Source organism: Triturus cristatus, chromosome 6 (genome assembly GCF_964204655.1).
Source record: "Triturus cristatus chromosome 6, aTriCri1.1, whole genome shotgun sequence".
Taxonomy (NCBI): domain Eukaryota; kingdom Metazoa; phylum Chordata; class Amphibia; order Caudata; family Salamandridae; genus Triturus; species Triturus cristatus.
In genome coordinates, this window is record NC_140589.1 from 1337570589 (window position 1) to 1337642677 (window position 72089).

Here is a 72089-nt window from a genome sequence, read left to right on the forward strand (position 1 = left end):
CGCCGGGGGACAGCGGCAGACAGGTAAGTCTGTATTTTTTTTACATTTCATTCCCCCTCCCCCCAACCCCCAGCCCCCATGACTCACCCCTCACTGCCTTCAAATACCAGCCGCCACTGCAAGAGAACAATGTTACTTAGAAGGAAAGAGTCAAGGTATATTATTGATCTTGAAACAAAAAGTCCTGGAGGTTTGATCACTGTGGAGTAACTGATAATACATTTAGGACATGATTGAATGTCAGTTACACATGTACTTTACCTCTCTCTGTTACTGCACATATTTTTGGTTAATGGCTTTTTAACAAGTATATTTGTTTGGATTTAATTTCAGGAGTAAATAAAGGGGATCTGGACATGCTGAGATGTACGTTTATATGGAAATCCCCTACCCTTTTCTTCCACCATGCACATGGGTGTGTAGCACAGTAAGAAGCAAATAAAATGGTTCACATTTTTGATTGTTTTAGGTATTGATGATTCTATCTATTGCGAGTGCGACAAAACTATGGACATGCCCTTTCCTCTCAGAAACTTGGCAAGAGATCTCCCTACATGTCGTTTGCTACCTTAATTTGCACTTAGAGCTCATTTTGAGTTTGAAATAGCTTTCGCTCCAACTTGAGGGAGAAGCTTCCCCCAAGAGCCAGCAAGGTACTACTCTAGACTCCTTTTAGGTCTATGACAATGAAATAAAGCTGGCTAAATGCTGCCGGACTTTGGAAATGGGTGACACTCTTATATTTCCTATAGATCCTTGCAGTAAGCCAGAGATCCTCTATAGTGATACTAGCCAAATGGGTGAGGTTGAGACCACCTCTGACAATTTGCAAGTAGTTCAAATCTCGCCTCATCCATTGATTTCTAACTCGGTAGACCGTTGATGAAGAGGAAAAAGAAAATTAAACATATGGGCACAAATCAAGCCCCAAGAAAAAGATCAAATTAGGCCACGAATGCACAATGTACTAGGGTGGATAAGCCCACTCCATCATTGTTTCCTAACATGCATAAGACTACAGCCCTTACCCTTGGTTCCTCACCAAAATCTGACCTGGAAGGCTTTCCCCTTTAGTGGCTAGAATCAGCAATTGGAGAATTGTGTTCTAATGTTACAGATTACATTGGATAGTTTGAAAGTGCAAGGAGGTGCTGAGCAGGTCCTGGCAAGGAGCGATAGTCCCAATGAAAGAGGTCACGAGGCAGGTCGTTCATGTTCCCAGTCTTGTAACGCCATTCCCTCCTCCACCTTTTACTCTTCCTCTCTTATTAATTTTTTTTTAATAATAACACCTCCTAGAGGCTGTTTAACTCAGAACTTGTATAGGTAACAACAGAACTTCACAAGTGTAACTTGCATCAGGTTTCAACCGCTTACTGATGTTGATAGTTTAGATTGACACCTGAAGGGTGTTATTTGGTGTAGGGTGAAGTCCTTTCACTACATACAGAGTGGTAGTACTTGTAGAAATAGCAGTCTAACCACTCCACATGAGAAGTTACCTCGGCTTCAAATATGTTGAGAGCCTGGATGTAGCTCAGATGGAACCTATGCACTGGAAAGTCCCTTAATCCAGGGCTTTAGGGTTGATGATCAACATCTCAAAGTGATCTTGTGGAATGTTGCGGGCTTAAAGTCTAAACTGAGTGATCCTAATTGGGGTGATTATAGATGGTGTCATATCTGCTTATTCCAAGAAGCGTGGGTGATTAAACCAATGCACAGGTTGAGCTTCACCAATTTCAGTGTTCAGACTAGACCGTCGCCTGCAGGCTGTCCAGCAGGTGGCCTACCTATATGGGTAAATACAAGTTTAGCTTCTAACATTCGGACGTTAAATATTGAATCAGCCGATGTACTGGGTTTTGATTTTGAATCCTTACAAGGAAATTTTGTAATAAGGCTGATTAATATTTAGGAGAAATTTAGCAGCCAGAACCAGGAGTCTGCTACAATCTCGACCCTGAAGATTTTCTAAAGAAGTAAAATAAGGGTTATTATCGTATTGTAGCTGGAGACTTCAATGTGTGCTATGAGCAAGTTGATATTATACAGGAACTTGTGCAAGAGGAGGACTCAGCAAGAGGTACACAAAAACCGTGGATTTACCCCTTAAGAGATGTTCGAAGGTAGGGCAGCAAGGTTTGTCTCTCACCCTAACCTATGGTGTTTGTGTTTGTAATGGATGGACGCTCTCAGACTCAGATGCAACCTTCACTTTTAAAAGGGTGAATACTCAAAGCAGGATAGATTATATAATGTGAGAAACAAGTACCATACCACTCTCTACAACAATCAACATGCAGTGCTTCAACTTCTCTTAGAAATTTGTGGATCCAATACTTTTTTTTTTTTAACTTTATTTGCCATTTTATAACAATTCTGCAATACAAACACGATTGCTCACTGACATTGTTACATTGGCAGATGAATACAAAAATGTAAAGCCGTGGTAGCCATGACCGCAAGACTCTCATATACAAGGAATAGCGTCAAAGGTATGCAGGAGTAGTTCAGATGGCATGCATGTTACATACATAGGTCGTCCCCAAGTGCCCACCGTGTATCCTTCTCGCCAACCGATCCCATCCAAGCACATATAAGCATTCAAGAAATCATCTCTCAAGTGTATTCCAGTAGGCGGTTGTGTAATAGGTAAGTGCGGTGCAAAGAGTATTTAACCCACACCTGTCAGAACAATGCCCTGCTCGACTTGAGAGACAACAGTCGGGTGGCTAGCTAGGGTGTTAGCCCTGAAGGGACCCCAAAAGTCTTTGGGCCAGGAGGATCGGTGGAGTAGAGCTTACTATTTGTGTTGCAAAATGCCAGGCTATTAAGCCATCCCTGTGGTGTGGGAACTGTTTTTCGGCCCCAGTGTAGTGCAATTTCTCTTTTGGCATGCCTCAAACTAAGAACGGCAAATCTACGTGGGAAAGTTTGCTACATAGCCAAATAATGCAATCTCAGGAGTGGGGATGAGTGGGGATGAGGGTAAGCTTGATCATATCCCCCAGTGTTTTGTGCACACCCTCCCAAAATGGTAGTAGTTTTGGGCATGTCCACGAAAGATGGGCAAAGTCTGCATGGGGGCGTTGCATTTGCGACAATTGTGTGATCAGAAAGGATCAAGTCTATGGGATCTGGCTGGGTTGATGCACATTCTACGCAGAAACTTGAAATGTAGCAGCATGCAACACGTGGCCCATTGGTCATCTGTAAATCTGTCTCCCAATCCTTGCAAATTTTGTCTTACTGTACAAGGATGATCTCGGAGCAGGCCTTGTACAGTTTGGATATAAGATGTATCCCTCCCGGGCTTTCGATGATTGTGGGCAAAGGGGTAAATGAGTCTGGCTCAATGGGAAAACCAGGCAGGGATGCCCGAAGCCCAGAGCAGAGTTGCCCCATAACAAAGCGATCCATGAAGGTGGCCACACAGAAACAGTCTTCGTCTACTACAGAGAAGGCGTGTCCACCGGGGTACAGATCTCCAATTTTGGAGATGGAAAATTTTGCCAAAGTGTGCTGCACCAGTCTCTCTCACGTGATCGGTAGCCAGCGGGCATTGGGAAGCGGGAGCGCAGAGGAGTAAAGAATAGATGTGCCGGTAATCCGCTTCAGCTTTTCCCACGCCCAGCTGGTGGTGGAAACCGTTTGTATGCCATTGGGGACTCTGGGTAATACCGTTGAGAGCGTGTCAGGCAGTACCAAATCTGCCTCTGGGCGGAGATATCAGATCCTTGCGTTGGGGTGGAACCAAGCGAAGGCATAACTACATTGGGCTACTAAATAATACAGTTGAAGATCAGGTACCCCGAACCCTTCTCTCTCATATGGAAGGATCAAAATTTGCCATCGAATCCAGGGCTGTTTGCCACCCCAAACCAGTTTTATGAGATGCAAGCGTAATGTGGCGAAAAAACCTGTTGGGGAGGGGAATGGGGATATTGTTGAAGAGGTATAAGAATTTAAGAAGCACGACCATCTTGATGAGAGCCACTGAGGTATTCAAGTCATTATGGTATGATTAGCACAGTATATCTAATGATGGTATGATTAGCCATGGTGCATTCAAAGGATCGAAATCCCCGTTATGTTTAGCATGACAAAAAGGGCCGAGAACCGAACCGCCTCCATCTTGGATTGCGGCTCTTTCGCTTGGGAGTCACGTGGCCTTTCTACACACCATCTGCCTTTCCCCTTCTTCAGTAATTATTAGGAGACAGACAGAGTTGCTGAGAAGCAAGGTCACATCTGCTAAAAGGGAGTATCAAGCGAATTCCTCTAGACCTGGGAGGAGAAGGGAGTCACCCTTCCGACCTTCTCTGTAAAGATAGTAATCCTTTGTATGTGTAACCGAAACTAGAAATAGGCATGAGCTCATTAGGGGTGCCAGGACTAACTGGTACTTTTCCACATATAAGGTTTTGTATGCTGTGCTGATAATGTATAAAAGTGTGTTACTGTCAAGGAGCCAGCAGTCTTCCTCGGCGCACCTGATGGGTGAGGATCGACGAGGCTCCTCTATATAGAGATCTATGGTGACTAATAAACGTTTGAACCTTCCACGTTGCCAACTGCTCCTTATTTACTTGATATTGCAGGCCAATGGTAAGTGTGGCCCTTGGAATATTTATTTGGACACAACAGTTGGCGACCACGAAGGGACCCCGTGAAAGGGTCTTCCCCCCCCCGTATTCGGGTGGCGGGATTGGGGGCGTCCTGACCGGTTGACAGGAGAGGAGCCTGAGGATTTCTCCCACCCTGCGCGACTTTTCGGTACGTCCCCTGCTGCTAGTCACCCTTCACCGGGGTCCTACGGGCTTAACCCGGAACATGGGGCGGATTTGATCAGGAGGAGTTGGCAGCGGAGAATGAACATTCGTATCTGGGTGCACCCGGTGAGTATAGATTGATTTGATTTGACGCACGCGTTGTAAACGGTGCATTATTTTTGTTGTTGACGCACGCGTTGTAAACGGTGCATTATTTTTGTTGAAGTTGATTGGACGCACGCGTTGTAAACGGTGCAATTGGTTTTGTTGGGGCACGCGCCGGAGACGGTGTGCTATTTGATTGATTTGAGAGCATTCGTAGAAAGCAATGCCTTTTTTTGGTTAGAACACTGACTGCATTTGTTTGAAGCTCGCGCTGGATAGCGGTGCATTGATTGGAAAGCACGCACCGGAAGGTGGTGTTTTGCTTGATAGGTTTTCGCATTACAGTGGTCTGACTCGAAGTACGTACAGATTGTATTGATTTGATTAAAAATAGCGCGCCGAAAGAATATTGACGGATTGCACGTGGAGGGGCCGGTGACCTAGACTGGGTAGCCACAGGGCATACTCCCGACGGGGCAAGTCCTCATTGGGGGGGGCTGCTCTTAGTGGTGAGCCAGGAGGGTGGCCGGAATCTCGCGTGCAGTTTTATGTCTGGACTGTGAACCAGAGTCGACGGGCTTGGTTCTTTGATACTGATTGTATGTTTCGTATGAGTTGTGCTGATTGTTGTCTTATGTATACATGTCTGAAAACTAACCAAAATGTCCTGTTTTAGTAAACTGAATTGCTTTGGCTGCTGCTGCCGCACAAGTGACTCCAGATTAGCTGAGAGCCAACCCGCCCCGCCGGAGGGCAGCCCAAGCCATTTTATGTATGTAAAACATGGGATCTCTCCGCTATTGTTCTGCACTCTGTGGCATAAGTACACCAAGGGTAATGAAGAGTTACGATGGCCCAAGACTGGTTCGTTTGATGAAAAGAAAATTGCGTTCCTACAGGAACAATTGTTTTCTAGGCGAAGTAGGCAGGCCATGTTCGATGCTCTAATTGCATGGCAGAAGGAGGCCAAACAACGGCGAATAAGGGAAGATAAAGTAGCTAGAGCTAAGGCAGGACAGAACGTTACTCAGAAAGCTATGGCCTATGACCGAGAGAGAGTAGAGAAAGGCTTGGATTGCATGAATCGCAAATTTAGACTAAAGGTTGATAAAAGCTATGTGACCCGCCCGAATGCGGAAGATGAAATAGAGGATTTGTTGGACACCAGGCCACCACCCCCTTATGTGCCCCAGAGACTATACCCAGAGGTGTCAAGGGCCTCAGCCCCGGCCCCAGATATGTCCCTGGGGGCCTCGGCTTCGGCTCCCCCGGCCACTACTACCCCTCCCTCCCTACCGAACCTCTCCCGGTTGCCGACATCTGTGTCTGACGTTATAGTCATGCTGCCTAATTTATTGATGGCAGCTGCAGCCGGGACCCCTCAGCTGCCGCCGGGGTCAATGTCTTCCCCTTCTGTTCTGCCCTCCTCCTCCGCTAGTACAACACCAGTAGCAGCTGTGACTACTCCAGTACATCCGACCAGTCTAACGGAGGGTAGGAAGTTGTTCACTCGTTCTGCCTTGGGAACGGAAGAAAGGGCAGCTATTGCCACACAAGCGTCCCAGTGGATGCGACATCCTATTTATACTCTTGCTGATATCTGGAGTACCATGAGGGCCTACGAACCGGTAATGCAACAGCATGCCCTGGAACATATGGCCAACCGTCTCATCTCTGTATGAGAACAGGTACACCAGGGAGCGAGAGCTCCGGCCATATTGTATGATATCCTTGATCAGATCCACAAATCCCAATTGACGCCTGAAGACGTGTATGGGAAGGTGCAGACTTTGGTTTCTTATAGAACTCGTTTGCAGTCCGCCCTTCCCGCCGGATCCTCCCAATTCCCTATGCGGGAAGTACACCCTATCTTCCATCCGGAAGTTGCCGCGGTGGTGGATGACAACGGTGTTGTTACCCACCCGGGAATAGACGCCCGGTTCCAGGAACAATGGGTCTATACCCCCTGGAAGCGGAGTGAGGTATTATCCTTGAAAAGCCAGTTACCCGATCCTAGAAAAAACCCCACTGCATATTACAAAGAACTGACTGAGGCCGCCTCGTCAGCAGTAATGACGTTGGCAGATATTGAATTATTCTTTGCCCTATTGGTACCGGTGGATATTTGGCGCCAGGTACATGACCAGGACCATGTCACGGAATTTGGTGGGACATGGGACCAACTGAGAAACTGGGATAGAGATCGCAAACCGGGGAACAAGCCCCGACCTGAGATACTGGCTTTACCTGAGAGAATAATAACCTATATGCATTCATTGATTCCACCTAGAAAAGTAGATTGGGATAAGCTGACGGCCTGTAAGCAAAAGAAGGATGAGAGCGTATCTGATTTCTTCACAAGGTTTGAGGGAGTATTCATTGATTTCAGCGGACAGGACCTGGCTACGGAGGGGGGTGTGCGTTTATTTATTAATAGATTTGTAACCAATTTGCTACCCGAGGTATCGGCTCGGCTGCAGGCAGCTGAGAGTACCTGGACGACCACCACGCCTTCCACGATATTAAGCATGGCTCAGTATTATGAGCATCGGGAAAACGAGAGCAAGGATAAGACAGAAAGAAAGTCGAAAGATTTGAAGACACGAGTATTGCTACAGCAAGTGGAGAGGGGTAGAGGAAGAGGAAGAGGGTTGCAGAATTTCGTTCCAAGAGGGGCGGGGCCCACGCACACGACTGGGCGCACAGATCTAGGCATAAATCAATGTGCTTTCTGCAAGGAGGAGGGGCATTGGAGAGCTCAATGCCTGTTATTGCATGAGCAGAACACTGCTTCTAGGGGTCGTGGAAGGGGTAGAGTAAGTGGACATCGAGGTGGATACACGAGACAAGAACAGGCGGTTTGAGGTGAGAACAGCCAGAATTATTTCGATCAAAGTCAGGGTAAACAATATTACCATGACGGACGTGTGACGGATGGAGACATCGGGTACACTCAAGCATAGGATAGCCAAGGGCAGAGTAAGGGGCATGTGTCAATCCCGATAGATCAGGCTGGACCTTATGTCCATGCACAATTGCTGGAGGCATCAGGTAAGTTTTTGGTTGACACAGGGGCTATGAACAGTTCTGTTTCACGTGCCTTGGTCCCGGGGGCCGCTCTGTCTGGCCAGACTAATGTGTCCGTGGGGTTCTCTGGAACTCCGGTGGTCAGCCCCATTTCGAAGCCACTTTCCCTTACTGTGGGACCAGTAACGATCGAATCACCTTTCCTCCTCACCTCCCAGTGTGGGGAAAATCTCCTGGGTATGGATATATTAAAAAGATTACATGCCCGCATTTTTTGCTCCCCCGATGGAGTTTACCTGACCATTAGGAATCCCTCCATCCCCTCCATCCAATGTTTTTCAAAGACGGACTCCTTACCCCCTGAGCTTGCAAAACTCCAGAAGGATCTATGGGCCCTGGGGGACACTGACGTAGGGTACCTACAAATTCCCCCAGTGTCCATCACTTTGAAACAGAATGCTAAATTGCCGAGGATCCCACAATACAAAATAGCCCCCGAGGGTGAACGTGCTTTACTAACCATTATTTCTGATCTGATTAAAACAGGGGTGGTGGAGGAAACGGCTTCCAATATCTGCAACAGCCCGATTCTTCCGATTCTTAAACGAGCCCCTGTACCCCAGTCCCCTGATTATGCTGATACCTATCGATTTGTGATTGACCTACGAGACGTTAATAAGATTGTGGTACCCCAGTATCCTGTGGTACCAGACATTAATTCCATTTTGACCATGATTCCTCCCACTGCCACATTTTTCTCGGTGATTGATTTGAAGAATGCTTTCTTTAGTATTCCCATTCATCCAGATAGTAGACATTTGTTCGGTTTCTCATTGGGAGGCCGCAGCTTTAGATTCTGTCGCGCCCCCCAGGGGTACACCGAAAGTCCTAGCATTTACAGCCAAGCCCTGAAGAGGGTATTGGACTCTTTGCAATTGCCCCCAGGTAATGTCCTATTGCAGTATGTCGACGACCTCCTTGTGGCTTCCGATACAGAACATGGTTGCCGCGATGCCACGGTTGCCCTGCTACGACATCTGGCCACTCACGGTAACAAGGTGTCGCTCTCTAAATTTCAATATTGTCGACCGGAGGTGACCTATCTCGGTCATCTCCTGTCGAAGGAGGGAAGACGGTTAACTTCTGAACGCATTGCAACCATAACTAACATGCCTGTTCCTCGCACGCAACGTGATGTCCGCGCTTTGCTTGGCATAACCTCCTACTGTCGCCAATGGATTGCTAACTATTCTCTCTTGACTAAACCTTCCCTGTATCTAACTACGAAGGATGTGCATGAACCTTTACCTTGGACTGATGAATGCCAGACTGCTTTTTCCGCTCTGAAAACTGCTCTTTGCTCTGCTCCTGTGCTTGGCACCCCTGACTACCGGAAACCTTTTGTGCTCTACGTGCATGAGGTGGACGGTTGTTCTCTTTCAGTGTTGACACAAGACTTTGGTGGTAAGCAAAGGCCTTGTGCATATTTCTCGGCGGTTTTGGACAGTGTCGCCAGAGCACTTCCCAGTTGTCTGAGGGCTGCAGCGGCAGTTGCCATAGCAATCAGACAATCGGAAGGGCTAGTCCTGAATACGGATCTGACAGTAATGGTGCCTCATGCTGTGGACGTATTATTAAACAGGACACAGACGCAGCACTTAACTAGTGCGCGTCTTACAGGGTACGAATTGACCCTGTTTGCACCTCACATATCGATCAAGAGATGTGTTAATTTGAATCCTGCCACGTTGTTACCCCTCCCTTCGGGAGGCGGTGGACAAGACGTACATGATTGTATCTTTCGAACTGAAGAAGAAACCAAGGGCCGGATAGATCTAACTGACACCCCACTATCTGATGCCCAAGGGGAATTGTATGTAGATGGGTCATGCTTCAGATTACCGGATGGTACGACAGCTGCGGCTTATGCGATCACTACTCTGCAAACGGTAGTTGAGGTGGCGAAGATACCATACCGGTCGGCCCAGGCGGCCGAATTGATTGCATTATTCAGGGCCTGCGAGTTAGGGAAAGGCATCAGGCTGAATGTCTACACCGACAGCCAGTATGCGTTCGGTGTAGCACACAGCTTCGGGAGGTTATGGGCGGAAAGAGGATTCTTGACATCCCATGGTGAGAGAATAAAGAATGGGCCATTAGTTGAACGGTTACTAGCCGCATTAACATTGCCCAAGACCCTGGCTATAGTCAAATGCAGTGCACACAAAGTTATAACTGATGATGTGGGGAGGGGAAATTTCTTTGCAGACCGGATCGCCAAGGAAACGACCCAATCTGACACCACTTCCATGCTTGTAGTAACAAAAATGATAGAAACAGGGGTTTTTAACAACACCATAGATAGCGTGAAAGAGCTGCAGAAAGAGGTGACCCCGGAAGAGCTGACATACTGGCAAGAGCAAGTGGGGAGGCTTGATGAGAAATTCTGAGAATGGGTGTTGGACCGATCTGTCAGAGAGGTGTAGATGGTTACTGCCGAACGCATTTGTAAATGCGGTGGTAACCATGGCACACGGACCTTCGCATGTGGGAGTTCAGGCCATCTGTGCCATATTGGATCCTGTCTGGTATAATGTTAATATCCATAAGACAGCTAGGAACTTGGTCCAGCATTGTATAATTTGTCTCCAGCATAATCCTGGGGTCAGTATCCCCGTCCTGGCGGGTAGTTTTGCACCACCCACTCTGCCTTTCGAAGTACTCCAAATGGATTACATACAGCTAGAGCGAGTTAACAATCTGAAATACGTGCTAGTAGTGATATGTACCTTTAGTAGGTGGGTAGAGGCGTATCCCACGAAGGAGAATACTGCTCTGGCAACTGCGAAAGCCCTGGTGAAAGAGTTCTTTCCTCGATATGGGTTGCCACGGGTGATTTGGAGTGACAACGGGACACATTTTAATGCTAACCTAGTTAAGTATGTATGCAAGGGTCTGTCCATCTGGCAGAAGTTTCATGCAGCTCGACATCCCCAGTCAGCGGGTCTAGTTGAGAAATATAATGGGATTTTGAAGTTAAGATTGGCTAAGCTTCAGGACACGACAGGATTAAAATGGCCCGATCTCCTGCCCCTGGCCCTGTTGTCGGTAAGAACTACCCCCCATTCACGGAGAGGTATCTCCCCTTATGAAGTCATTTTTGGCAGACCGGCCAACGTATGGGGAGTACCCCGGCCCAAATCTTTCAGGGACATTGATCATCCCATGTTGACCGACTATTTGTATGTTTTGACTAAAGATCTTCGTTCCATTCATCAACAGCTATCTGCCGCACTGCAGCCCCTGCCGGAGGGTCCTGGACACAGCGTAGAACCGGGACAGTGGGTCCTGGTCCGAAACTACCAACGGAAGTCGAGTTTGGATCCGCGCTGGTCCCGGCCGTACCAGGTGCTCCTGGCCACGCGAACGGCGGTGAAAGTCGAAGGGAAGCAGCACTGGATCCATATCTCCCATCTTAAGCGAGTTCCCCTCCCACTGCCAAAGGAACAACTCGACCAGGAGGAAGGTCAGCTAACTCAAGGTGAACCCAGCACAGAAGAGTCACTTTCCCCGGACACCCGCAGAGAGGTTGACGGGCAAGGGGAGAGTGCTGTGAGCGTGGAAACCCCTTTCTGTGGCCACCCAATTGTCCAAAGTGAAGCATCTGGTCGGGAGCCCAGCTCCTCATCTGACCCCCCTGTGCCCACCTTGTTTGCGAATCCCGAAACCTCTGGTCGGGATCGATATCACCTGCGGCCCCGGAAATAGACAATCCCAGGTCTAGTCCCGGCAAGTGCAGCTGGAGGCCCCCGCAGAGACCTGAAGATTGTTGGAACACTGGACTGAACTCGTTGAGAGCATGGAACTTTAAGTAAAGCTCTGTTCAGAACGAAGATAGAGACATTGATCAGATAAACGGAGGGGCCCAGGTGGAGTTCTCTTTTTCAACACGGGTTGCGTCAAGTGTGACTCCAACGCGAGAAGTTTTTACCTTTTTGTTTTTTCTGAACAATAGGAGTCTGCCTGTGAGGCTCTATAACGGACACAGGAAAGAAGCACCCTCCGGCAGGTCGGACTGCTTGTAGACCCCTTTTCCCGAGATTATATTGGACTTCTAGTGAGGAAATGTACCCTTTTGCTAGTTTTGTCCCTGAAGACGGGCGTCCCATAGTACCCCGTGCCGTTCCCCCGCATTTGCCAATGTTCTCCTCATGGAGCTTGCGTGTTAAAATTGTTTTCATTTCTATACTGATGGTATCATTTGTACTATGTTTAGGTTTGTTCATATATCTAGAGTTTCGTCATCCTGTACACACCTTGATAATGTCTACTCCTGCCCCTAAGGAACATCATTTCCAGACCTTTTCCCCTCATAAGGAAAGACACCGACAGACATGTGTACATAATGCTTTTATTGAAATGCTGCACCAGACTCATAGCTCCACAAACGTTACCGATTGTTGGGTCTGTGGGCTTCTTCCGTCAGTAATGCATAAGCAAGATTTGTTTATATCAGTGCCTTTATCTTATTTAGGTAGTTGCGAAGCTTGGTTTAAAATGTTATCCATGTTGTACGAACACTATACTATAGATGGACGTCGATTCTCAGAGAAGGATTATGCCTTGATTTTAGCATATATAGAGACACACCAAGGTTTTACCCCTAATGCTGAGGGAACGGATGGTACCCTTGACCCCACCGCCTGCATGAATGTATACACTGATCATGAAAATGATACCTGGGTGAGGGATGAAGTACTGGATTTCATGACTTTTAACTTTACTGAGTATTTCAAATACTTCCAAGAGCGAAATGTCTCAGATGAAAAAATAATTCCGGTCCCGGTGTTGAATACATCCTCCTCGTTCTGCGTGCAGGGTACTGGGCGTTTGTTCATAAGGTATAGTAGATGTAATTACACTTATAGACTGCAGACATTCAGTAGCCCCCCTACGCTCACCCCTCCCAATGTTTATTTTGTGTGCGGTGAAAACGCATACACTTGGCTACCCAGAGGGTGGATGGGTAGGTGTTACTTATCTTTCCTTTACCCACCAGTTTACATAGCTCCTTCTGATTATCATAAGTCTCATTCCTTAAGTCGGCGGAGCCTAAAAGCTGAAGCCGCCAGTAATGATGCCACTGACCAGACTGACACTCCAGCCAAACACTTCGTTGATATCATAAAAGGGGCGTTGCCCATATGGGGACCCATCCTCAATAGTAAGGAAGCTAGGAGGTTATCCAGAGTGGTGGAAGGGGTGGTTAATACTACCGCAGGGATATTAACTAATATCACGGTGGAGCTCCAGGCGACCCGGCTCGTGACCCTTCAAAATCGTCTTGTTTTAGATGTTATCCTAGCTGATCGTGGAGGAGCTTGTAGAGTCATCGGCAGTTCCTGTTGTGTATATATACCTGACTCCGCCCCTTCCGTCCATCTAGCTATCCAGAAACTGCATCGACTGGCCTCTGAAATTCACACCGAGACTGGTACTTGGTCCTTGTCCGGGTGGTTCTGGGATTTGGTGACCACCTGGGGATGGAAGTTATTCATGATTCTCCTGGGAGTGGTAGGGTTCCTTTTCACCTGTTGCATTTGTCTACAGTGCGGGCCGGCCGGCTGTGCATATTGTGCGGCTCAGGTTCGCCGATCCATCCCTAAGCCCACGCCCGTCCAAACCAGGATAGATACTCAGAGGGCTCAAAAGGAGATGCATGACCTAATGCAGATCGATGAGGGGATTTTTGAAGACTGACCCCGTTATTATCTATGCTGCGCTAAAAGGGCCGTTCTGAGGTATTCAAGTCATTATGGTATGATTAGCGCAGTATATCTAATGATGGTATGATTAGCCATGGTGCATTCAAAGGATCGAAATCCCCGTTATGTTTAGCATGACAAAAAGGTCCGAGAACCGAACCGCCTCCATCTTGGATTGCGGCTCTTTCGCTTGGGAGTCACGTGGCCTTTCTACACACCATCTGCCTTTCCCCTTCTTCAGTAATTATTAGGAGACAGACAGAGTTGCTGAGAAGCAAGGTCACATCTGCTAAAAGGGAGTATCAAGCGAATTCCTCTAGACCTGGGACGAGAAGGGAGTCACCCTTCCGACCTTCTCTGTAAAGATAGTAATCCTTTGTATGTGTAACCGAAACTAGAAATAGGCATGAGCTCATTAGGGGTGCCAGGACTAACTGGTACTTTTCCACATATAAGGTTTTGTATGCTGTGCTGATAATGTATAAAAGTGTGTTACTGTCAAGGAGCCAGCAGTCTTCCTCGGCGCACCTGATGGGTGAGGATCGACGAGGCTCCTCTATATAGAGATCTATGGTGACTAATAAACGTTTGAACCTTCCACGTTGCCAACTGCTCCTTATTTACTTGATATTGCGGGCCAATGGTAAGTGTGGCCCTTGGAATAATTATTTGGACACAACACCACTCTACCAGCAATCGAAAGTGGTAACCACAACCATCGCTCCACCTGCATCTCCAGGGCGCTGATACCTTGGTCATAGTTTAGGCGGATAATGTGAGCCGTGTCTTAATGTATATGAATGCCCAGATATTTAACGGAATCCGTGCACCACTCTAGGGGGAATTCAAAGTCCCATCGCTTTGCGCCAGGGGCTAAAGGAAAAATAACTGACTTATGCCAGTTTATGCCTAAGCCAGAGTGCTGTCCAAAGCAAGTTATTTCCCTGATAAGGGGTTCCAGGTTAACGCCAGGCTCCCGAACATAGAGGATTGTGTCATCCGCATAGAGGGAGACTAACAAGGGGCCAGTGTTGAATTGGAGGCCCCTCTGCAAATGTTTCTCCTGGAAGTGTCTAATTAGGGGGTCCATTGCCAATATATACAATAAAGGGGACAGGGGGCAACCTTGACGAGTGCTGCGGGATAAAGAAAAGGGTTGTGAGAGGTTGCCGTTTAGGCAGAGTCTTGCAGTGGGTTGCCTGTAGAATAATTCCATGGTGGCAATGAATCCCATTGGAATCCCCATTCGGCGCATGATTGACACAAAAAAGGGACACTCAAGAGAATCAAATGCTTTCTCCTTGTATAATAAAATGGCAGCTGCTGGTACCTCAGGGTTGATCCTGTGAATTACCAAAAATAGCATTTTGAGATTCAGGGAGGCGGAGCGATGGGGGACGAATCTGGATTGGGCCGGCAAAATAATGTATTCCATCAAGAGAGATAAGTGCATGGCGAGGAATTTGGCTAGGATTTTACAGTCTAAATTCAATAAGGACAGGGGGCAGTACAACCCACGTAAAGGTGGGTCCCTGCCCGGTTTGGGGAGGAGGATAATGACAGCCTCGTGGAAGGTGGGGGGTAGAATTTGTCTCTCAAGTGCTTCTGCATACACCTCAATCAACTGAGGCGCTAGAAGGTCTTTGTATGCCTTGTAAAAATCCCCAGTGAAGCCATCCAGGCCGGGGGCCGAGGATCCGCAAATTGCCTCTATGGCATTAATTATGTCCTCAATTGAAATAGGTTCAGTCAGGAAGTCCTGCATATGTTTCTCTAAATATACCAGAGCAATTTCTGAGAGGTAGTTTACCTGCCCTGTGTAATCCTGCCCTAGTTTTGAGGTGTATAACGAGGTGTAGTAGCCGAGGAATTCATCACAAATCTGAGAGGTGGATGTAAGCGTCTGACCAGTGGAGGTCAGCTCGGTGATGTAGACTTTGTTGTATGGGGCGGAGCAACTGCGCCAGGACTCGGCCTGGACGTTCACCTTCACCATATTGTCGTTTGGTGGAATATTTGCCTAGAAATAGTATTTCCCGGTCAGCGGTCTCTGTGTATTTGGTGATAAGAGCAAGCTGGTGTTGTCACTATCTATTGCCTTTAAGTCACGTTCAAGGCGGGAGAGAGTGGAACGGAGAGCTTATAGGACCCAGGCGTGCTTAGCAATGTAAACACCCCTAATGTAGGGTTTAAAGGCTTCCCATAGAACTGCACAGGAGTCCACCAAGCCCGTATTGATGGTAAAATATTCTTCAATAGCCTCGTGTACCTCTGAGTGAAAGAGGTCATCATTAAGGGGCCAACTGGGAAAGCGCCATTGCCATTCTTATCCATTGGGTCTGGGCACTGTAAGAAGAAGTTTAACCGGGGAGTAGTCTGAGTATGTTCTTGGAAGTGTTACGATTGAGTGGTACCAGCAAGTGAAGCCAGGGGAGAGCAACCAGTAATCTATCCTGGTCAAGGTGTTGTGGTAACTGGAGTAGTGCATGTATTCGGTGCTGAAAGGGTTGCGCGCGCGCCATATGTCGCATAGTGAGAACTGTTTCTGATATGGCTCTGCGTGTGCGTGTCTTAGTGCCTGGGGAGCTGACAGTGCTGTCTAGAGTGGGGCGAGAAGTAAATTAAGATCCCTTCCCATCAGCAACAAGGTAGAATCTAATTTATCGAGTTGGGCTGCCCTGTATGGAATGGAAGAATTCCGGGGAATCAGTGTTTGTGGCATGGACGCATACCAGGGTGACCCTGTGGCCAATTAAGAAGCCTGTGACTATCGTAAATCTGCCGTCGTCGTCTCCAATAATGGAATGTGGACTGAAGGGCACCCTTTTATGGATAATTATAGCCGCACCCCAGGAATAGCTACTGAAGTTGGAGAAATATCTATGAGTGCCCCAGCTGTTGCCGAAACGTGCGGGGTCAGTTTTGGGCAGATGTGTTTCCTGTAAAAAAGCAACATCGACATTATGACATAACAAATAATGAACAATATGTTGTTTCTTGCAGTTGTCATTCAGGCCTCTAACATTCCAGGATAACAGGGATAAGTCCGAGGGACCAGAAATAGTACCTAACTGCGTCATCTAAGAGCATTGGCAATCCTGGCCAACAATAGCGATCGTTGATAAACATTTAAGACGACAGTGAGCCTGACAATAACTAAGTCCAAAGTGCTGCAGAAGAACGGCATTCCCTCCTCCCCCCACCCACACTCACCTTGAAAAAAGTGAGGTATAACCCAAATTGAACAATGAAGCTTAATATACCAATAAACTTAAAGCCGGAATAAAAGAACCCTGATCCAACATCCAAATCCCTAGAAGTAATCCAAAGATATAAACCATGGGGGGTGGCAACGCCACACCAGTCGGTCAGTCATTAGAAACATTATGAAGTAATGAACGTTGATATCCCAAACTAGTTTATTCCTCGTCTTGCTGCCACGTGAAAAGGGACAATCGGCCAGTGCCAGCACTCGGGAACAGTTCCAAGCTCTCGTTGGAACCGCTGTCCTGGGGGATGACCTGGTCTCGTCTGCAATCGCCTGGTTGTTGGACTGTTTGTATGCCTGGCAGAATTCCTGGGCCACCGTAGGGGAGTCGACGATGCAAGACCGGCCGTTGACGTTGACCTGCAGCCTGGCAGGGTAAAGCATACCATATTTCAGTCCCAAGTTCCTGAGGGTGGCTTTGACCCCGTTGTATTTACGGTGGGCTTCTTTCACCATGAGTGTGAATTCAGGATAGAGCGCTATTTTAGAGCCCTGCCATACAGTGCCCCCTTTTTCTCTGGCAAGGCGTAGCTCGCGTCCCGGTCTCGAAAGTTCATAATGCGGGTGATGATAGGCCGTGGGGGGAGGCCCGGATTTGGTTGGAAGCCCAGAGTTCGGTGTGCACGCTCCACCACAAAGCCTGGGGTGACGGACTCCCTCCCAAACATGTCCACGGTGCAGGGTCTCGACAAAGAGATCAAGGCGGCCTGTTGTCGTCTCCGGCACCCCTAAAATACGGCTGTTGTTGCACCGACTGCACGCTTCAAGGTATTTGTTTTTAAGCACCACTTCTTCAAGGATGCGTTTCACTTTCTCCAGCCTCTTGAGAGATTGCCCCATCCCATCCTCAATGTCGGAGATGCGCGCCTCAGAAACATCCAGGTGCCTATCATACGTTTGGATGTTAGCCCCCATATCTTCCAGGCGCCTATCCAATGTGTCAAAGAGCCCGTTCAGGGCTCAGAAACCCACCCTAATTTCCTAAAGCAGCGTTGAGGTCTGGGAAGTAGGGTCATCTGCACTATCTGCACCCTGGCCGCTCTCTGCCATGGTGGGGCTGTAGTCACGATTCTGCTCCGCAACCTCTTCAATTGGGAGGGTCCTTTGCTTAGGGTTTTTGCAGCCCATGCCGCTGTGGGACTAAGCTTCAGGAGAGGTAGTGGCGTCGTGAGCGTGTCACAGGTGAGATGGAGGCCAGGCAGTCGAGTGGGCAAGCCGGCACAGAAGGGAGGCTGGAGAGCGCGTGCAAAACACCAGGAGTCGGTGGAGCCGGAAAGCCGCTAAACAGAGCAACTCTACAGGGAGATGTGAGTCCCCCCAAGAAGTGGGTCTGGCGCAGGGTGCTCAAGCGGTGTTCAGGCTGAGGAGGGAGCGTATGGTGGAATCAGGACTTCTTCTCACTAGGCCTGGACGAAAATTTTGTTCCGTTCGCGGAAATTGCAATAATTTGACATTCACGCGTTCCGCGGAAAGCGCGAAAATGTCAAAATTTCCGCATTCCGCAGCTTAGCGATAATTTGGTTCTTGCTCGTGCTGTAAAATAATACATTCTCGCGCGCGCGCGATCGCCTTACCTGAATCCCTGCGTTCGCCGACAAGTTTTCTTGATCCGGTCGCGTTCTCCATGAGATGTTGTATTGTTTTTAGCCATTTGCGCTGTCTCGCGACAGTTCGCGCCCGCAGTGACGTCATGCGTCGCGCGATCACGTCTTTCTTCTCGCGATCATGCACCTCGAGACAAGTTAAAACAAGATGGCCGCGCCCGCGGGCAACCGCATGGGTAAGTTGGCGAGCCGCGAACACGCAGAAAATACCGCGAACGGGCGGGAAAAAAACGTCTGCATCTTCGCGATATTTCCGCGTGTTTGCAGAGATTTTTAACATTTTCGTGATAATTTGTGAAAGTGAATTTCGCAAATTCCGCCCACCCCTAGTCCTGGGCACAGAAGGAGGGTTTCTCCCTGAACAATAGTGTCCTATAACTTCATCAATAGTGTCACACAGTATGAATGAATATTCATAAGGGTTCTTGGAAACCAGTCTGGGGCTACACCACCTGCATGATATCTACGTACAAGGTTCATCCCATTTGTCATCCTCAAATCCAACAATGGCTAACACAAGAAACAAAGGACAAAGGAACCCTAGATACTTTCTGTATAAATACAGCACATCTTGCTAGTGTTAGTTAGAGGGAACCAAGACTTCCAGGCCGACACACTGACCAGAGTTGCTGAGGCTCCTGCCTGCAGACACTCCAGCTGACAGTGGTCTAAACATCCCTTGCAGGGTGTCCAACTCGAGACCAGGACGGGCTCTACATTCTCACACTTCAAGTAATGGGGTTCGACTAAGTCCTGGAGGGATTCTTGTTTTCACATCTATTCACAAGAATGCTCAAAGAGGCAAGAGAGGAGCAGAAAGAGGCAAGAGAGGTGTAGAAAAAAGCAAGAGCAGTACAGAAAGAGGCAAGTGAGGGTCAGAAAGAGGCAACAGAGGTACAGAAAGAGGCAAGAGAAGTGCAGATAGAGGCACGTGAAGTGCAGAAAGAAGTCAGTGAGGTGCAGAAAGAGGAAGAAAGGTGCAGAAAGATGCAAGGGAGGCAAGAGAGACAAGAGAGGCACAGAAAGAAGAGAGATTTGTGCACCATTAGTACCAATTTAACACCCAAACTTAGCAATTAGTAATGCTTGACCATTACAGCTTTGCAAAGATCCTTCCACCACGCTGGAACACGTGAAGCTGTATTTTTGGGAACATTTGAGCCGTTTGAGCTAGAAACAAGGCTTTTTTTTCCAAATCTGCAGATTAGGCAGCAGATGATGGAATATTTGGCAAATGCGGAAAATGTTTAATTGTGTGAAAATTGTTGCAGACAAGCAGTCACATAATTCCAGTGGCCCTGCTCATACCTCTGACTAGATCCAGAAGTGCTCCTCAGTGGTTCCTCCTTTTTTTGTGTCTTATTGAGTTTATAGTTTAGCTTCTGTGGAAATGAGGAAGATTAAACCTTAGGTTACCACTCCACAACACAGACTACAATACCACATAATTACTCTCAAAAACACAGAATACCACTACACATAATTCTTAAACACTAAATACCACATACTTTCTATTCACATAATTCCACTACACACAACGTACATCCACTCTACACCAAAAATGCAAATCCATAAATCAACGCGTTTCAGTCTTGACCCAAGACCTTGAAACGCGTTGATTTGTGGATTTTCTTACTATCACAATGGGCGGAGAAATGAAATAAAGGACTGCATATTATGAACTTTTGTGGAGTGCGACCCTGTGCTTCTTCTTCTGAAGGGTTTGTTTGTATACGTGAACGGTCTGGCTCGACTGTGAGGATACCGCACGGGTATTGAAGCGCTGACATTTTCGACAAAGTGAGCTAATGCAGGAGAAAATATTTATATATATATATATATTTATATATATATATATATACATGAAAACCCCTACGTATAAGCCCATCTCCCAATTCCTTATTACAGGCACCTTGTGATGTCTCTCTTTGGCAGTGATCAAGAAATGAAGTATACACTCAACCATACTAACTTATTACAGTTGAGTTCTGCCATCTCGTTGCCTACTACAAGAGACAGAAATTAAGAGGAAAGGCAGAACAAGGAGCATAATTAAAATACAAGCTGTTTTCCCCTTTTCTGCACTTTTTCATAATGAATAGTGATGAACAGAAAGGTGATATTTATGTTAACTTTTTTTTAACACTTTAAGTAATTGACGGGGGCATCAGCCTCCCCGATATTAGGAAGTATTATTGGGCGGCCCATCTAGCTGCCATAAACCATGGCACTTACACTTGCCCCGGGAACCCAGGTTATAACATGGATGGGTGGCTCCTACCGGGTGGGAACTATAATAGAGCCCTCTATTCCAGACCACGCGCTTTGCTCTCACGGGGCCCACCAAACACTCAGTTCATGTATGGCATACAGCCACTAAATGTCTCGGTTGGAGTCGCAGGCTCACCCTCGCGACACCGCTGTGGGACTCCGAACAATTAGGTAGCCTGTGGAAAAGCATAGGGTTCGACAAATGGGACCTTATAGGAATCTCGCGTTTCAGTGATCTATGGGATAAAACAGATGTTAAGTCATTCGCCACCTTGCAGCAACAATTTGATTTAGCAAATACGGAATTTTTCCGTTACACACAGGTTAGGCATGCTCTATGTTCCCACCTACAGAGCGGTACCACCCTCCCCGAGTCCTCTCCACTGGAAGACAGAGTACCTGACGACACCATATCATTGATATATAAAGAATTGATAAACAACATGCCAGACCCCCTCCAGTCTCTCCGGGAGAAATGGTCCAGAGATGGAATGGAGATGGACGATGAAGAATGGCAGGAGGCAGTGTCCTCTCCCAGAATCGTGGCAATACCAGCACGCCTCCGACTTGTTCAACTTAAAATGCTTCATAGGGTGTATATTACAGGACCCCAACTGGTTCGGATGGGGAGAATGGATGAGGGGAACTGCAGACGAGGATGTGGCCAGACGGGTACCTTTATGCACATAATTTGGGACTGTGATAGTATTCAATCCTACTGGCGTAAAGTACATGATATTATTAACACTGTCCGGTCTACACAACTCAGCCTGAATGCTCGTAGATGCCTATTGAACATTTGGGAACCGAATGATTTGAATGATTGTTTGCTACAGTGGGTCACTTTGGGTCTAATGCTTGCCAAGAGAAACATTGCGCAGAGGTGGGAGCGTCTCAGTCTCCAGAGGTGAGCAACTGGGAGAAAGACTTAGACTGGTCAATGTTTAGAGAAAAAAAGGTATATGTGGCCCGTGGTTGCCCTAAGAAGTGGTCTCGTGTTTGGGGTATGTGGAATTCCTATCGTGGAGATATGTCAGCCACCTCTCTCCCCCCCGTTGGGAATGACCTCCCCTCGCCCTAGACCTTCCGAATGACATTTTGTATTGATTGATGTAACCTATTGTCATCTTGTGATCTGCCTTATTACTCCTCTGTAATGTACTTGATTGCTGGTGTTGATTAATAAAAAGTAAAAAAAAAAAATAGAGAGTCTGTCTACCATATATAAAGTATCTCAAGTGAAGGAAAAAAAAAACACTTTAAGTAATAATCGGAAAAATTGAATGCCTCTTCATGTTTCTACACATTTAGAGTAAGAGCTTTTTATTTTAATCTGACTTTATTTAGACTGATTACAATATCCTTTTGCAACAAATATCTAACTGCGTTTTGGAGTGTTCCATTTTACACTGGCAATTGTACTTTTATGTTTCATGCTTGCAAATATCTTATTTTTTTCATATGTAGAACAACATACCAAAGATTTAAGCAGTTTGTAGGAAGGGTGATGGCTTAACCATGCATTACAAGGAGTGACGTACTTCTGTCATATTTTATAAGGCTATTGCAAGTCACCTCAGAGATCGATACCCTTATAAAAGTAACTCTTGGCCTGCCAAAACTTTTTGCCTCTCCCAGCAATCTTCCAGCTGGCATGTGACTCTTATGCCTCATACTACTTTATCAATTGTCTCGGACTCCAGCGCATTGCTCCCGCCCTCTCTCTCATTGCGCAGCCTACATTATGGTTATCGTCACTCTTTCACTAATGAAGCACCCTGGAAACCACTATGCTTCTCACTACTGCTCTTGATGCATTCATCCTACCTGTGTGCTCAACCTCCCTGCTGGACCCTCTGTCAGTCCTCCCAGCTTCCATGCAGCGCTCCTCTTAGCATGTCTCACCCTCTACCTCCTCAAATGTCATCTGATATTACCACAGAGCCCAACTGCTGTCCAATCGCTCCCACCACAGTGTTGGGCTCTTGGTCTTCTGTCCTATCTAATGTACCACCGCAACTTTCACTGAACCATCTATGACAGCACACAGGGACTCCTTGAGGTGGAGGAGCTCTTTCAATGGCCATGCTATCTGGCACTTGCTGGGCTGTCACTTTTCGCTGCCTTGACATTGAGGACATCTGAATTTGAAATGTCAACTGGGTACCTCTTGCTTCTAGGCACCCCCTTCTTACACATCCACCATGCTCTTCCTTTCTTCATTACAGTTCTGCCCCCCTTCTCATGATGTCTATCCTACTCCCTGTCCCTTTCTTGAAACTTCTCTGTAGGGTGTGTCTATAGGTCACCATCACCATCTCTACTGTCTTCCTCTGCTACAAATTTTTTTTCTTGAGTGCTCCTGTATTTGTTCCTTCAGTGTATGGTGGTCTTGGGGGTCCCACCACTGGAAGCTCAAAGCCCTGCCTGAAGTTGCCCTGCCAGTTATCTACAATTGTATTACCCTTTTCTATGTCCCCAGACATGTTGAGTTCCCAGCACTCCTCCAGGTTCTAAGGAGATCCACAATAGGATTGCCTCCCTTATAGCATACCTTGTTAATTTGGTACAGCACCTCCAATGTGACTACAGTTGTGGTCCCAATGGAGTATGATTTGCATTTATCTGCTGGGTTGCTGTGAGAAATTGGGCAGTTAGTTGAATGGGGGGGGGGGTGACCCCTGTTCAAGCAGCAGCCACAATACCTGTCAGGGTGAACGACAAAAAGTCCCTAAATTAACCTTGACTTAACCCTTTGTAGCTTGGCACAAAGCAGTCACACTAAGCTTAGAGGCAATGTAAAGTATTAAAGCAGCACAGAGAGAGCTATAAACCAAGAAACACAACATAAGAAAAAGCTAACACTAATTTAGAAACATTTTAACAAATTATTTGGCACCAAAATGGTAACAGTCCAATCAATAGAACAGGAGGTAAGAATTTTTGAAGTTCAGGGTAAAAACTAGCACCTAAAAGTTAAAAGCACCAACCGCAGACATTTAGTTGATGGGGACAGGGTCAAAGTCGAAAAATATGTCTGACCACGATGGAGCGCAGGTCGGATACAAAAAGTGGATTAAGAACTGGGTTAGCGCTTACCATCAAACTTAAAAGAAGTTTTAAATAAATAGTTCTGAGAAGGTAAAGTTAACAAGGGCAAGGCAGCAGGCGGTGCCCAAGTTGGGACGTCACGGTCAGGGAGTTACTGGATGAAGTGTCAGTGAAGATTTCTACATTCAGGCTTAGTATCCATTTTGAAAGTTGAAAATATCCAGTGGGACGAGGCAGGAGGATGTAGCCGATGAGAATTCCAAAAAGGCCGGATATCCCTTGAGCGAAGGAATGCTGAACAGGATTTGGTGCTGTGGAGAAGAACGTAGCTAGAGCTGCCGCGACAGATAGACAAGCATGCCAGAGCAATTTTTAGCTAAAACATTTCCAAGGATTTTAGCTATCTGGGTACATTTACCACAACCCACCAAGGGTCCAGAACTGCGGGGCGGAGGTTAGAACTCACTAAGGTTTGGGTCCAGGTGCTGGTTCAAAATATTTTGAGGCTTTTCTGCCCCTGGGGCTCTGATCAGGAGGCAAGCCAACTAGCCCTTGGAGGTATCTTATACTCGGGGAATCAACAGCAGAAGCAGGCCTCAAACAGTGGGGAAGGCTCTGAGGGTTCAAGATAGCCACCAGGCAAAAAAAGCTCTCCACCCAGGTGCCACAAAGCAGTCTTGTGAAGTAGACGAAAACCTACAGCAGCAGGCAGTCCTCTGAGAGTCCTTTCACAGGTCCAGAAACTGAACTGAAAAGTGGGCCTGAGGGTCCTAGTTTTACACCTGTTACCTCATTTAAAGTAGAAGTTTCTAGAGAAGCCCCTTTGAAGTGTTTGATGTTTCCTTACTCTCCTGCCATGGCTACAAGCCAGTTGGGTGCTCAATGCAGGGGTGACAAGTCCTGCCAGTTAATGGCCCATACAGGCACACCTAATCTCGGTATTGTGTGGCTGTCTGAGAGGAATAAACAAAGTCCAATTGCCAATAACACCCATTCATGTGACCTAGGACAGGCTGCTGATATCAAATAGTTGGGGCAGAAAAAGCCAACTTTCTAAATGTGGCATTTTCAAAATTGTAACTTGAAATCCGACCTTACCACTAAAGGAGATTCTGTATTACAATTTCTCCTACATTAAACATGAAATGTTTACCTATTCTGTAATAAATTGTGGTGTTGGTTGAGGTGGGTGAAACCTGACTCACGCAGCAACTGCAATTCTCTTAGGAAGAAGCCACCAGGAAACCCTAACTTAGCCTGTCCTTAACCCTCAAGTAGCTTGCCACAGAGCAGTCAGGCTTAACTCAAAGGCAATGTGTAAAGGATTTGTGCAACACTTCAAACAGTAACACAGTGAAAAGTTAGAAAAATAGAGCAATTTTTAACAAACAAAACAGGACCAGAAAATCAAAAATCCAATTAATAGAACCAGAGATAATACATTTTAAAGGTTTTAGTAAAAATAGCACCAAAAGGTGTAAAGCTCCAACTATGAATATCTGGTTGTATCCGACTGGAACAAAGTCACAAGTTCAGGTGGACCGAGATGGAGTTCAGGCTGGCAATAGGGACCCAGCTAGGCGCGCTCAACGAAGTTCCCTAAATCCTGGTTTGCAGAGTGTTGTCAGGATCCGCATTGAAGATGTGTCATGCAGAAAAAGCAATGTGTCAGTTCAGAGATGCAGTGAGGCACCGATGCAACGACCTGCATCATCATCCAGGATCTCATTGATGGGGGATGCAAAGGCCTGTGCCAATAATGCATTGCATCAGTTCTGCTCGGGTTTTTGCAGAGCAGCAGATGAGATGCAATGGTTCCACTGGATCGACAGAGGCTGGTAAGCACCTAAGCCTAATTCTAAGGGTGAAGGACTTGTGTGGCACTAATGGACAGGAAAGTCTCACGAATGTCAGAGTACAGGTGCAGGTGCAAGGGTGTTTGAAACCTGTTATGTCTCCAAGGCTTCAAATCAGGAGCCAGCCAACTAGCTCTTGGAGTCACTCTAAGTTCTGAGTTCAAGAGATGCAGGTCCAGTCCCTAATACCCAGGCCAGAGGGCAGCAAGCAGTGGGTCAGCACAACAAAGAAGCAGCACATCAAGTCAGTAGTCCAGGAGAGTACAATTACCACCATGTGCCTCCCAAGGGGAAGAAAGACTGTTTGTGCCCATACTGGTGGCGACTATGGCCATGTCCATGATGACCAAATTCCACCCGCATGTTTTTATATGAGGAAAGAATCACTGATGTCCAGTGGGATTTCTGCCCCCACAGGGGGCAGAGGGGCAGATCAGAGGCCATTTACCCATATGCCGTCCCGGGGGGGGTGACAGGATGACATATGTAAAGAAACATAGCTGGGGGAGCAAAATACCTTGCCTTAGGGGCTGCCAACCCCCCATTCCTGGTGTCTAGTGGGTGGACCCTTGCTTGGAAATCTCTCTCCTGTGTCAATCCTTAAGCAGGAATCTTCTGGGCAGAGACACCATTGGAAAGGGGGTAGTCTCCCCTTTTCAATGATACCTCTCCCTTAAGAGTCAGTGCTCGGGGGGCTGAGACACTCCTGTGAGCACTGATCCAGTGAAAGTGAAACAAGTTCTTCAAGTGGTTTTACTTTCACTTTTGTATGTAATGACGTCAGCGTGCCCTGCGCTGATTGTCATTGCATACCAAAGCTTAGGCTGCTTCATTGAAAAGAAAGGAAACCCTCTGGTGCAAGGCACCAGCGGGCTCTTTCTAATCCTCCCCAGTGTTGGCCAATGGCTGACAGATGCCCTCAGGAGGGAGTGGGGCCATCTTTCTTTGGCCGATGGCGACACTTAAGGACTTCAAATACAAACAACCATTTATCATGTCTAAGGTGACAAAATACTGCTACTCTACCTCTTCTACTGCTTAAGACACCAGTCAGCCCAGTACTGTGGAAGAGGGTTTCTTAAAACAGTAATATTGGTACTCATTTTCAGGCAGATTCATTATTTTTAGGTCATTTTAGCACAGCATCTAAAGTTTCTATGCTGCCTTGCCCAAGCAAGAGAAAACAGTGCTGAGCCATATTTACTTCAAATGCCTTACTGCTGTTTCCTAGCCCTGCACTGGTGCGTATACTGACTGCCCAATGCCATGCCCAAGCTTTGCACCATGGTGCTGAAGTGTGTGCATTAGGCCTGGGCGGTAAATTCCGTTCCGCTCGCGGAATTTGGGTAATTTGGGTAATTTCGCGTTCCGCGGAGAACACGAAATTGCCCAAAATTCTGCTTTCCGCGACTTCGCGAAATTTTTCGCTTGTTCGCGTTCTCAAAATGCGTGTTCGCGAGATATTTCTCCCCGAGCACGCAAACAGCGATTGTGAACAGGCAAAAAGCATCGCGAATAAGCAATTCCGCGTCTTCGCGGAGATTTTTTACCGTTTCGCGGAGATTTGCGTAACGCGATTACGCAAATTCCGCCCACCCCTAGTGTGCATGCTATCAAGCGTAGAATTTGAACTAAAAAAATTCTGGGGCAGATTTACAAGAAAGTAACAAAGCGCAGTGCCGCAAGTCATTTTGCTGCGCCACTCTGCGTTAGTATCGAGGCACAGGGATGCAACATATTTACAACAATATGTTGCATCTCGGTGCTTCCCCCCTGTGCTGGTGCACACACTGCTGCCATGTGCTGGCGCAGGCACCCTTGTAGAAGTTTCTAGAGAAGTCCCTTTGAAGTGTTTGATGTTTCCTTACTCTCCTGCCATGGCTACAAGCCAGTTGGGTGCTCAATGCAGGGGTGACAAGTCCTGCCAGTTAATGGCCCATACAGGCACACCTAATCTCGGTATTGTGTGGCTGTCTGAGAGGAATAAACAAAGTCCAATTGCCAATAACACCCATTCATGTGACCTAGGACAGGCTGCTGATATCAAATAGTTGGGGCAGAAAAAGCCAACTTTCTAAATGTGGCATTTTCAAAATTGTAACTTGAAATCCGACCTTACCACTAAAGGAGATTCTGTATTACAATTTCTCCTACATTAAACATGAAATGTTTACCTATTCTGTAAGAAATTGTGGTGTTGGTTGAGGTGGGTGAAACCTGACTCACGCAGCAACTGCAATTCTCTTAGGAAGAAGCCACCAGGAAACCCTAACTTAGCCTGTCCTTAACCCTCAAGTAGCTTGCCACAGAGCAGTCAGGCTTAACTCAAAGGCAATGTGTAAAGGATTTGTGCAACACTTCAAACAGTAACACAGTGAAAAGTTAGAAAAATAGAGCAATTTTTAACAAACAAAACAGGACCAGAAAATCAAAAATCCAATTAATAGAACCAGAGATAATACATTTTAAAGGTTTTAGTAAAAATAGCACCAAAAGGTGTAAAGCTCCAACTATGAATATCTGGTTGTATCAGACTGGAACAAAGTCACAAGTTCAGGTGGACCGAGATGGAGTTCAGGCTGGCAATAGGGACCCAGCTAGGCGCGCTCAACGAAGTTCCCTAAATCCTGGTTTGCAGAGTGTTGTCAGGATCCGCATTGAAGATGTGTCATGCAGAAAAAGCAATGTGTCAGTTCAGAGATGCAGTGAGGCACCAATGCAACGACCTGCATCATCATCCAGGATCTCATTGATGGGGGATGCAAAGGCCTGTGCCAATAATGCATTGCATCAGTTCTGCTCGGGTTTTTGCAGAGCAGCAGATGAGATGCAATGGTTCCACTGGATCGACAGAGGCTGGTAAGCACCTAAGCCTAATTCTAAGGGTGAAGGACTTGTGTGGCACTAATGGACAAGAAAGTCTCACGAATGTCAGAGTACAGGTGCAGGTGCAAGGGTGTTTAAAACCTGTTATGTCTCCAAGGCTTCAAATCAGGAGCCAGCCAACTAGCTCTTGGAGTCACTCTAAGTTCTGAGTTCAAGAGATGCAGGTCCAGTCCCTAATACCCAGGCCAGAGGGCAGCAAGCAGTGGGTCAGCACAACAAAGAAGCAGCACATCAAGTCAGTAGTCCAGGAGAGTACAATTACCACCATGTGCCTCCCAAGGGGAAGAAAGACTGTTTGTGCCCATACTGGTGGCGACTATGGCCATGTCCATGATGACCAAATTCCACCCGCATGTTTTTATATGAGGAAAGAATCACTGATGTCCAGTGGGATATCTGCCCCCACAGGGGGCAGAGGGGCAGATCAGAGGCCATTTACCCATATGCCGTCCCGGGGGGGGTGACAGGATGACTGATGTAAAGAAACATAGCTGGGGGAGCAAAATACCTTGCCTTAGGGGCTGCCAACCCCCCATTCCTGGTGTCTAGTGGGTGGACCCTTGCTTGGAAATCTCTCTCCTGTGTCAATCCTTAAGCAGGAATCTTCTGGGCAGAGACACCATTGGAAAGGGGGTAGTCTCCCCTTTTCAATGATACCTCTCCCTTAAGAGTCAGTGCTCGGGGGGCTGAGACACTCCTGTGAGCACTGATCCAGTGAAAGTGAAACAAGTTCTTCAAGTGGTTTTACTTTCACTTTTGTATGTAATGACGTCAGCGTGCCCTGCGCTGATTGTCATTGCATACCAAAGCTTAGGCTGCTTCATTGAAAAGAAAGGAAACCCTCTGGTGCAAGGCACCAGCGGGCTCTTTCTAAACCTCCCCAGTGTTGGCCAATGGCTGACAGATGCCCTCAGGAGGGAGTGGGGCCATCTTTCTTTGGCCGATGGCCACACTTAAGGACTTCAAATACAAACAACCATTTATCATGTCTAAGGTGACAAAATACTGCTGCTCTACCTCTTCTACTGCTTAAGACACCAGTCAGCCCAGTACTGTGGAAGAGGGTTTCTTAAAACAGTAATATTGGTACTCATTTTCAGGCAGATTCATTATTTTTAGGTCATTTTAGCACAGCATCTAAAGTTTCTATGCTGCCTTGCCCAAGCAAGAGAAAACAGTGCTGAGCCATATTTACTTCAAATGCCTTACTGCTGTTTCCTAGCCCTGCACTGGTGCGTATACTGACTGCCCAATGCCATGCCCAAGCTTTGCACCATGGTGCTGAAGTGTGTGCATTAGGCCTGGGCGGTAAATTCCGTTCCGCTTGCGGAATTTGCGGAATTTGGGTAATTTCGCGTTCCGCGGAGAACGCGAAATTGCCCAAAATTCTGCTTTCAGCGACTTCGCGAAATTTTTTGCTTGTTCGCGTTCTCAAAATGCGTGTTCGCGAGATATTTCTCCCCGAGCACGCAAACAGCGATTGTGAACAGGCAAAAAGCATCGCGAATAAGCAATTCCGCGTCTTCGCGGAGATTTTTTACCGTTTCGCGGAGATTTGCGTAACGCGATTACGCAAATTCCGCCCACCCCTAGTGTGCATGCTATCAAGCGTAGAATTTGAACTAAAAAAATTCTGGGGCAGATTTAAAAAGAAAGTAACAAAGCGCAGTGCCGCAAATCATTTTGCTGCGCCACTCTGCGTTAGTATCGAGGCACAGGGATGCAACATATTTACAACAATATGTTGCATCTCAGTGCTTTCCCCTGCGCTGGTGCACACACTGCTGCCATGTGCTGGCGCAGGCACCCTTGCACCATAGTGCAAGGCTGCCTGCCTTGTGGAGAGATTGTTTTTGGGCAGGATGGGGCACCTTCCTGCACAAAAACAATCAATTGGGGTGATTTCCTCTTCCAATGCGTGCAGTAGAATGCAGCACGCATTGAAAGAGGAAATAATTGGGGAGAAATTAAAACATTTCTCCTCGTTGTACTTCTGACACATTCTGACTTATTTTCAAATTTACGATTGCTCGTAAATCTGGAAATGCATCAGTGGACATGGATGTTGCGTGAGGACACCTACAGCAACACCCATGTCACGCCCCTAACAGCTAAGTGTTGCATGAAAAGGGGAGATAGTCACAAGCACAGGTAAAGCCACAAAGGGTGTCTTTATGTATGCTTGTAAATGTCACGCAGACGTTTGCGCTGCCAATGCGTCATGCAACGTGACGCACTGGCGGCGCAACAGGCTTGTAAGTCTGGCCCCCTGTGCCTACATGGATTCCTAAGTATTCCACACACATATATGCTGACCGGTGCTTCAAGGAGTCATTCTTTTTTTACTCTAAGTCCTGTCTGGCTATCTTAGCGGATCGGGCTTTGAGACAAAAAACTATGGCTGCTTGAGGTGATTTGTCCAAGTTGCACTCAAACAATGCCCCCTTGAATCAAAGTGGTGCAAAAAAGCAGAAAGATACACAAAGCTCCATTTGATCTGTCTGGGAAAGGAGCACCCTTCCAGTGCAAGATACCTTTTGTTCTGGAAAGTAATCACCCTTGAAAAAGTGTGTACCACTTTGCTTCGCTTCATACTTCGGGGCAGATTTACAAAAATATCTCATGCAGGGTAGCAGGCAAAGTTTGTCTGCTGCATTGCTTGAAAGGGACACAGGAGAAATGCCCCCATCAACTGACACACCGTGTGCTGTTTGTGTTACAGGCAGGATTGTTTTTGTGAAGGAAGATATATTCCTGCACAAGAATCCTTAACAGAGTTAAGGAAATAACGATGAGAAATAAAGATAGTTTTCCTTTTTAGACATCACTGGAGAAACAAAAATACTCAAATATTTTGCGACAGGGCTGCACCACATAAGTGATGCAACCCAATGCAAAATCTTAGCAAATTTGTGCCCAGATGTCTCTGATCACAGCAACATATGCCACAGGGTCTTTAGAACCTGCACTGACCATTTTATATCCACATTACTTGGAGTAGCTTTTTCTCCACAACCTCAAAGAAACACAATCTCCCAGTAACATGTCTTTCGTTTTGTCTTACAATGAGTCTAGTGAAATTATATCTAATGCAGTGATCTTAAATTAGTTTAATACAAAGACATAAAGTTCATTCGGAAGTAGTAGCTCTCTTTTCTTTTGCTCATCCACCAAAAGGGGCTCCAAAACGTGAACTTGAATTCACCATAAGGTCCTGGGGGAAGCGTGGTAGTATATTGTTCTGAAAGTAAGAGTAAGTCCTCAGATTTACTCAGAGAAGTCCTACAGGTATGCCACTGAAGATGTAACCTTTTGAAGGCCCGCATTACAAGGATCCTATTATTTTGATGGGGTTGGTAACACATGCGAGCGACCTCATCAGAATTATGCAATACACATCTGCATACCAAGGGGCACATTTATGAGCCCCTGCGTCACTTTTGCGCCACTGGTGCGTCACAATTTTGGCAACATGAAATTATAAAATTGAAATAAAAAAAACACTATCCACATTGACCCCACCCCCTGTGCTTTTGGTGTACCAAATGTACAGGGCTTATTAAAGTTGATAAAAACCGTGCACGGAACGAACTGCGTTAAGTGGGCGCGCACGCCTCGAATGGCGTAAAGTAACTTAGCATTTAAAAAACCGTACAAATTCACTGAAAAAACCATAGGTTTCACACACGTTATAGTTAGGAATTAGCATTTAAAAAACCTTGCAAATTCACTGAAAAAACCATAGGTTTCACACATGTTATAGTTAGCGGAAATTTTACTGATAAAAAACCAGTGAAATTCCCCCGTTATAGTTAGTGCAGGCAACTATAACTCACGCGACCGCAATCTTCTGCTGATGACATATGTGTCTTTATGAAAAAAAAATATTTGTAATATATGTATAGCTAAAAATGTATGGAAGAAGACATGGGCATATAAGTGTCTAAATACAGTATTAGCATCAGCAGAGGATTGCGGTCGCGTGAGTTATAGTTGCCTGCACTAACTATAACGGGGGAATTTCACTGGTTTTTTATCAGTAAAATTTCCGCTAACTATAACATGTGTGAAACCTATGGTTTTTTCAGTGAATTTGCAAGGTTTTTTAAATGCTAATTCCTAACTATAACGTGTGTGAAACCTATGGTTTTTTCAGTGAATATATATATATATATTCAGTGAAAAAACCATAGGTTTCACACACGTTATAGTTAGGAATTAGCATTTAAAAAACCTTAGAAATCCAGTGAAAAAACCATAGGTTTCACACATGTTATAGTTAGCTGGACATTTTACTCGTAAAAAACCAATGAAATTGCCCCGTTATAGTTAGTTCAGCTAACTATAACTCGCGCGCCCGCAATGCACTGCTGATGACGTCACATATTACATCACTCATGACATGGTCAGTGACATCACTCATGACATCAGTGATGACATCTCAAATGACATCACTGATGACATCACTGATGACATCATCCAGTGAATGTGTGTTATTCTGAAAATTAAATATGTTTTATATATGTATATCTCAAGGTCGATGGAAGAATAAATGGGTATATAAGTGTCTAAATGGATGATTTGTTTTTGAAAAATTGATTGTGTAACTGACTGATAAAGTGTATCTCTCACTTTGTGTATAAGTGGCTGCATGGGTTGGTGAGTAGCTACATGGGTGTCTATATAGGTTATTAGTTGTTTTTTTGAGTATCAGTCTGAGTGTCTGTATGGTACGGTGGGGGTATTACGTAGTGCATAGATGCATGAATGAGTGACTCACTGTTTGTATGTGTTGAAGACAGCATGTGTGCAGGACTGTATGGGTGGATGAGTGTGTGTATGGGTGTGTTAGTGAGTGAATGACTGTCTCAATAGTGTCTTCAGGAGTAACTACATATGTTTTAAACTAGTATATGTGAGTATTGGTGTATATATGTGAGTATATATGAGAGGGAGAGATTGAAAGAGTTCCTGTATGAATAAGTATGTGTTTCTATAAGTGATTGTTTAAAAGACTAAGTATGTGTAAGTTTCCGTAGAAGTAAGTATGGTGGTGTGTGTATTACTGTATATGCAAGTAAATGTATGTTTTATTCTTTATTAGCATGAGTGACTATGTGTGTGAGTAACTCTATGGATGAGTGGCATTGTGTAACAGGATGTATGGATGTATGAGTACATATGATGAGTGAGTACATGTATGAGTGACTGTATAGGACTGTTGGTGAATGAGTGGATGTGTATGTGGATCTTAGAATTACTGAAGAGGTTGTTGTAACTGGTATTGGTATGTCCATTGTTTTGAAATTTTTAGTCTCTATTTTTGAATGTGTGTATCAAAGCTTATATTAAGGTGAGAGGAGGTCTGCCACTCTATCACAAGGATGATGTCATCAGTGATGTCATCAGTGATGTCATTTGAGATGTCATCAGTGATGTCATGAGTGATGTCACTGACCATGTCATGAGTGATGTAATATGTGACGTCATCAGCAGTGCATTGCGGGCGCGCGAGTTATAGTTAGCTGAACTAACTATAACGGGGCAATTTCATTGGTTTTTTACGAGTAAAATGTCCAGCTAACTATAACATGTGTGAAACCTATGGTTTTTTCACTGAATTTCTAAGGTTTTTTAAATGCTAATTCCTAACTATAACGTGTGTGAAACCTATGGTTTTTTCACTGAATTTCTAAGGTTTTTTAAATGCTAATTCCTAACTATAACGTGTGTGAAACCTATGGTTTTTTCAGTGAATTTCTAAGGTTTTTTAAATGCTAATTCCTAACTATAACGTGTGTGAAACCCATGTTTTTTTCAGTGAATTTGCAAGGTTTTTTAAATGCTATTTTTTTTTTTTTCTTCATTTTTTTCAAACATATTTTTAATTTAATTTTTTACCTTTTATAAAGACTATGCTTAATTTTTTAAAATCATTAAATATTTATTTTATATAAATTTTTTTAAATAAACAAGTAAAAGTTATTTCCAGATTTTTTTTTTTTTTTTTTTTTTTTTTTATAGTACGCGTACCGTAAGCTCACGGTAAGCGTACGGTTTACGCAACGTCCGTAATCTATCTACGCTGCTTGCGTATAGTTACGTACTTTGCGTAGCGCGCGTACTGCGCGTGGGACGCGTGCGCGCTTACGCAACACGCGCACGTTACGCGGAAGTGCCGGGAAATGACTGTTATGCGCATGCGCGCAAGCGCGTGTCTTTTTTACGCGCACGCGTACTTTTTGCCGTAAGCGTACCGTAAGCGTACCGTAAGCGTACGGTAGGTCATGTGATCTTGAAACACAACTTTTGATTGGTTGAAACTACTTTCAGTTCTAGAACTCTCCTACACCACACCCATTCCCCTCATTTCTGCTTGTGATCCCTTGGGAGAAGGAGCTGGTTTGTCTTTGGGATACGATGGCAGAACAGCAGAGCTCTTCTGAGAGTGAGGCTAGCACCAGCAGCACTGTCTTGAGGCAGAGAGCGAGGAAAGTAAAACCTTCTTATGTTTGGGATTATTTTACTTTTCCAGAAGGCCAGCAAAAGGTGAATGCACCCTTAGTTACTTGCAAGCTGTGTCAGCGTGTACTTTCTAGAGGTAATCCTGACAGGAAGTATTCCTTTGGGAATCACACCATGATGAGGCACCTCAAGGATGTACACAAAAGGACACATGCTCTACTTTTTGGAGGTAACTCTTCAGAAAGACGAGCCAGTACATCCACAGCAGCTCAGCCTGGACCATCACCTGCAGAGCTTACTCCTTCTTCTGCAGCTCAGGTGAGCCCTTCATCTGTGGGGGGAGAATCTCCTTTTGCTGGCCCTCTGGAAATGAACCCTCGATTTCGGAAGGTTGATATTCATTGCACATTTTGTAAAGCTCTAATTTGTTATAGGGAGACCAGTGTTTCCCTAGTGAATAACAAAATAGATCAGCACATTTGTAGCTTTGAATGATTTTCCCATGGTTCCTTTCCTCTGTCCCTGCATGAACACAACGGTTCTTTTAAAAGCCAACCTTATCTTTCATCTTTTTTTTACATTTTTTTTAAAAAACTTTTTTTTTTTTTTTTTACCGTACGCGTACGGTAAGCGTACCTTTTTTTTTATTTTTTAAAAAAAACACTAAAAATCATTTTTCACATTACAAGGTCCTTGAGAGACTACAATTATTACTATTGACTTACCATACTCACTGAAAAAAATATTTATTCATTTGTTTTTTTAAAAAATAGTTTTTAAAATGGTTGTAGTTTACGAAAATTTTCTATATCGATCTGAAAAAAAAGAAAAAAGTATTAATATCTTTAAACCATTTTATAATACAGTACACATATTTACATTTTTTACCAAAAAATATTTTTGCCTTATTTTTGCTGTTTTCAGAATATATTGCATTTCACTATAAATTGTGAAAGCAATTGCATTCATCATTTTACAGCGGGCAAAAAAAAATAACAATCTCAAAGATTGTATTAAAAAAGCCCAGAATCTCTTCTCACTTAAACTTATCATTACAGAAATGCATATTATTCTAAAAAAATATCATCTAAAAACAATACTTTTTTCTTTAAAATACCGTCTGATATTTTTGTTTCAGGAGTATAATCACAATATTATATCTCAAATAACTCCAAAATACATCTGATTTTATTTCCTTTAGGCCAAATTGTATTTTTTTTTTTCCCTGGAATAAATTTCCAAGGGAAAACCATTAAAATTCTAAAGTTTAATCTGTCCAGATCTCACCGATTCTCTGTAACATTTTGGTTCACAAAAATTTTTTGAATAATTTATTTAGTCCACAATAGAATTGCTTACTTTTCCACATGGCCAAATAGTAATTTTTTAAATCATTTTTGTAAAAATTTCCAATGGCAGTCCAATAGCATTCCAAAATTTAAAATGTGCAGAAGTTACCGATTATCTCTAAATTATTGGTTTTTCAAAATTGCATTAAAAATTTAAAAAGTCCACATTACAATTGGTTATCTTTCCTTTAGGCCAAATGATAATTTTAAAAAATATTTTTTCTACAAAATTGCAATGGTAATCCAGTAAAATGGTAAAATTATTTTGTCCACATCTTGCCAAGTCTCTCTAAAATTTAGGTTTCAGAAAGATTAGATAGGAATTTGCTAAATCAAAAGGCAAACGTTGTTTGAAAATCAATTGCGAATCATTACACAGTGTCCAGCCTTTTTCACATTTAAGATAAACTGTGTAATGTCCAGAAGTAACAGTAGGTCCATCATGGAAAATTATTGCAACAGTTACAAAAGTTTTTCCTGAAATTGATAATTGCTGTCCTGTAAACTTCTTTATTAAAGTATCCAATTTTGAACCATCAGCTCTACATCGTTGCATCATTAAAATTACATACTGTCCGTATTCCCTTAAAATTAATGTTGAAAACATGTCAGAATTACACTCACCACATTTCATGCTATGATTAGCATCTTTAACTAATTTTGCAAAAGTGACTGTTTTACTCTCTGGCAATGTCAAATAAATAAACCTTTCATTATCAACAATAGAGCCACATATATTATAACAATTTTCACAACTATGTTCCCATTTATAAGAGAGACCAAAAAAAATGTCAATGGGAACTCCTTCTTCTTCCACTACCTGAAGAAAAAACAACAAGAATTCCTGTGCGTCTTGCTGTACATTTTGAGAAAACTGTGTTCGTCCTGAACATACATCTAAAAGTTTTCTAATGTCAGTAGCACTTTCTATTTGAGTTTTATCTTTACTCAGCTTTTGAAAAAGGAGACTGAGCTCTGAACAGAATCTTTTTCCCTGATTTACTATTATCTGCTCTTGCAAACTTTCCAGATAAAATACAACATTCAGCACTACATTAGCGTAGCAGTTGACACCAGAGCTATTTTCAAAATGACATCCTACAACCTGTTCTTCATTTTCCTTATTCTTTTTGCTTGCAATTACATCACTCCTCTTTTTTTTCCTCTTCTCTACATCTTCATTACAGATATTCTCATTTCTCCTTTTACGAGAAACTACACGTTTCTCCAACACAGGATACTGACCTAAATGAGGAGCATAGGTTCTTCTTAATCTATTATACTCCTTTACACAGTTTGTATCAGCACTAACTTTTGAATCATCAAAGTCAATCATGAATAAACCTGATAATGTTTTGACTCGTGACAAAGCTACATATGCCATACCTTCTTTGAACACAGTTGAACCAATGTTCACAAATGCACAATCTACAGTCAATCCTTGAGACTTGTGGATAGTTACAGCATATGCTAGTGAAAACGGAAACTGCTTCCTACGTACATATAAGTCTTTCACAAGCATGAAACGAACTGAACAACGACAAATGTCTTTAACTTCCTCTATCTGATCAAATTTTATTTTTAAACATTCAATTCCATCTTTTTTCTGATAATTAATAAAACCCACAACTCTTCCCATCGCTCCATTCACTAAGCCTTTTTCAACATCCAAATTTCTCCTTAAAAACACTCTACAGTTCATGCAAACATATAGATTTTTTTCTAATCCTGCTGTTTTGGAGATATTCTTCTCTAGTGAGTCCAATTTATTTTTCAGTTTGCCTGTTACTGTGACAGTAATTCTTCCATCCTCAATTTTGTCCACTGCTTCCAATTTCATGATGTCTTCATTTTCCAATTTCAAAAGCTCCTCATTAAATATTGAGCATTCACGTAGAGTTGGCATTAAGCAGATGACACTTTTGTTTTGTGCAATATTCTTGTATATTTTCTCTGCAACTATTTCTTCCTTTGGAAATAAGTTATGTAGCAGCCGACTCTGTAATGCTTTTTTGCCAACTTCTGTGAGTAGTCCAATTCTGATATCTTTCAGAATACTTCCATATTCTTCATCGTTTGCTTGCCTCATATTAGTTGTAAGTTCCTTGTACTCAAAGAAGGACCAAATATTTGTATTACCGATGCTTCCCAATGACTTCTTCGTGTCTTCATGTGTCACAGTATTAAACACTGGTTGTCCTTTAACTGGAGTAAGTTGCAAAAGATCCCCAAAAACTATGACGTGTTTTCCACCAAATAACACGTCATAGTCTGTCTTCAAAATTTGCTGCATTCTTAAATGCACAAAGGCAAGCATTAAGTTTGATACCATGCTCACCTCATCAATAATGAGAACTTGCATCTTCTTCAATACTCTTGACACTTCTAAGGATGCTTCTCCAGTTAGCTTGTTGAATTGTATTTTGTTCTCATGCTCCACTGGTAACATTAGCAAACGATGTAAGGTGATTCCTTTTATGTTATATGCTGCTAACCCAGTTGGAGCAGTAACCACACAAGACAAAGTAGAATCCGTTTTTTGCTTTAGGTAGCTTCTGATGACTTTAATTAGAAAACTTTTTCCAGTGCCAGCTTGTCCGCTTACATACATCCTGATTGGATGAAATGATGTGCATGAGCACTCTTTTTTGATATGTAGAAATCCGTGATCAATTTTGTTTTTGATCTCTTCATAAATTTGTTGCTGCTCTTGATTCAGTTGTCTTTCCAAATTTTCTAAGTCTATAAATTCTTCTTGAGCTTGATTCATAGCCGTTTCCACTTCATTCATGGCTATTGATGCTTCATTTTCAACGATTGGTTGTCCTAGGGGATCTTGACTGTATGTTCCTGAACTTTGGCTGTCCTGAGAACTGTCTCTAGCTATTTCTGCTGCAATTGTAGTTTCCTGTTCAATTTCTTCATTTAACATTTGCAGATAAGTTGAGAATGTACTGCATTGTATGCTGTCTTTGCAAGCATTAAAAGAATCTTCATAGCTCTGGAATTCTCCCAGTAGTTCATCCTCTGTACGCCATGGTTTAAACAACTGTAAAAGAGCCAAGTAGTAAAATTCTTTCTTGTCGGTAGTGTCGCAACTCAGCTTCCGGTGATTTATCAAACTTCCTTTGGTTTGCTTCACCAAACATCCTTCTTCACCAACAACTTTATATTTTCCACTGTTGATGTCTTCTGCAGCTTTCCGTGAATAAATGTAGTTCTGCAGCACTTCATAGAGACACATGTTCTCCAGATGATGACTTCTCTTGGGATAATATGTGTCCAACATGTTTGTTTTCAATATGTCTGTACTTTCTGGGTCATTCTCAGCCAAATATTCAATTTCTCCAACAGATTTCAGTACCCGATTTCTCATTGCTGCAAGGCCTAAACTTGCCCAAATTATTCTTCTTGACTTCGAGTAGAGACTTGCAGAAGATAACCTATCTGAACATTCGTAGGATCCAATTTCTCGATGCGATAACATCTTCAAACTAAAACTGTACAGCTTCTTACTGACAGTCTTCTCGTGAGAAATCTCTTCCCACATTTCCTTCAATTCTGTTTTTTCTGATTTCGTAATGTAAGACGTTACATATCGAGCAACAGCAATGGAATTGTCAGCAACATACTGTATATCCATGTTAGCGTTCCACATGGATAAAATGACTGGGTTGTAGTCATTTATATTTTTTGATTCTTCTTTTCTTTTAAGGTTGTAGGTATTCTTAGGTGATTTTCTTGTGATAGTATGTCTCACAGCTGACATAAAACTGTTGACTCTTCCATTTGTAAGAACAGGTCTAGGAAATCCAAATCGACATTTAGTGTAGTATTTTTCTTTGCTCTTGTATTTCCGTCGACAGTATTTTCCACACCGATGACTTTGGAAACGTAGAACTTGCTCCTTTAACTTGTTCTCTTCTGTGTTTTTAGGTATAGCACATGTTGCATATTCTTCAATGTAAGATAACACTGCTTCATCAGTATCTGTTCCAAACTTTGGGGCATCCTTGATCCACAGCAGCATATGAATATGAGGAGCACCTCTTGCCTGGTACTCTTTTCTCCAAAAGAAATCCACTACTTCTCCAAGGGGTGGATTTTTTTTATTGCAGATGAAGGACATCATAGCCTCAAATCTATGATTGAAATATCTGCAAACATTAACCGGATCCAATGAGCACAGTTCTCCTGCTGTCTTGTATTCGATGTTTTCAATGTTTGAATTGGCCTCTCGTAGAAAATCCAGTAAATCATCCCAAGCGTACTCGGCGCAGCTTAGGGTAAGGAACCATGTTGGTGTTCCTAAATTGCGTAACATGCATTTTAGTTCACCATGGCGTCGGTACCAATATTCATTTGTCCCACGCTGACAAGCCATCAGATTGATCAGTTGTGTTTCCAAATGATCATCTCGGTGCTGCACTTTCTCCATAAAATCCTTAGCAGACACATTTTGTAAATGTACTCCACTTTTTAAAATGTGATTTACTGCATAAGACAGTGCAGACAAGTCGCTTTCAAATAAAAGATGGAACAAATAAGGGATACTTTGTCGAAATCTGGGATCTTCAGCATATAGTCTTGTAGTCCGATACTCAGAAGCTGGAATCTGTTCCGGACGTTCATTGTATCGTCCTCCTTTTCCTTTAGGAAACAGCTGGGGAAAACATCGAGCTTCCAAGCTCTCCTCCCATACACTCACGGGATTTCCTTTTGCTTTCTTCATCTGAAAGAGATCAATATTGTCTCCCATAACTTCTTTCGAATGGAGAGGATGTATGCTAAAATGTTCATAAATTTCTTCTTCCTTTGACTTGTCCACTTTTTCAATTTGTCCAGTTGGTGTTTCTGTGTCTCCTTGTAAATCTTCTTCTTCTTCTTCTTCTTCTATATAAATTGATTCATACCATTTGTTATTTTTTTTCAAATACAAATTTGCTCTTTGTACTTTCCGCACATCTACCAGCTCCTGCCAAATCTTCTTATTCTTTGTAGGGACACCATTAACCAGAATAATTAATGGTTCAGTTTCCAAAGTATCTGCATCAATAGTTTCCATATTTTTTTTCAAATCCAAGGGCAAATACACCACTCTACCTTTTAAACCTCTCAGTAAATCTGAAGGAGGTAATTTACCAGTTTTGGGCTCCATACGTACTATGGTCTGGAACGGATGAACACATTGAATGACTTGTTGTAGCAGTATTTGCAAATACGCTGATCTTCACCCAATTCAAAACAATTTTCAAGAAATATATATGTGGCAAAATCCATCCACTTATAATTATCTTCATTTTCACTCTTTCTGTAGAGATCAACATTCCTAGTTTGTTTTCTATAATGAGTTCTGCGGCAACAAATACAAGTAACATTTGGTCTTTCATTAGAGACTATTGCAAATTTTGTTATGTGATCATTAAATGTGTTACTTACAGAGGGTTCTACATTCTCTTCCACTTCTGCCTCATTTACTGTGTCCTTCTCTGCACTGTTTTGTTCAGGACCAAAGTAACAAAACTGAATTTCATCAACAACCTTCTCTACATCTGATACCGTTCCTCGGAACAGAGCCCTATTCAATTCATTTAACTTTATTGCTGGACTTTTGGCAAAATACAACCGTCTCACAAACTTTCTCATTTCAGTATGATGAACAGCCAGCATCCTAAAATGATGGAAAACACTATTGCACACTTTTCTAGATAGACAAGCAAGAGAATGACCCTGCAAACCAGTATTCTCTCTCACTCTGCATGGATCCAGACTTTGAAGCACCTTAATCTTTTGTTTTACACTTTTTTTACTATATTCTCTTAGAAACTCTCGAAATCTGTCAATAGATTCCTGACGCACAGTGCAAATACTACTACAATTCCAAGTGTACACTGGGGCTTTAGGACGTCTCCCCATTGCCTCATCTGCCATCACTTGTACCTCATCTCTTGGAACCATTATCTCCTTCTCCATTATGCAACCATTTTTTACTTCGTATGAACGACCTCTGGTGTCAACTGCATGCAGCAAACTATTACTTTGAAAATAGCTTTCTTCATTAAAAAAAGGTTCACTACTTGAACTATGCATCCACTTTCCTAAAAACACTTTACAAAAGTTTGTTCTGTTCACTACTCTTTTGCTTTTGCTTTGTGATTTCAGTACATTAACCATTTTATCTAATGTACGCATCCTATTCAAAATTAATATGAATAGTTTCCTTTTTAATTCTAATGCTTTTGCTGCAATGGCTTCAATTTCTTTTTTTCTCTTATAATATTTAGCCTTTTGCTTATATTTCTTTATATCCTTTATCAAATTGGACATAACTCTTCTCTGAAACATTTTTCTACGTATCTCTTTAAATGCTGTTTTTCTGTTTATGTTAAACTTTTCAATTGCAGAAGGTATATTTGCATTAACTAAATCCTCAATTTTTTGCTGTTCTGTAGGTTTTGTTACATTTTTCCGAGAACAGACATTTTGTACATTTTTGTTTGTTTTCAATATTTTGTTTAGGAATTGTTTTTTTTGCTTACCAGAAGATTTTTTCTTTTTCCCAACATCAGCATCTTCTACTAACTTTGGTCCTCCAGTTGTCCTCAAATATAGTTTTTTTTTTAGCGTTTTTTGAGCTCGAGATTTTGTAGGCATCTTAAATTTTGTTCACTGTTCTTCAGCAATACCTGAAAAAAACTAAAAAAAAAATCCTTTATTGTATTTAAATATATTACTACATTTCTTTTCACAATAGTCACAAAACGAAATTTCTTTGCCATTTTGAATGCACACAAACTGCTCTTTTTTTTAAATTTATTTAAATGCACATGTCCAAGCTTTTTTTTTTTTTTCAGACCACCACCGTGTGTATTCTCTGTGACTGCCTACACTCCAGCAGGGGCAACCAGCCTTAGTGATGCTGAATGTATTTGCATTACAGACTTAAACCTGAAAACCCCACTCGCTTCTAATTACTGTGCATGACTATACATGGCAAGCACATGGGTGTGTGCTAAGCCTCTGCTTCTTCCCCCAAAAATTCGCTCCTCTTTTCCATCTACTGCAACTGTGAAATCACCAGAGCAAGACGCAATAAATTTCTGCCTATAATTCTTCTATGCACACAGAGTCATGTTTTCACATTAGTGCCAAAACGAAATTTCTTTGCCAATTTGAAAGCACACTTACTGCTCTTTTTTTTTCGGGCCAAGTGAAAATCTCTTTTTACACTTTGAAATCACTTTTACAGACTGACACATTCTGAAACCTTTTTTTTAAATTTATTTAAATGCACATGTCCAAGCTGTTTTTTTTTCAGACCACCACCGTGTGTATTCTCTGTGACTGCCTACACTCCAGCAGGGGCAACCAGCCTTAGTGATGCTGAATGTATTTGCATTACAGACTTAAACCTGAAAACCCCACTCGCTTCTAATTACTGTGCATGACTATACATGGCAAGCACATGGGTGTGTGCTAAGCCTCTGCTTCTTCCCCCAAAAATTCGCTCCTCTTTTCCATCTACTGCAACTGTGAAATCACCAGAGCAAGACGCAATAAATTTCTGCCTATAATTCTTCTATGCACACAGAGTCATGTTTTCACTTTATTGCCAAAACGAAATTTCTTTGCCAATTTGAAAGCACACTTACTGCTCTTTTTTTTTTGGGCCAAGTGAAAATCTCTTTTTACACTTTGAAATCACTTTTACAGACTGACACATTCTGAAACCTTTTTTTTAAATTTATTTAAATGCACATGTCCAAGCTGTTTTTTTTTCAGACCACCACCGTGTGTATTCTCTGTGACTGCCTACACTCCAGCAGGGGCAACCAGCCTTAGTGATGCTGAATGTATTTGCATTACAGACTTAAACCTGAAAACCCCACTCGCTTCTAATTACTGTGCATGACTATACATGGCAAGCACATGGGTGTGTGCTAAGCCTCTGCTTCTTCCCCCAAAAATTCGCTCCTCTTTTCCATCTACTGCAACTGTGAAATCACCAGAGCAAGACGCAATAAATTTCTGCCTATAATTCTTCTATGCACACAGAGTCATGTTTTCACATTAGTGCCAAAACGAAATTTCTTTGCCAATTTGAAAGCACACTTACTGCTCTTTTTTTTTCGGGCCAAGTGAAAATCTCTTTTTACACTTTGAAATCACTTTTACAGACTGACACATTCTGAAACCTTTTTTTTAAATTTATTTAAATGCACATGTCCAAGCTGTTTTTTTTTCAGACCACCACCGTGTGTATTCTCTGTGACTGCCTACACTCCAGCAGGGGCAACCAGCCTTAGTGATGCTGAATGTATTTGCATTACAGACTTAAACCTGAAAACCCCACTCGCTTCTAATTACTGTGCATGACTATACATGGCAAGCACATGGGTGTGTGCTAAGTCTCTGCTTCTTCCCCCAAAAATTCGCTCCTCTTTTCCATCTACTGCAACTGTGAAATCACCAGAGCAAGACGCAATACATTTCTGCCTATAATTCTTCTATGCACACAGAGTCATGTTTTCACTTTATTGCCAAAACGAAATTTCTTTGCCAATTTGAAAGCACACTTACTGCTCTTTTTTTTTCGGGCCAAGTGAAAATCTCTTTTTACACTTTGAAATCACTTTTACAGACTGACACATTCTGAAACCTTTTTTTTAAATTTATTTAAATGCACATGTCCAAGCTGTTTTTTTTTCAGACCACCACCGTGTGTATTCTCTGTGACTGCCTACACTCCAGCAGGGGCAACCAGCCTTAGTGATGCTGAATGTATTTGCATTACAGACTTAAACCTGAAAACCCCACTCGCTTCTAATTACTGTGCATGACTATACATGGCAAGCACATGGGTGTGTGCTAAGCCTCTGCTTCTTCCCCCAAAAATTCGCTCCTCTTTTCCATCTACTGCAACTGTGAAATCACCAGAGCAAGAGGCAATAAATTTCTGCCTATAATTCTTCTATGCACACAGAGTCATGTTTTCACTTTATTGCCAAAACGAAATTTCTTTGCCAATTTGAAAGCACACTTACTGCTCTTTTTTTTTCGGGCCAAGTGAAAATCTCTTTTTACACTTTGAAATCACTTTTACAGACTGACACATTCTGAAACCTTTTTTTTAAATTTATTTAAATGCACATGTCCAAGCTGTTTTTTTTTCAGACCACCACCGTGTGTATTCTCTGTGACTGCCTACACTCCAGCAGGAGCAACCAGCCTTAGTGATGCTGAATGTATTTGCATTACAGACTTAAACCTGAAAACCCCACTCGCTTCTAATTACTGTGCATGACTATACATGGCAAGCACATGGGTGTGTGCTAAGCCTCTGCTTCTTCCCCCAAAAATTCGCTCCTCTTTTCCATCTACTGCAACTGTGAAATCACCAGAGCAAGACGCAATAAATTTCTGCCTATAATTCTTCTATGCACACAGAGTCATGTTTTCACATTAGTGCCAAAACGAAATTTCTTTGCCAATTTGAAAGCACACTTACTGCTCTTTTTTTTTCGGGCCAAGTGAAAATCTCTTTTTACACTTTGAAATCACTTTTACAGACTGACACATTCTGAAACCTTTTTTTTAAATTTATTTAAATGCACATGTCCAAGCTGTTTTTTTTTCAGACCACCACCGTGTGTATTCTCTGTGACTGCCTACACTCCAGCAGGGGCAACCAGCCTTAGTGATGCTGAATGTATTTGCATTACAGACTTAAACCTGAAAACCCCACTCGCTTCTAATTACTGTGCATGACTATACATGGCAAGCACATGGGTGTGTGCTAAGCCTCTGCTTCTTCCCCCAAAAATTCGCTCCTCTTTTCCATCTACTGCAACTGTGAAATCACCAGAGCAAGACGCAATAAATTTCTGCCTATAATTCTTCTATGCACACAGAGTCATGTTTTCACATAAGTGCCAAAACGAAATTTCTTTGCCAATTTGAAAGCACACTTACTGCTCTTTTTTTTTTGGGCCAAGTGAAAATCTCTTTTTACACTTTGAAATCACTTTTACAGACTGACACATTCTGAAACCTTTTTTTTAAATTTATTTAAATGCACATGTCCAAGCTGTTTTTTTTTCAGACCACCACCGTGTGTATTCTCTGTGACTGCCTACACTCCAGCAGGGGCAACCAGCCTTAGTGATGCTGAATGTATTTGCATTACAGACTTAAACCTGAAAACCCCACTCGCTTCTAATTACTGTGCATGACTATACATGGCAAGCACATGGGTGTGTGCTAAGCCTCTGCTTCTTCCCCCAAAAATTCGCTCCTCTTTTCCATCTACTGCAACTGTGAAATCACCAGAGCAAGACGCAATAAATTTCTGCCTATAATTCTTCTATGCACACAGAGTCATGTTTTCACATAAGTGCCAAAACGAAATTTCTTTGCCAATTTGAAAGCACACTTACTGCTCTTTTTTTTTTGGGCCAAGTGAAAATCTCTTTTTACACTTTGAAATCACTTTTACAGACTGACACATTCTGAAACCTTTTTTTTAAATTTATTTAAATGCACATGTCCAAGCTGTTTTTTTTTCAGACCACCACCGTGTGCATTCTCTGTGACTGCCTACACTCCAGCAGGAGCAACCAGCCTTAGTGATGCTGAATGTATTTGCATTACAGACTTAAACCTGAAAACCCCACTCGCTTCTAATTACTGTGCATGACTATACATGGCAAGCACATGGGTGTGTGCTAAGCCTCTGCTTCTTCCCCCAAAAATTCGCTCCTCTTTTCCATCTACTGCAACTGTGAAATCACCAGAGCAAGACGCAATAAATTTCTGCCTATAATTCTTCTATGGACACAGAGTCATGTTTTCACATTAGTGCCAAAACGAAATTTCTTTGCCAATTTGAAAGCACACTTACTGCTCTTTTTTTTTTGGGCCAAGTAAAAATCTCTTTTTACACTTTGAAATCACTTTTACAGACTGACACATTCTGAAACCTTTTTTTTAAATTTATTTAAATGCACATGTCCAAGCTGTTTTTTTTTCAGACCACCACCGTGTGTATTCTCTGTGACTGCCTACACTCCAGCAGGGGCAACCAGCCTTAGTGATGCTGAATGTATTTGCATTACAGACTTAAACCTGAAAACCCCACTCGCTTCTAATTACTGTGCATGACTATACATGGCAAGCACATGGGTGTGTGCTAACCCTCTGCTTCTTCCCCCAAAAATTCGCTCCTCTTTTCCATCTACTGCAACTGTGAAATCACCAGAGCAAGACGCAATAAATTTCTGCCTATAATTCTTCTATGGACACAGAGTCATGTTTTCACATTAGTCCCAAAACGAAATTTCTTTGCCAATTTGAAAGCACACTTACTGCTCTTTTTTTTTCGGGCCAAGTGAAAATCTCTTTTACAGACTGACACATTATGAATCCACCATGTGTAACTACAACAAAAACAATTCCCATTTCTATTATTCATTTCTTAAGTTACCACATACATCCCCTCTCAAACTGTAAACTCACCTTTAAATTTAGTTAGTTGTGAAAGAAATGTGTCACTCAAACAGCAGATTATCAGAGCCAGGATCTCTGTTCTGTACACCTCTCTCCTCTCAGCAGAACCAGATAATGGCAAACTTTCCCTCTATTTTTCCACACATATACATGTAAGTTTCAAATCTCAGTGCTTCCCCCTTTTTTTCAAATGTAATGACACATTTCTATTGGTTGAAAACCAACCCTTTTCCAAAAGTACCCTGCCCCCAACTTGACTTCTGCCTAGTACCCTTCCCCCAACTTGACTTCTGCCTGCTACCATAGCAACATCTCATGGAACACTGCTGTGTGCAGTTAGGTCAGAAGTTCGACACACAATGTTTCAATTCCACAGAGCAAGAGTGCTTGACTTTTCAATCCTAACTGCAAATCCATAGTACTGTTCTTTGGTTACACATTTTTTTGTACCAATACAAAACATGCTTCTATTAATTTTCACATACAGCCTAGTTTTTTTTCTAGAATGGTATGAAACAGCCAATCAGTTCTTTTTGTTTTGTAAAAAATATGTATGCCTCCATTTCCAAACTGTCTTTCTTTTCATATTGCCATTCTACTGAAAGACACCTCCTGAGTGCATCCAGTTCTCCTTTGAAGATGTTCACAGTGTGGATTGTAGGGCACAGCTATGTCTTCTGGAGTGAAAAGTTTGCAGAGAAAACAGATATGGTGAGAGACCTTGCTTTGCCAAATGTAGACATTAAATGGATTGGTCAGAGAGGGTTAAAGTGGCACCAATTGATGCCATTGGTGAAATCCTTCATGCAAATCCAACACCCTGACCTCATAATAGTGCACTGTGGTGGCAATGACCTAGGCACTTTGACTGGGGTAGGTCTGGAAATGCTTATGAAGGACACCTTTGCACAACTGTTTACACTTTTCCCTAAAACTGCCTTTGTGTTTTCCAACATATGCCAAAGGCAAAAATGGAACTGGTCCAATCATTTCTGTCCACAGATTGACAAAGCAAGAAAGCACGTCAACAAATCTGTTTCTGCTTTCCTCCGTGACTATGGTATGGGTGCCATTTACCACAACAACTTGCGTTACGACATGCAAGACATTTATAGAGGAGATGGTGTGCACTTCAATGATGAAGGGAACAGAGTCTTCCTCTTGAACCTTAGACTCTGCATCGGTACTTACTTGTAAGTACCACTAAAAAAATGACTCCATAAACACAACAGCTCTTTTTAGAGCTCCCTAATTTCTAAACTCTTAAATCTGATTTTCATTTATTTTTTTTTATTTTTTTTACCGTACGCTTACCGTGAGCTTACCGTACGCGTACCCCGTGATTTTTTTTAAAATCAATAAATGTTTTTTTTGTACTTTTCTGTCCTTCTTTGACCCCCTTACAATTGTTAGGGGGTCTGTAACTCTCCTCATTGCCCCCTTTCTTTGTTTTCACTCTTTTTTTTCAGAGTGAAATACACAAAATGGCGGCCGCCGCTTCCTGGTTTCGGCCGATTCGAATGTTTACTAAGATCTAAGAGCCAATCAGAATCGCGCTCGCGCACGCCACCGTACGCTTACCGTAAGCGTACGGTAAGCGTACCGTAAGCTGGCTCAGATATATATATTGATTTAAAGGCTATTTTCTCAGAATCTACTGAACAGATTTACACCAAACCTACAAAAGGCACTTCCTTGACCTAGGGACTACCTCTCTGCCAAATTTCTAGTAATCCTGTTCAGCCGTTCGGGCTGTAGCTCGTTCTAAAGGTCCTATGGAAAAATGCATGGGAAAAACGCGTTTTGGGACCCCCCTTTTATCTCAGCCCCCGCTTGACGAATCCCCCCGAGACTTTCAGGGTAGGAGCGGAGCGTAGCGCCCCACCTATTTTGAGAAATTCGCGAGGATTCGTCGACCGGCGCCAAAGTTATTCAAAATAGAATGTTGAGGTTTTCCTATGGAAACGTGGTCCTAACTATAACTACCTACTGGCGACCGCCAGTAGGTAATATATATATATATATATATATATATATATATATATATATATATATATAATGCTCCAAGTTGCCCTCCAGCTTAAAAATGCACTCCAATGACCTTTGATTCCATGGGTAGAGGCAGGGTCTGCATGCCGCTTGTAGCAGCGATCTTTTTCTCTGCTTAAGTTCTTAACGCCTGACACGTTTCAGTGCTTCCGCACTTCCTCAGAGGCGTGACGAATTTCATCCACATGTCCCTCCATTTGAATATCAATCCACCAATGGGCGGCTCAGATGAGCCAGATGGAATTCTGGGGCATGTAGTTTTCGAGCCCTCCAATGGGCTGTAGCACACTTGTCCTGCTCGTCATCCCTACTAGGAAGTTCCCACTATGAGCTCCATTGTATATAGAGCCCACTGGCCCCCATGCAATTGTGGGGTGGTGCATTTTCTACGGCGAGGCTGCCGCAATGTATAAACGCTCCCAGTTGCCCTCCAGCTTAAAAATGCACTCCAACGACCTTTGATTCCACGGGTAGAGGCAGGGTCTGCATGCCGCTTGTAGCAGCGATCTTTTTCTCTGCTTAAGTTCTTAACGCCTGACGCGTTTCAGTGCTTCCGCACTTCCTCAGAGGCATGACGAATATCATCCACATGTCCCTCCATTTGAATATCAATCCACCAATGGGCGGCTCAGATGAGCCAGATGGAATTCTGGGGCATGTAGTTTTCGAGCCCTCCAATGGGCTGTAGCACACTTGTCCTGCTCGTCATCCCTACTAGGAAGTTCCCACTATGAGCTCCATTGTATATAGAGCCCACTGGCCCCCATGCAATTGTGGGGTGGTGCATTTTCTACGGCGAGGCTGCCGCAATGTATAAACGCTCCAAGTTGCCCTCCAGCTTAAAAATGCACTCCAACGACCTTTGATTCCACGGGTAGAGGCAGGGTCTGCATGCCGCTTGTAGCAGCGATCTTTTTCTCTGCTTAAGTTCTTAACGCCTGACGCGTTTCAGTGCTTCCGCACTTCCTCAGAGGCGTGACGAATATCATCCACATGTCCCTCCATTTGAATATCAATCCACCAATGGGCGGCTCAGATGAGCCAGATGGAATTCTGGGGCATGTAGTTTTCGAGCCCTCCAATGGGCTGTAGCACACTTGTCCTGCTCGTCATCCCTACTAGGAATTTCCCACTATGAGCTCCATTGTATATAGAGCCCACTGGCCCCCATGCAATTGTGGGGTGGTGCATTTTCTACGGCGATGCTGCCGCAATGTATAAATGCTCCAAGTTGCCCTCCAGCTTAAAAATGCACTCCAACGACCTTTGATTCCACGGGTAGAGGCAGGGTCTGCATGCCGCTTGTAGCAGCGATCTTTTTCTCTGCTTAAGTTCTTAACGCCTGACGCGTTTCAGTGCTTCCGCACTTCCTCAGAGGCGTGACGAATATCATCTACATGTCCCTCCATTTGAATATCAATCCACCAATGGGCGGCTCAGATGAGCCAGATGGAATTCTGGGGCATGTAGTTTTCGAGCCCTCCAATGGGCTGTAGCACACTTGTCCTGCTCGTCATCCCTACTAGGAAGTTCCCACTATGAGCTCCATTGTATATAGAGCCCACTGGCCCCCATGCAATTGTGGGGTGCTGCATTTTCTACGGCGAGGCTCTATATTCAAATGGAGGGACATGTGGATGATATTCGTCACGCCTCTGAGGAAGTGCGTAAACCAAGTATTACTTACAAAAAAGCACAATCGATCCAAGACAAAATTGTGCATAGCCACTTCACAGGAATAAAAAAGAAATCCTGGCTCACAGTTCATCAAAAAGGCTTCAAGAAATGCGAAAAATGTAAAGCTTGCAAGATTGGAGCAAATAAGAAAGAAATCATGGATCCAAAAGGAAACAAATATACAATAAAAGAAAGAATCAACTGTGAAAGCACATACGCTGTGTATATTTTGGAATGCAATTGCGGAAATAGATATATTGGAAGCACAATATGTCAATTAAAAAAGAGAATATTGGAACACATCCGTGAAATCCAAAATGATGATCAAACATATGCCATGACAAAACATATGAAATTACATCAAGAATATGGATGGCAACAAATGAAATACTGGGGACTCGCAACAATCCCCATAAATGACAGAGGAGGTGACAGAACTAAAAAACTAAGACAATTGGAATCAAAAATGATAATCAGATTTCAAACTAAACAGCCGAAAGGATTGAACGGTGATTATTGACTCCATGTACATTTGTAAATAACCTGCTTGTGAAAAAAGAGAAAAATGTCCGAATCGTCAGAGACTCAAAGCTTTCTTAGAGAAGAAATTGTGCACTTATTTGACAATGTACTAAGTGCAGTTATATGATGCTAAAAATCATGTAATCTACTGTAATAGAGTACTTAGTCATTACTAAACATAAACAAATATATACAGATGATGTATACAAAAAAAGAAAATGGTTCACTACCATGGAATTGTAAATATGAACACCAAATGCACTGCAAATAGAGTCACTTTTACTATTTGAACCACGTTTCCCATAACGTACCATAATGGCTGTATGGGCAGTTGTGTATATACAGACATTACTTGTGGAACACAGCTAACCGTGAGCAAGACCAGAGTGGTCGAAACGCGTTGGTTTGGGTAAGGAACTTGATGGTGTCTGGCTGTTTTGAAACTGAAGTAAAAAGCTCTTGACATCTACTTCCTGAAGTGCGAGTATTTCTTTTTTGGTGATAATATATATATATATATATATATATATATATATATATATATATATATATATATATATATATATATATATATATATATATATATATATATATATCAAAAAGTTCCTTCAAATAACGATGCACACTCAGGAGTCCATTACATCCACAGGTATTTATTCCAAACAATCGCTACGCGTTTCGACACACAGAGTGTCTTGATCATCGTGTGATCAAGACACTCTGTGTGTCGAAACTCGTAGCGATTGTTTGGAATAAATACCTGTGGATGTAATGGACTCCTGAGTGTGCATCGTTATTTGAAGGAACTTTTTGATACTCATTTACCGGCTTGGGTTTCTGCCGGTCGACGCATCACCTGGCGAAGCGACTGATCTCGGAAGGACCCGTATTTCTCTTGGTATATATATATATATATATATATATATTCACTGAAAAAACCATGGGTTTCACTCACGTTATAGTTAGGAATTAGCATTTAAAAAACCTTGCAAATTCACTGAAAAAACCATGGGTTTCACACACGTTATAGTTAGGAACTAGCATTTAAAAAACCTTAGAAATTCAATGAAAAAAACCAAAGGTTTCACACATGTTATAGTTAGCTGGACATTTCACTCGTAAAAAACCATTGAAATTCCCCCGTTATAGTTAGTTGAGCTAACTATAACTCGCGCGCCCGCAATGCACTACTGATGACGTCACATATTACATCACTCATGACATGGTCACTGACATCACTCATGACATCACTGATGACATCTCAAATGACATCACTGATGACATCACTGATGACATCATCCTTGTGATAGAGTGGCAGACCTCCTCTTCCCCTAATATAACCATTGAAACACACATTCAAAAATAGAGACTCAAATTTACAAAACAATGCACATACCAATACCAGTTAAAACAACCTCTTCAGTAAGTCTAAGATCCACATACACATCCACTCATTTACCAACAGTTCTATACAGTCACTCATACATGTACTCACTCATCATATGTACTCATACACCTGTACATCCTGTTACACAATGCCACTCATCCATAGAGTTACTCACACACATAGTCACTCATGCTAATAAAGAATCAAACATCCATTTACTTGCATATACAGTTATACACACACCACCACACTTACTTCTACAGAAACTTACATATACTTACTCTTTTAAACAATAACTTATAGAAACACATACTTATTCATACAGGAACTCTTCCAATCACTCACTCTCACATATACTCACTTATATACACCAATAGTCACATATACTAGTTTAAAATATATGTAGTTACCCATAAAGACACTATAGAGACAGTCATTCACTCACTAACACACCCATGCACACACTCATCCACCCATACAGTCCTGCACACATGCTGTATTCAACACATACAAACAGTGAGTCACTCATTCATGCACCTATGCACTAAGTAATACCCCCCACCGAACCATACAGAAACTCAGACACTCATAGTGATAAAAAACCAACTAATAACCTATATAGACACTCATGTAGCTACTCACCAACCCATGCAGCCACTTATACACAAAGTAAGAAACTGATACAGATATTTAAATATTTAAAGATTACTCAGTAAGCCATGTATTCACTATGATACACTTAAACAGTCAGTTACACAAACAAATTTTTAAAAAAAAGCATCCATTTAGACACTTATATACCCATTTATTCTTCCTTTGACCTTGAGATATACATAAATATAAAAAATATTTAATTTTCAGAAAAACCCACAATCACTGGATGATGTCATCAGTGATGTAATCAGTGATGTCATTTGAGATGTCATCAGTGATGTCATGAGTGATGTCAGTGACCATGTCATGAGTGATGTAAAATGTGACGTCATCAGTAGTGCATTGCGGGCGCGCGAGTTATAGTTAGCTGAACTAACTATAACGGGGGAATTTCAATGGTTTTTTACGAGTGAAATGTCCAGCTAACTATAACATGTGTGAAACCTTTGGTTTTTTCATTGAATATATATATATATATATATATATAATTTTAAACAATAAATTATTTGATGCTCAAAATGACCACAAAAATCTACACTTAAAAAAATGAGTAAACTAACATGTACATTTCTTGTTGAAATTGTGTGTGCAGAAAGATAATTAATTTCATTTTCTCTCTAGCAGTTCAGAAGCCAGCAATTTATCACTAGTTGCATAAATGATGCTGTGGAAAAATTGATCTTTTAGCATGATCGCCACATTCTTTTGGACCGATGCGCCTGGATTTTTGAAAGTGCACTGGGACTCCACTGGTGCAAGTGCTCTGACCCCTAGAACATGTCAAAATTGGCCATACTTCGAATTGGCATATTTAGCATACCCATGCCTGCCTAGTATATGGTGCAAAGTGTACCCAGGGCCTGTAAGTTGTCACTGGTGGACTGCAGCACACTTTGAGCCACCCACTACAGTGGCAGTGAATACATGACTGCAGGCCTACCCTTCAAGCCTGGCTGAGCAGTTTTGACACTGCAAATTTGACCTGTCGAAATAACCCCTTTTACTAGGCCTACACATTTCTTTTAAATATTAATAAGTCATCCCATGAGTGTACCTCACTGGCCATGAGGCAGGGTGCATGATATTTAAAAGTAGGGCATGTATACGCTTAATATTAAGCATGTCCCTACAGTGATATGGCCTGAAAAGATATTTTCACTGACGCCAGGTTAGCTGTTCCATAGAAAAGCATTGGTATACAATATTACATTTATTGAACTGTGTTCTCACAAAAGATTTGATTTGCAATGTCATAAATGATCTTGTAAATACTATAATTTCAGATTGTATAAGTGAGGTCATATAAAATGGTATAAGCAGTGCACAAAGAAGGTGCTAGTTATAGATAATGTAGTGTGGCTAAAGAGTTGAATACACTGTATATGGAGTTGCATGAGTTATAATAATTTGAAGGTGTCACATAAATTATAGATTAAAGGTTTAGAAATATAAATTTCTGTGTACTTTAACTTGTTTATAGCTAAATATAAAGTAATAGTAATTTAAAGGTGGTATGTCATTTATAAATTTAAGATATACCTTATAACTAAAGAGTTTCTAATGTTTGTGAATTTCAAGTGTGAAATGTATAAAAAGAATAAATAAAGTTTTCTGAATTGTAACAAAGGTTTAACTTTTTTCTTCATTGAATTTTTCTTTTTTTAAATAGTGTAACTAGAGTGGAATAGGGTAGAGTGGAATGTGGTACAGTGGGGAGGTGTACAGTGGAATAGCATACAGTGGAGTGGTGTATAGTGGAGTGGCATAGAGTGGAGTGTTGTACAGTGGAGTGCGGTATTGTGGAGTGGCATAGAGTGAAGTGTTGTAAAAAGGAATGGCATACATTGGAGTTGCATTCAGTAGAATACCTTAAAGTGGAGTTGAGAAGAGTCTAACGGCGAAGAGTGCAGTGTGGTAGAGTATAATAGAGCACAGTGGAGTAGCGTAGAGTGCAGTGGTTTAGAGTGGAGTAGTATACAGTCGAGTGAGGCACAGTGCAGTGGAATGCAGTACAATACCGTAGAGTGGAGTGACATAGAGTGGAATAGCATATAGTGAAATGACATATAGTGGAGTGCAATAGAGTGGAGTGGCGTAGAGTGGAATAGTTTAGAGTGTAGTGGCGAGAGTGGAATTGCACAGAGTGGAATGGCGTAGAGTGAAGTAGCATAGAGGGGACTAGCTTAGACTGCAGTGGCATAAACTAGAGTGGCATAGAGTGGCGTGGTGTAGAGTAGAGTGGCAAAAAGTGAAGTGGTGTAAAGTTGAGTGGGATACAGTAGAGTGGCATAGAGTGCAGTGGCATACAGTGGAGTGGCGTACAGTGGAATACTGTATATTAGAGTGGGGTACAGTGGAGTTGCGTAAAGGGAAAAAGTGTACAGTGGCTTGGCGTAGAGTATGATGATGTACAGTGCAGTGGATGAAAGTGGAGTGTGTTAGAATGGAGTGTCAAACAGTGGAATAGTGTACAGTGGAGTAGCATAGAGTGGTGTACAGTGGAGTGCCTAGGGTTGATTGTCATATAGAGGATAGAGGTACAGCGTAGTAGCATTCAGTGGAAAGGCATAGATTGGTGTAGGGTGGAGTGGAGTGGCATACACTGTAGTGGCATACAGTGGAATATCGTAAAGTTGAGTGGGGTAGAGTGAAGTGGTGTAGAGTGGAGAGACATAGTAGAATACCGTAGAGTGGAGAGTTGTACAGTAGAGAAGCTTACAGTAGACTGGCTGAGATTGGATTAAGGTACAGTGTAGTGCTGTGCAATGGAATAGCATAGACTGGAGTGACTTAAAGTGGAGTTGCAAACTGTGTAGTGGCATATAGTGTAGTGTTGTGGAGTGGAATACAATAGAGTGCAGTGTTGTGAAGTGGAAAGGGATAGAGTGTAGTGGGGTAGAGTATAATAGCTTAGTGTGGAGTGGTATAGAGTGAAATAGCATAGAGTGTAGTGGCATAGAGTAGAGATGAGTAGAGTGCAGTGACATACAGTGGAGTATCGTACTTTGAATTGGTGTTGCGTGAAATACCGTTGGGTGTTACCGGTGTACAGTTTAGCCAAGTAGAGTGGAGTGACATATAGTGGAATAGCATACACCAGAGTGATGTTGAATGGAGTGTTATATGGTGGACTATAGTAAAGGGTAGTGGTTAGAGTGGATTGGCATAGAGTGTAGTGTCATAGAGTGCAGTGGAGCAGAATGTAGTGATGCAGAGTGTATTAACATACAGTGGATTATCTTAGAGTAGAGTGGCATATAGTTGATTGGCGTACAAATACATAGCATATATTGGAGTGGTGTACAGTGGAGTGGTGTGCAGTGGAGTGGTATAGGTTGCCATAAGTTGGAGTGTCATACAGTTGTGGAGTGGACTGTAGAATAGCATACAGTGGAGTGTGCCAGTGCAGTGGCATACACTGGAGTGTGTTTAAATGGAGTGGCATACAATGGAATAGCGTAGAGTGTCGCACAGAGGAGTGGCACAGAGTGGAGTTGCATACAGTGGAGTTTTGTAGACGTGACTGGCGTACATTGGAATAGCATGCAGTGAAGTGACGTAGAGTAGAGAAGAGTATGCTGGAGTGGCGTACAGTGGAATAGCATATGCTGGAGTCGGGTAGAGTGGAGTTTCGTAAAGTGGAATAGCATAGAGTCGAGTGTTGCAGAGAGGAGTGGCATACATTGGAGTAATTTACAGTATAATACCTCGCAGTATAGTGGCGAAGAGTGTAAAGGCATCGAGTTTGGTGTGGTAGAGTGTAATAGTGTACAGTGGATTAGCGTAGAGTACAGTGGCTTAGAGTGGAGTAGCGTATAGTGGAGTGGAGCACAGAAACTTGTAAATATTTTCCCTACCTATTACCACTTTAATAAGGTGGTAATGGGTAAGGAAAATATCAAATTTAATACTTACCTACATTAACGGCAAAACGCATTACACAGTCAAAGAGTGCCTAAAAACAACATTCCTACCTTTACCTTTTGTAAAGGCCATCATTAGCTAATCACATGATTACTTGTCATCGCTATGTACTATTGTGCTTCCATGAAATACCGCAAAATGTCGTGACATTTCGAGAAAATACCACAACATCAGATGTCACTAAGTTAAAATGCCTCATAACTTAACAAATACTTACCCTACTTAACTGTATTTCCCAAAAGGATCATCTGCGCACCATTGTGTCAAATCTTTCCAAATTTCATGTAAATCTGTTCAGCATTTTCACTCTTCTCTCAACACAAATGTCTATGGAAAACGCATTGGTGGAAAAACATGTTTTTTGGACCCTCGTTTTATCTTTGTACTCCCTTGACCTGTCACCACGAAACTATGCATGATCCGCTAATGCAGAAGGAAGAAAAGGTCTGCAAAGTTTTGTAGAGATTCATCAAGCGGGTGCAAAGTTACTAATGGTTTAAAATCAGAGTAATTCCACTCTCTGGTAACCCTAACTATACTTACAGGGTGTCTCTATGATACATTCAGAGTTGACTGGGGTTACATTTACATTCTCTTTAATTTCAGACTGTTCTTTTAATTTAAACACTTCTTTTTGAGAAGATGTGCATAGTTTTATGATGTGATGCTGAATAACTTACTGCTCCCTGGCTACTCTTCACAGTCTGCAGGTACGCTGTCGAGTTTTTCTTCACGGCACTTGATATTATGTAACCTGAGACATTTTCCAGACAGCTCTATGTGCGTTCTCTGTTTTTCTGCACTGGAAAATTAATAAGAAAGCATTGATTATTGTAACTCATTGTCATTCTGTTATCACATGTGCCACTTCCACCAGTGAGGGGCGTAAACATGCAGGGGAAGATTTGCAATAACTGGTGAATCCCTGCATATTAGCAGGGATGCACCAGTTATTGTGCATGATGTTAAAAAACCCTTGCGCCACCATGGATGCTCCGCATTTACAATGTGCCGCACCGTGGCGCAAGAATAGACAGATGGGTCACGCGTCTGTCTGTGTAAAGGTGACGCAGTGCTGGAGTCATGTTGCAAGCGTGTCACAACTCCAGCACTGCTCAGGGGCAGCCTATACTTGCTTGCTGAGTCACTCATTATGCCTGCTACAAGCAGGCGCAAGGTTTTGACGCAGCGGGGTCGTAAAAGTGACTCAGGAAATCTTGATGATTTCACTGCATCACTTTTACGAGGCTTCCTTGCCACGGAATGCCCACCCTGCATACATTGTACCGGATGCAGGTATAATGCAGCTCAGGGCTTTACAATGTGACGCATCTCCCTAGATGCGTCACGTTGTAAATATGTCACATAGTGGCGCATTGTTTAGGACGCTGCTGCTTCACAGAAGTGACGCAAGGGGCTTGTAAATCTGCCCCCCAGTGTTTAAGTGATCTGGAAACTGGAATCCCAGCACCATGAAAGTATTTTGCAGTTGCAGCAGGTGCATTGGGGCAGCTTTAGGTGCTGCGCTACGTTGTGTGAACGTTTTGTTAATCTGGCGTATTTCAAAGTTTTGGAAGCATCATTTCTATCTGTTACTGAGGGTGATGTACCACCTATGCAAAACTTGAAGAATTCTCGTCCATGAAGTGTCAGTCTCTACTGTCGTTTGCAAACTTCCCACAGCACTCAGGTTGACCCTGAGTTGAAGCAGGAAATGTCTTAAGGAAATGAAAGGTTTGAATTTTCTGGTCGACATCATCCTTCAAAAAAGGCTGCAATTGCTCTTTATTTATGCTAATTTCTTATTCTGAATATTAGGACATGGTCTTGAAGTACAAATCTTGGATTGCATCTCAGATGCAATTTTTGCTCAACATGTACGATATGACCAGTAATTATTTTTGAGCCCGGGCGTTTGTACTAATTTGTCCAACTGAAAAAAATGGTATGATTTGCAGTATCCCCCCTTTATTATTAATAATGAGCCATGGATTCTTGTGAGGATGCTTGAGAGGGGTGGAGGCCTGCAAATGGCATCAGACCCCTATTTGCCTTCACATTTGCAGCAATGCCATTTTATTGTACAGCTATTGCTGTCCTTTAATAAAAAAGATCCGAAAAACAAAACTAGTAGGATGTGAAGGGTAGTGGGGGCAGCAGGCAGGTATGTGCCAACAAAGCACAAGCCTATATGCACAAAGTGGAAGCTATCCCTCTTCGACAGCTTCAACTTTGCAGATGACACAATCCCTTTTCAGTGTTGACATTCAATCAATGGTATGCGATCACAAATGCAGTTGCTAAACATTAATGCATTCCATTGGAAATCACAAGTAAGCGAAACCACTTCTTTCATTATGTCTTTTCCTTGCTATCTGTAATGAGTAGTAAAGTGCGCATTGCTATTCCCAAAGAGACGAGCGTTTTGTACATTGTGACCACGCAACATGGTGCAAGAGCAATGCAAATGATATTTATGAGACCAAGCAACAGCCATGGATTTTCATGCATTCTGAGATTTACAAGAACACATAAACCTGGGAATGCGCCAAAAAGATACACCTCCCCAAGAGAGGTGTAATGAGAAGAAATATCTTTATTTCTCCTCGTTTTTTATGCATTTTGCAGCACACACAGAGGAAAAATGCTCTTAGAATAGTTTTTATGCAGGAAGGTGCTGCTTCCAGCAGAAAAACAATCCTGCATGCAATGCACTCACCATTGCACCATGGTGCAAGGTTGCCCGCATTGGCGCTATGCAGCCCATCGTGTGCCAGTGCTGGGGAAAGCAACACGAATATCCTGTATTGCCTTAAATAGGGCACATTCCTGTCCTTTCCCAGTGATGCAGCGCAGCAAGGTGACTAGCATTTCAAAAATCTGGCCCAAAATCTGCAAGTTAACCAATCGTGAAAGAGCAGGAAGGTACCATATCTACAAAGATTGTACATTGCAGCACACAATAAAAATGGGAAAAGTTAGAAGAAATAAAAGCATTAAAAGATAAGTAAGGAGTCCACTTGGGACCACTTCCTCTTTGTGAATTAAAAAAGAAGCTTTGTTGAAGAGTAGGCCATGGGAAACACTGCCAACTTTAAAAAAACTTTAAAAAAAGAAAAGTTCTCTTTTTAAATGAATACCTGCCTGCTTTAAGGAAAATGGGCTGCGTTTCCTTTATCCTTATTTATTTAAAAGCAGTAACAGACATGGTGGTCTGCTAGCCCCAACAGTCCACCATCCTGGTGATGGCCTACAATCATAGTGAGTCTCAAATTCTGAACTACCTCATTTATATTCATGAGGTAGTTAATATTGCGACCCACTGGGATTTGTAAGAACTGACCTATTGGTACATAGGTTGGGTCATAAAAATATTTATAGTTGAAAATTGCCACCCTTTTATTTATTTTGCAATCAGATATTTGTCCATCGGATCCAGATCTTACCATTGCTGGCCATCATATTGTTAAGTACACTGCTCTTGAACCTGCTGATGGCATAAAGAATCTGGTATACTTCTGCTCACAGATCTAGTGCCCAGGCAATGAAAACGTTCAATGCCCAGGGGAAAGGATGATTATGCATATACACCTCAATTTGGGACCAATAGCAGTGACAGGTCCAGCCCACAGTAGAATCTCCCCTTTCCAATGGTATCTCCTCCGAGTGGATCCTTGCTTAGGGATTGCTGCATGAAGGTGATCCCCAAACATTGAGCCACCCACTAGACACCAGGGATTTTTGAGGGGGAGCAACCCTTAGGCAAGGGCTTGTTTTCACTCCAACCACTAAATTTCAGTGGCAAAGTGGTGCAGTGCAGCACAGCAAGTCACCTTGCTGCAATGCACTGCGTCACTGGGAACGGGCAGGAATGTACCATACAAACAGCATCTAGCATGTTCTTGTCCTTTCCCCCTGCACTGGCGCCCAATCGGTTGCCTAGCACCAATGCAGGCACCTTGCACCATGGTGCAACGGTGCCTGCATTGCATGCAGGATTGTTTTGGGGCAGGAAGAGACACCTTCCTGGACAAAAACAATGCTTAGAGGGTGTTGTAGTGGGTTCTGCCCCAGCAGTACGCCCCAGGGATGTTTGCTTTCTGATCACCTGGGTTTTTAGACTGTGGGTGAGCCTCACTACCGATACCTCACCCATTGTAATCACAAGGTAAATGGACTGCACTTGTTTGCCACCAGTTTCTACTATTTAAGATAAGGCCGCTGCAGTGCAGCACGGGTAAGGGGCACTTGGCTGGTTACATGTGAACACATGTGCACATGGGCTGTGCATGAGAGACTACTGTTGTGCGATGCCCGGTAACAGCCCACAGGTAGCCTGGCACAATGGAGACTCTCCAGGGTTAGATAATAACCTACCATAGGCCACATGAGGGTAGTGTACTCTATTAGGGAACGTCAGTGTGCGTTACTGTTTTAACTATAGCGACACTCCATAACACACATAATGAGGGAACTGCCTCAGAATTTAATTTCACTTCCCCTTGGCCTACAGAGACCATTGATGTTTTGAAGTAGAGTGTAATCTGAGTGAGAAAACCAAATATGTCACTTACAAAATGATAACTGTACATCTTATAGGTCATTCAGAGTTGCCATATTTTCTATGCTCTGGTCAGGATTGGAGCCCAGGCCTTTTGTCATCCTGCTGTTTCCAGTTACGTACATATCTCTCCAGCATCAGGAACAAAAGCCACCACACACAAAAGGAGCTATTAGCAGTATTTCTCCCAGCTCCTGAGAGGGAAAGGGGTGGGGCGGTATGATCTCTATCAATCACTCAGTTGTCACACTGAACCGGGGATGGGCCTGCCCAAGCCCATTGAACTAAGGAGAGTGTCAGGTCAACTGGAGCCAACCCAGATGGGGGCTTCCTTTGAAATTCCAGTGTGCAAGTCCCTGGCAGTGATATCAGTGAGGGGTAGAGCTGAGGCCCAGGAGCTGTTGTGACCAGTGACTCCTGGATGTCACAATTTTGGGTTGTCCCAAAATGCTGTGCAGGAGGGTTGGGAAAGGGGTGGAGAGGAGATGTGGCGCCCTTCCTTTATAAACTCTTGCACAAGGGGAAGACTTTCTCTTGCCAGCAGACTTTCTAACGACTGCATTGATGGATTCTGGGACTGCCATGGAGAACTGGAAGTAGGAACCCCCACTCAGGACCCAGGACCCTGTCCAGTGGACCCTAGGACCAGTGAGTCTCCCATGGGTCTCCAGTGAGACTGGCCCCCTTACTCCCCCTGAGGACCAGTCGGAGGAATCCCTGGACCTTTCTGCACCAACCAATAAAGTCACAAAAGAGACCTGGCTCAGGGAACCAGCTTTTTGAGGACTGCACCACTCTGGAGGTGAAGAGGGTTGCAACAGCCCCTAGTGGAAAGTGCTTGTCACCAAGAGAAAGATGAGCCCAGTATTGTCCAAATCAGCCCAAAGGGAACAAGTTATTGAATTTTAAACTTTGGCGGCCTTTGAACTTTCCTCTCATGGTGCGCTTGGGGCACCTCCATATTGACAAGTAAATTCCCCAGGGGTGGGCCAGGGCCCGGGGATCAGTGCAAGCGTAATTCACATTTTGCCCCAGGGAGTGGACGTGCGTGGGGCCTACGACCTTTACTCTTCTGACCGCCTGGGGACCCCATCCCCGGGCATGCCGATTCAAAGGTGGCTGGGACTCCATCCCTGAGTAATCTCAACTTTGGGGAAGCACAGTCAGGTGTCCTCGAGATTTCCAAGATGGGGAGCACTGTTGCACTTCCCCGACAGGAGGTGGAAAGGGCCCAGGATCCCTTCCCTGGGCCCTGTAGTCTTCATTGCCAGAACACCCCCACCAACAAGGTTAAAAATGCCAAGCAAGGACGCAGCAAAAGGAAAATCATAAGGAAAACCTCACCATGGCTCTCCATGGTACAGCGGGAGAGCAGCTGCTATACTATTCACTACAGTACAGAGACTCGCTAAATAATGTTCTGTGGGGTCTTTTATTTGTAAAGCGTTTTTTTAAAATTCTTTTTATTGAGTACATACTTAACTTTTAAAGTTATGGTTACAGAACAAACGATTGTCATATATTTGTGCTTCACACTACATTCAGATTCTTCCGTTAAAATTATGCAGTAATACCTTGACATTGTGGTAAATTGATTGACCGGGCTCCGCCCCTTTTTTAATTAACTGGTGTCCGTTGCTGACTCATCAAGAGATGAAGTACAGATGTTCCCTCTAAGTTTGTTCTACTTTCCCCACACCCTCTCCGACTTTTTGGGGCACCCTTGATGTACATATGCCACCTTCTCTGCCACCATACCTCCGTCCATATCGCCACACCATTCTCGGTACGTCGGAGTGGCTTGTGTTCCCCAGTGTTTAGCAATGTGGCGTTTGGCGAACATCATACCTAGTGTTGCCTGGTCTTGAGCCGTGTGGTTGAGATCTGTAGGTTCCCAGATGTTTAGTAGACATCTCTTGGGCTCCTGTGTGACGGTAGCTCCGCTGACTTGTGTAATAGTGTGCATAATTGTTCCCCAGTATGTCGCTATCTCAGGGCATTCCCACAGTGTATGATAGAAGGTACCAATTACCCCGCATTTTCTGAAGCAAAAGTGGCTATCAGTCTTCTCCATTCTATGCAGGGTTACTCTTGTGTAGTAGATTCGATGGAGTAACTTCAACTGTACCAATGTTAATTTTGAGGATATCTCTACTTCTGGTAGGGACACGAGTGCCTCCTGCCAATCTGTCTCGTCAAGGTCTCCCACCTCGGCCTGCCATTTTTCATGGAGAGTTTTTGTTGCGGTCCGGTTGGTTGTTGATGATCTTATGGTAGGTTAGAGAAATGGCCTTCTTGTGCATATACTCCGTTAGAAGCCTATCCTCTAATGGGGATGCCTCTGGGAGTATGGTGCCTGATTGAAAGGCATGTCTAATCTGAGTATATCTAAATATTTCCGTAGGCACCATCTCGTACTGATCTTGAAGTTGAGTAAAGGCAACAATCTCTCCTTTACTCCAGAGATCTCCCATTTTTGAGATTCCTATGGGTAGTGGTGTAATGTAGATTCCCAGGTATTTAAAGCTTCCTTCTACGATTTGCACCTTACATCCCGTCGGTAGCCACGGTGGGGGACCGTGCAAGACATATAGAATCGATTTAGTCCAATTTCTTAGTGTATCCGGAGAATCAACCATATAACTCTCAAAAGTCTAGGAGTCTGTTAAGTGAGCGCCTGGGGGATGCTAAGTATTGCAGCACATCATCTTCATATAGGGATATGCGGTCTTCCCAGCCCTCCGTCCATTGGAACCTACAAATGATTGGGTCGCTCCTTATCGAGGCTGCAAGCGGCTCTAGCACTAGGGCAAATAAAAGCGGTGAAAGGGGGCATCCTTGACGCGTTCCGCATTCAAGAGGGAAATCAGCTGAGATTCAGCCATTAACTACCACGTGTGCTAAGGGTTTTGTATAAAGCAACTAAACCCATGCGCAAAAATTGTGACGGAAGCCCATATGCTCAAGGTCAGCAAAGAGGAAGGGCCACTCAACCATATTGAAGGCTATACGTGCATCTAAAGAAAGGATGACAGCTTCTTCTTGGATAGTGGGTGTGCGAGCTATTACGCTATGGAGGCGTCTCAGATTGAGTGCCGTATTCCTGCCCGCCATGAATACAGATTGGTCCAGGTGGACCAATTTGGCAATATGGGATGTGAGTGTGGCAGCCAGCATTTTAGCCAGTATTTTGGCCTCTGCATTAAGCAATGATATGGGCCGGTAGGGCGTGCAGTCCTGGGCTGGCTTACCGGGTTTGTGTATAGCTACTATTGTCACCATTCGCAGGTCCCTGGGGAGTTCTCCTATGTCTAAGCTTGCTATGTACATGTTTAGCAAGTGCAGTGTAAGTTTAGTTGCTACTCTTTTGTAGAGTTCAATGAGAATGCCATTTGGTCCTGGGGCTTTCCCTGATTGTAAGGTGCCAATGGCCAATGCTAATTCTTCTGCTGCTTTCAAGAGTCTGGGCATCTTCTGGTGTAAGCATTGGCATCTGCATATCTTTGAAATGCTAGTGCCTCCTCAAGCGTGGCTGTGGTCGTCGGGGTGTAAATCTTTTCGTAATGTGATACCAGTGCGTATACTACCATTTGCGGGTCCGTTATGGTGTCTCCAATGTCTAGTTGTAGTTGTGCCACCCATCGACTAGCTCTTTCTCGCTTATCTAGCCAGACCAGTTTGCTTGCTTTATCACCGACCTCATAGACTTTATGTTGAGTGGCTACCCGTTTGGCTTTTGCTTCCTCCCACATATAGTCTCTATATTCCTTTTTTGTCAAGTTTAGTTTGTCAGCATTGGCTGCATTAGGATTCAGGGCGTGTGTTGCCTCAGCCTGGCTCACTTCCTGCTCTACAACTTCTATTTGTTTCCGTTTTTCTTTTTTGTGGCCAGCAATTAATGAAATGGCCTGTGCTCGAAGAACGGACTTATACACTTCCCATACGTTTGCTGGGGATGTTACCGAGTGTTCTTTCTCTCTAAAGTATTGTTGTGTAGTTTTGGTTAGACTGTTCCATATCTTGGGTTTTTTAAAAAATCCGGGATATATCGTGAATATTCGTCTCTGGATTGTTCCATGCTGCATAAATTTAACAAAGACTCCGCATTTACAATGTGCCGCACCGTGGCGCAAGAATAGACAGATGGGTCACGTATCTGTCTGTGTAAAGGTGACGCAGTGCTGGAGTCGTGTTGCAAGCGTGTCACAACTCCAGCACTGCTCAGGGGCAGCCTATACTTGCTTACTGAGTCACTCATTATGCCTGCTACAAGCAGGCGCAAGGTTTTGACGCAGCGGGGTCGTAAATGTGACTCAGGAAATCTTGATGATTTCACTGCATCACTTTTACGAGGCTTCCTTGCCACGGAATGCCCACCCTGCATACATTGTACCGGATGCAGGTATAATACAGCTCAGGGCTTTACAATGTGACGCATCTCCCTAGATGCGTCACGTTGTAAATATGTCACATAGTGGCGCATTGTTTAGGACGCTGCTGCTTCACAGAAGTGACGCAAGGGGCTTGTAAATCTGCCCCCCAGTGTTTAAGTGATCTTGAAACTGGAATCCCAGCACCATGAAAGTATTTTGCAGTTGCAGCAGGTGCAGTGGGGCAGCTTTAGGTGCTGCGCTACGTTGTGTGAACGTTTTGTTAATCTGGCGTATTTCAAAGTTTTGGAAGCATCATTTCTATCTGTTACTGAGGGTGATGTACCACCTATGCAAAACTTGAAGAATTCTCGTCCATGAAGTGTCAGTCTCTACTGTCGTTTGCAAACTTCCCACAGCACTCAGGTTGACCCTGAGTTGAAGCAGGAAATGTCTTAAGGAAATGAAAGGTTTGAATTTTCTGGTCGACATCATCCTTCAAAAAAGGCTGCAATTGCTCTTTATTTATGCTAATTTCTTATTCTGAATATTAGGACATGGTCTTGAAGTACAAATCTTGGATTGCATCTCAGATGCAATTTTTGCTCAACATGTACGATATGACCAGTAATTATTTTTGAGCCCGGGCGTTTGTACTAATTTGTCCAACTGAAAAAAATGGTATGATTTGCAGTATCCCCCCTTTATTATTAATAATGAGCCATGGATTCTTGTGAGGATGCCTGAGAGGGGTGGAGGCCTGCAAATGGCATCAGACCCCTATTTGCCTTCACATTTGCAGCAATGCCATTTTATTGTACAGCTATTGCTGTCCTTTAATAAAAAAGATCCGAAAAACAAAACTAGTAGGATGTGAAGGGTAGTGGGGGCAGCAGGCAGGTATGTGCCAACAAAGCACAAGCCTATATGCACAAAGTGGAAGCTATCCCTCTTCGACAGCTTCAACTTTGCAGATGACACAATCCCTTTTCAGTGTTGACATTCAATCAATGGTATGCGATCACAAATGCAGTTGCTAAACATTAATGCATTCCATTGGAAATCACAAGTAAGCGAAGCCACTTCTTTCATTATGTCTTTTCCTTGCTATCTGTAATGAGTAGTAAAGTGCGCATTGCTATTCCCAAAGAGACGAGCCTTTTGTACATTGTGACCACGCAACATGGTGCAAGAGCAATGCAAATGATATTTATGAGACCAAGCAACAGCCATGGATTTTCATGCATTCTGAGATTTACAAGAACACATAAACCTGGGAATGCGCCAAAAAGATACACCTCCCCAAGAGAGGTGTAATGAGAAGAAATATCTTTATTTCTCCTCGTTTTTTATGCATTTTGCAGCACACACAGAGGAAAAATGCTCTTAGAATAGTTTTTATGCAGGAAGGTGCTGCTTCCTGCAGAAAAACAATCCTGCATGCAATGCACTCACCATTGCACCATGGTGCAAGGTTGCCCGCATTGGCGCTATGCAGCCCATCGTGTGCCAGTGCTGGGGAAAGCAACACGAATATCCTGTATTGCCTTAAATAGGGCACATTCCTGTCCTTTCCCAGTGATGCAGCGCAGCAAGGTGATTAGCATTTCAAAAATCTGGCCCAAAATCTGCAAGTTAACCAATCGTGAAAGAGCAGGAAGGTACCATATCTACAAAGATTGTACATTGCAGCACACAATAAAAATGGGAAAAGTTAGAAGAAATAAAAGCATTAAAAAATAAGTAAGGAGTCCACTTGGGACCACTTCCTCTTTGTGAATTAAAAAAAAGCTTTGTTGAAGAGTAGGCCATGGGAAACACTGCCAACTTTAAAAAAACTTTAAAAAAAGAAAAGTTCTCTTTTTAAATGAATACCTGCCTGCTTTAAGGAAAATGGGCTGCTTTTCCTTTATCCTTATTTATTTAAAAGCAGTAACAGACATGGTGGTCTGCTGGCCCCAACAGTCCACCATCCTGGTGATGGCCTACAATCATAGTGAGTCTCAAATTCTGAACTACCTCATTTATATTCATGAGGTAGTTAATATTGCGACCCACTGCGATTTGTAAGAACTGACCTATTGGTACATAGGTTGGGTCATAAAAATATTTATAGTTGAAAATTGCCACCCTTTTATTTATTTTGCAATCAGATATTTGTCCATCGGATCCAGATCTTACCATTGCTGGCCATCATATTGTTAAGTACACTGCTCTTGAACCTGCTGATGGCATAAAGAATCTGGTATACTTCTGCTCACATATCTAGTGCCCAGGCAATGAAAACGTTCAATGCCAAGGGGAAAGGATGATTATGCATATACACCTCAATTTGGGACCAATAGCAGTGACAGGTCCAGCCCACAGTAGAATCTCCCCTTTCCAATGGTATCTCCTCCGAGTGGATCCTTGCTTAGGGATTGCTGCATGAAGGTGATCCCCAAACATTGAGCCACCCACTAGACACCAGGGATTTTTGAGGGGGAGCAACCCTTAGGCAAGGGCTTGTTTTCACTCCAACCACTAAATTTCAGTGGCAAAGTGGCGCAGTGCAGCACAGCAAGTCACCTTGCTGCAATGCACTGCATCACTGGGAACGGGCAGGAATGTGCCATACAAACAGCATCTAGCATGTTCTTGTCCTTTCCCCCTGCACTGGCGCCCAATCGGTTGCCTAGCACCAATGCAGGCACCTTGCACCATGGTGCAACGGTGCCTGCATTGCATGCAGGATTGTTTTGGGGCAGGAAGAGACACCTTCCTGGACAAAAACAATGCTTAGAGGGTGTTGTAGTGGGTTCTTCCCCAGCAGTACGCCCCAGGGATGTTTGCTTTCTGATCACCTGGGTTTTTAGACTGTGGGTGAGCCTCACTACCGATACCTCACCCATGGTAATCACAAGGTAAATGGACTGCACTTGTTTGCCACCAGTTTCTACTATTTAAGATAAGGCCGCTGCAGTGCAGCACGGGTAAAGGGCACTTGGCTGGTTACACGTGAACACATGTGCACATGGGCTGTGCATGAGAGACTACTGTTGTGCGCTGCCCGGTAACAGCCCACAGGTAGCCTGGCACAATGGAGACTCTGCAGGGTTAGATAATAACCTACCATAGGCCACATGAGGGTAGTGTACTCTATTAGGGAACGTCAGTGTGCTTTACTGTTTTAACTATAGCGACACTCCATAACACACATAATGAGGGAACTGCCTCAGAATTTAATTTCACTTCCCCTTGGCCTACAGAGACCATTGATGTTTTGAAGTAGAGTGTAATCTGAGTGAGAAAACCAAATATGTCACTTACAAAATGATAACTGTACATCTTATAGGTCATTCAGAGTTGCCATATTTTCTATGCTCTGGTCAGGATTGGAGCCCAGGCCTTTTGTCATCCTGCTGTTTCCAGTTACGTACATATCTCTCCAGCATCAGGAACAAAAGCCACCACACACAAAAGGAGCTATTAGCAGTATTTCTCCCAGCTCCTGAGAGGGAAAGGGGTGGGGCGGTATGATCTCTATCAATCACTCAGTTGTCACACTGAACCGGGGATGGGCCTGCCCAAGCCCATTGAACTAAGGAGAGTGTCAGGTCAACTGGAGCCAACCCAGATGGGGGCTTCCTTTGAAATTCCAGTGTGCAAGTCCCTGGCAGTGATATCAGTGAGGGGTAGAGCTGAGGCCCAGGAGCTGATGTGACCAGTGACTCCTGGATGTTACAATTTTGGGTTGTCCCAAAATGCTGTGCAGGAGGGTTGGGAAAGGGGTGGAGAGGAGATGTGGCGCCCTTCCTTTATAAACTCTTGCACAAGGGGAAGACTTTCTCTTGCCAGCAGACTTTCTAACGACTGCATTGATGGATTCTGGGACTGCCATGGAGAACTGGAAGTAGGAACCCCCACTCAGGACCCAGGACCCTGTCCAGTTGACCCTAGGACCAGTGAGTCTCCCATGGGTCTCCAGTGAGACTGGCTCCCTTACTCCCCCTGAGGACCAGTCGGAGGAATCCCTGGACCTTTCTGCACCAACCAATAAAGTCACAAAAGAGACCTGGCTCAGGGAACCAGCTTTTTGAGGACTGCACCACGCTGGAGGTGAAGAGGGTTGCAACAGCCCCTAGTGGAAAGTGCTTGTCACCAAGAGAAAGATGAGCCCAGTATTGTCCAAATCAGCCCAAAGGGAACAAGTTATTGAATTTTAAACTTTGGCGGCCTTTGAACTTTCCTCGCATGGTGCGCTTGGGGCACCTCCATATTGACAAGTAAATTCCCCAGGGGTGGGCCAGGGCCCGGGGATCGGTGCAAGCGTAATTCACATTTTGCCCCAGGGAGTGGACGTGCGTGGGGCCCACGACCTTTACTCTTCTGACCGCCTGGGGACCCCATCCCCGGGCATGCCGATTCAAAGGTGGCTGGGACTCCATCCCTGAGTAATCTCAACTTTGGGGAAGCACAGTCAGGTGTCCTCGAGATTCCCAAGATGGGGAGCACTGTTGCACTTCCCCGACAGGAGGTGGAAAGGGCCCAGGATCCCTTCCCTGGGCCCTGTAGTCTTCATTGTCAGAACACCCCCACCAACAAGGTTAAAAATGCCAAGCAAGGACGCAGCAAAAGGAAAATCATAAGGAAAACCTCACCATGGCTCTCCATGGTACAGCGAGAGAGCAGCTGCTATACTATTCACTACAGTACAGAGACTCGCTAAATAATGTTCTGTGGGGTCTTTTATTTGTAAAGCGTTTTTTTAAATTCGTTTTATTGAGTACATACTTAACTTTTAAAGTTATGGTTACAGAACAAATGATTGTCATATATTTGTGCTTCACACTACATTCAGATTCTTCCGTTAAAATTATGCAGTAATACCCCCTTTTTTAATTAACTGGTGTCCTTTGCTGACTCATCAAGAGATGAAGTACAGATGTTCCCTCTAAGTTTGTTCTACTTTCCCCACACCCTCTCCGACTTTTTGGGGCACCCTTGATGTACATATGCCACCTTCTCTGCCACCATAC